Here is a 58,667-nt window from a genome sequence, read left to right on the forward strand (position 1 = left end):
GAACGCGGAGATGCCATATTCCTGGGATAGTGGTGCGCCCCGGAACCAAGGAACCAGTGACTGGACCAGAGAGGGACAGTGAGGTCCTCGGAGGAACAGGATCAGGAAACTCAAAATCGATTTTGAGGACAAGTGCAAAGACCTGGGCCCAGGTGGGGGGGCCTTGGGGGGCAAGGGGGTGCAGTGGGGTGGGGAGTGGGAAGGATGGAGGGTGGGGACTGCGGTGGGGACCATGGGGAGGGGAATTGCCAGGAGGAGAGATGCCTGGTAAGGCATTTGCTGTCTGTGGTCTAGGACTTTGCTGCCGAGGCAGGGACTACAGAGGGGCTTGCCTCTCAGTGTGTGTGTGTGTGTGTGTGTGTGTGTGTGTGTGTGTGTGTGGTTGCGGGGGTGGGATATAGAGTTCCATCTTCATTAAGATTAGAGTGAGGTAAAATTGTATGCGCACGTGTATATGGACAAGGAAGTGAAATGAGACACGTTAGGGCGGTAGGAGGGTGGCTGGCTTGCTTTAGACCAGTGATGGCGAACCTATGACACGCATGTCAGAGGTGACACGTGAACTCATTTTTTTGGTTAATTTTTCTTTGTTAAATGGCATTTAAACATATAAAATAAATATCAAAAATATGTCTTTGTTTTACTATGGTTGCAAATATCAAAAAATTTCTATGTGTGACACGGCACCAGAGTTAAGTTAGGGTTTTCAAAATGCTGACACGCCGAGCTCAAAAGGTTCGCCATCACTGCTTTAGACCTTTCCCCATTTCTCTCCCATGTTAAGATGTGAGGGTACCACACGTCTCCGCCTGCATTTGCATCTGTCTCACAGCCAGTTCTCCGCCCCTCCTGCCGTCCACGTTCATAGCCACACTCACACTTACATTCATGTGTTTGTTAAGTTCCCTCTCCCGCTGTAGGGAAATGCTAGCTTCCAGAAGTAAAAAAATAAAGTCAGCAGTATTCCTACGGGGCCAGCTCCTCACCGCCTCTCTCCCTTCTGTTTGTTCTCCTCCTCTTCTCCTCCAGGTGCCATATTTCCTTTGTCTCTCAAAGTCAGGCAAAATGGTTTCTGATGCCATTTTTTTAAAAAATATATTTTTATTGAGTTCAGAGAGGAAGGGAGAGGGAGAGAGAGATAGAACCATCAATGATGAGAGGGACTCATCAATCGGCTGCCTCCCGCAACCCCCCCACTTGGGATCGAGCCCACAACCTGGGCATGTGCCCTGATCGGGGATCGAACCTTGACGTTCAACCACTGAGCCACGCTGGCCCGGCTCATTGCCATCTTACGAAGCAAGTTGCTCTCCGTGACCACCGGTCACCCAGGAGGGGTGGGCCCATAGCACCTGAAACGAATGTTCTTACAGCGAGATAGGTGGGCCTGTTAAGTTGTTTACTATGTTGGAACTTACAGCTCGTAACAAGCACCTGCCCGTGGCTGCCTGTGCTCCTGGAGACTGTGTATATCACGCCCCTCCCCTTTCGGGCACAGGGATCCCTCTCTCTCTGCTGCCCAAGACTCTGCTCTTCTTTTTAAAAATATACATTTTATTGATTTTTTACAGAGAGGAAGGAAGAGGGATAGAGAGTTAGAAACATCGATGAGAGAGAAACATCGATCAGCTGCCTCCTGCACACCCCCCCACTGGGGATGTGCCCACAACCAAGGTACATGCCCTTGACCGGAATCGAACCCGGGACCCTTCAGTCCGCAGGCCGACGCTCTATCCACTGAGCCAAACCGGTTATGGCAAGACTCTGCTTCTTAATAACCTCCTGGCTTAACGCGGGAGCTGTCAGCCTCTTTCTCGGGTCTCTCCTTTGGGTTGCTCCAGCGCGCCTCAGAAATTTCCCCAGCACCCCCCTCTCTCCATCTCTACGCTCAGCCTGCCAAACCCACACACACCTGAGCGGCGCACCCTGAAGTCTGACCAAGGCTTCTCTTCCTAAGGGGAGGCCCCAGCTGCCAGCAGTTTGATGGGGATTGGAAAGGAGGCACCATGTTGGGGTTCAGAGGGAGGGCGGAGAGGGGTGGCTGGGGTACACAGGAAGGGACTGGCACTGTTACTCTGTCTCTTCCCGTTGTCCCGGGCGGTCTCTCCACTCTCCTAGCCTACCCCGTCTTTTATTCCTCCTTTGTAAAAAATAGACTTTATTTGTAGAGCAGTTTTAGGTTCACAGCAAAATGAACAGAAAGTATAGAGAGTTACCGTATATCCTGCCCCCACGCAGGCTCGGCTCCCCCCCCACTACCCGCGTCCCCCACCAGAGCGGTACATTTGTCACAATTGATGAACCTTACCCCGGTGCATCATTGTCACCCAAAGCCCATAGCTCACATTAGGCCCCTCCTACTGTTGTACATTCTATGGGTTTTGACACGTATAACCTTCCATTTTCCACCTATTTTATCCCCTCATCCCCTTGGCAACCACTGATACTTTTACCGTGTCCATAGTTTGACATTTTCCAGAATGTCCTGCAGGAGGTAGCTTTTTCAGATGGGCTTCTTTCACTTAGTAATATGCATTTAATACACTTCCATGTGTTTTTAGGATTTGACAGCTCATTTCTTTTTTTAAAATATATTTTATTTATTTTTTACAGAGAGGAAGGGAGAGGGATAGAGAGTTAGAAACATCAATGAGAGAGAACCATCGATCAGCTGCCTCCTGCACACTCCCTACTGGGTATGTGCCTGTAACCACGGTATATGCCCTTGACCGGAATCGAACCTGGAACCCTTCAGTCTGCAGGCCGACGCTCTATCCACTGAGCCAAACCCGTTAGGGCGACAGCTCATTTCTTTTTAGTACTGAATAATATTCTGCTGTCTGGATGCCACTTTATCCATGTACCTACTGAAGGCAGGTTATAAAGCTTGTGTGTTTCCAAGTTTTGGCAAATCTGAGTAAAGCTGCTGTAAACATGCACGAGCAGGATTTTGTGTAAATGCAGGTTTTTAACTCCCTCGAGTTAGTATCAAGTGGCGAGACTGATGGCATGGTGGAGGTTTATTTTTGCAAGGAACCACCCACTGTTTTCCTAAGTGGCATTTCCCATTCCCACCGGCAACGAGTGAGAGTTCCCATTGGTCCACGTCCTTGCCAGCACCTAGTGTTGCCAGTGTCTGGATTTTGACCATTCTGAGGGGTGTCTAGTGGTAGCTCTTGTTTTAATTTGCGTTTCCCTGACAGCAGATAATGGGGAACATCTTCTCGCATGCTTGTTTGCCATCTGCATTTCTTCTTTGGTGAGATGTTTGTTCAGGTCTTTTTCTAATCAGGTTGTTTGCTTTCTTATTTTGAATTATAAGAGTTATTTGAATATTTTCAGTAACAGTGCTTTACCAGATATGTCTTTCGCAAAGATTTTCTCCCAGCCTGCGGCTTGTCTTCTCACTCGCTTGACACTGTCTCCACAGCGCAGGCGTTTTCAGTGAGTCCAGCTTATCAGTTATTTCTTTCCTGTTGTGCCTTTGGTGTTGTATCTACTTTTATGTGGGCCACACTGGTGTCCTCTTTAAAAAAATATATTTTTTTAATTTCAGAGAGGATGGGAGAGGGAGAGAGTCATTGATCAGCTGCCTCCTGCACTCCCCACACTGGGGGTCGAGCTGGCCACCCGGGCATGTGCCCTGGCCGGGAATCGAACCGTGGCCTCCTGCTTCATGGATCGGCACTCAAACCCTGAGCCACACCTGCCGGGCCAGTGGTCTCTTGGCTGCCCCAGGTCACCTCCTGCCCTCACTTTGGGGATCTCCGAGAACTCCGCTAACAACCGCCTTTCACTCCCTCAGAGGCTCCTTCCTGCCTCAGGCCTCACCGGCTGTCCCTTCTCCCCCAACTGTTCGCCCAGCCAACTCCCATCCATCCTTTGAAACTCAACTCAAAGCTTTTCCCGTAAGGGGGCCTTCCCTGGCGTCTCAGTCCGGCTCAGGTGCCCCTGCCCCATTGCATCCCTCCCAGCCCCTGGGCTTCTACCTCCCTCCACCCATCATGATCGGAGATGCGGCTCCTGCTAAGATGTGAGGTCCGTGAAAGCAAGTGGAATTCTATGCTGGTCACTGTTTAGAGCAGCGGTTCTCAACCTCTGGGTTGCGACCCCTTTGGCGGTCGAACGACCCTTTCACAGGGGTCGCCTAAGACCATCCTGCATATCAGATATTTACATTACGATTCATAACAGTAGCAACATTACAGTTATGAGTAGCAACGAAAATAATTTTATGGTTGGGTCACAACATGAGGAACTGTATTTAAAGGGCCAGACGGTTGAGAACCACTGGTTTAAAGCTTAGCACTGTGCTTTAAACATAGTAACAATTACTCTTTTAATAGCAAATACAGCATCTACAGTGCTGTGTGCCAGAAACCCTCCAAAGCTGGTAACATTTTTAACTCTTCTGCTCTCTGCAATAACTCCACGAGTATCTGATTATGTCCAGTTCACAGATGAGGCGTCCAGGGTGAAGTCTGCCCAGGATCCCAGAGCTGGTCGGTAAAAGAGCTGGGCTTCACACCCAGAAAACCTGGCTCCAGAGTCTGTTCTTTATCAAACTGAACTGCTTCTCAAGCTCATTACATCTTTGTGGAAAGAGTGACTACGTTAGAGAGGAAGACAGAGATGGAGACAATTAGGAGACAATTAGCCTGAGAGAGCAGGTGGTTAAAGGTCAGGGTAAATCAAATAGGCATTAATGGTTGTTGAGTGACTGATAGACGGATTCTGGAACAGGGACGCTATCCTGTCCCGGCCCCTCCTTCCCTCTGGGATGAGCAGCGCCGGTAGATAATTGGTGGGACAAAGCCCAAGTTCATTTTGAGGAGCATGTTGGAAGGATGCCCAGGGCACATTAGTACTGAGCCGCCTCGGGTAGAGACAGCCTGAGCCATAGATAATTACTGCTGAGATGTCCTGGACATCAATTTAGGAGATTCAGCCAGTCATCCCCTGCAGCTCTGGCTCAGCCACAGCCCTTTTTAGGGGGAGACCTGGAATATCCAGAGAGTCCCAAGGTCATGGCTCCCTTCCTGCATGTGACCCCATCCCATCAGGGGTCTCCGTTGCTGCAGATTCAGGACATTTTGCGACCCAGTTTTCGTGTATAAAAGCGATTTTCCCAGACGGTGAAACTGTAATTGAGCAGCATTGGGGAATGTGCTGCTCCTCCCTGGGCAACACCTGCATGTCACACCCTCGATCGACAGGCCTGGTGCCCCCAGCTAATTTGTTTATTCTGCGAGTCAAGCCATTTCTGTGGTGCCTGCTCTTTATGGGAGAAGAGAGGCACTTGGCATGCGGCCGCAGGGACTGGTGGGCCTCCAGAAAGGGAATGGCTTTGACAGAGACAGGAGGGAGGCGTGCAGCAGGTGCTGACTCACAGAGAGCCTGACATGAAGCCAGAAAAGCATGCATCCTGAAAAGAATGCGTCCATCCTTGAAGCTGTGAGCTCCTGAAAAACCAGAACCGAGACGGCGGCCCAGGATCTTGAGGGAGAGGGGGGCTCCTTGAGCCGTCTTCCTGCTTCCTGGAGACACGAGAGAGGTGTGCCAGGCTACAGCATGGCGAGAATGGCAGGGGCATCCTGAGGCCCGGTAGGAGTGAGTCTTCCTTACCCGGGAGGCTGGGGTGACTTTTTAAAAAAATATATTTTATTGATTTTTTACAGAGAGGAAGGGAGAGGGATAGAGTTAGAAACATCGGTGAGAGAGGAACATCGGTCAGCTGCCTCCTGCACACTCCCCAGTGGGAATGTGCCCGCAACCAAGGTACATGCCCTTGACCGGAATCGAACCCGGGACCCCTGAGTCCTCAGGCCGACGCTCTATCCGCTGAGCCAAACCGGTCAGGGCGCTAGGGTGACTTTTGGGGTGATTTCACAGCCCAAGTAGACCCCAGGTGCTTACACCGTGAGAAGAGGTGAGGGGACAGGCTCAAGAGGGTCAAAGGCTCCCCAGACCCAGGATGTTGGGGTTCCAACCCCTGAGCCTCTGTGGTTGACACCCACCCCCTAGAGGTTTGGGGCAAGCAGTGCAACTTAGGGACTTGGGTGCCCTGGGCAGTGCCAACCCATCTACTCTTATCTATAGTTCAGGCAGAACGTGTGCTATGTCACTTTGTTATGTGAGGTATTTCTGAAGGGCTGCCCTTAACATCCTACAAAAGTCCCTTCTGAAAACCTGCTCTTGCCACGTTAAGGGGAAGAAGCCATTTACACATGTAAGTCCATTTACATGAAGTTCAAGAACGGGCACCACCCACTGTGGCGATAGAAATTCACACAGTGGTGGCCTCTGGGGAATCTGTCTGGGGGATGGGATATTCTATATCTTGATTTGGATGTTGGCTACACGGGTGCATACATTTGTCTAAACTTTTAGGACTGTACACCTAAGATCTATGCATTTTACTGAATGTAAATTATATCTCATATAAACAAGACGACCTTGTCTTGCTGTTCTTGGGGAAAGAGGGTTTCCTGCTCTTCCTCACTGTGTAGAGGCAGCTGGCTGGGCCCCCAGGAAGCAGCGAGTGGCATTGGAGTCAGACAGTCTTTGGTTCTAATCCTGTTCTGCCACTATCATTGTGACCCTGGACAAGCTGATCTCTGGTTTTCTAATGTTTAAAGTGGGCCTGGCAAATGAGCTATCCAGAAAATTGTCTGGTAAATAGATGGTGCTCAGACATCACCTCCTACAGGAAGCCTTCCCTGCTTTTTCCAGACAGTGTCCAATGCCCTCTTCCTTCCCGCACACCAGCCTTGGTGCAGGTGAAATTCAAATCTATGTCTCAACAACACTGCACATCTCTCTCTTTTTTTAAAAAAAATTGTATGTGCATTTCTTGAAAAAATATCTTTATTGATTTCAGAGAGGAAGGAAGAGGGAGAGGGAGATAGAATCATCAATGATGAGAGAGAATCACTGATTGGCTGCCTCCTGCACGCCCCCTATTAGGGATCAGCTGCCTCCTGCACACCTGCTATTGGGGATCGAGCCCGAAACCCAGGCATGTGCCCTGACCAGAAATTGAACCCTGACCTGGTTCATTGATTGACTCTCAACCACCGAGCCACACTGGCCGGGCAACAGTGCAAATCTCTGACAGTCCCAGACTTGTGGTTGTTTATTAAGTACTCACACTGCAAATATGGAATCTGCAAGTGCCCAGAGTCTGCCATATTGTAATGTTTTTATCTTTCCGGTCCACACCCTCCACTAGGCTCTCAGACTGTGAACGCAAGGGCTGGGCCGGCTCCTCAGCTTTGGATCTCCCCAGCGATAACAAGTGCTTGCTAATTGTTTCGCCAGGGAGAAACTAATAAGTAAGTTAGTACATGGAGAAGTAATTGAACACATGCATGAAGAACGCATCAAGTAGGAATATGAGGGGTAGAGGATAGGATGAAGGAAGGAGGGCTTGTGTGGTGGTGGCAGCCCCAAGGCCCAGTTACAGGGCCCTGGGAAGAGTCAGGGCTGGGCAGCTTGAGGGACAGCCCTGAGGGAGACTTCAGCTGCCAGAGCCTCCAAATACAGCCATTCTGGAGCCTTCTCTCTCCTGCCTTCCGGCCACATCCCCCACCCTCCGTAGAGCTGCTGAGGGAGTGCCAGGCAAGGCAGCCTCCGGGAGGCAGACAGCTAAGCCCAGGGAGGTCCTGGCCCCTGGCCTCCCTGCCACAGGCGGCGGCCCGCTCCCTCCCCGGGTGCCATGTCCCGGGCAGATGTCTCCCCTGTCTTGTCAGCAGCAGAGCGGCTGTCAGGATTTGCATTATTTATCTGCTCTGTAACATTTACCGGGATTTAGTGTTTAATAACTGTCATTCCAATATATCTTTTCTTAATCCCTTCAGATCTGCTGCTGAAGCAATTTTAAATATTTATCAACAGTGTGCGTGTCTTCGCTGACTGGGTTGCAATTTTTTTGTAATTAAAGATTTACAAGACACTGCCTGAGATTGAGGGAGGACTGGCGGAGATCAAAGGGGAGGAGAGGGGAGATCTGGCCTTGGAAAGCCTTGCTGGGAATCCAGAGCTGGAGTTGGCCTGCCCCGGGGAGGGTGGACGCTCACCACTGGTTCCCAGGCTCTCCCCGTCCCCCTGTCACACAGCTCCCGCGAGGGGGACACAGGAAGCGTGGGCCTGCCTTCTGCGGGAGCCTGCTGCCGGCCAGCCGTGGCCTGGGAGCTGGGGGACGCCGGGACCGGGAGCAAGACAGAAAAGGTCCCGGCTGACATGAAGCTCGCATTTTAGCGGTGGAGATGGACAATAAACATGCAAACGGATTTCAAAAAATCAACTTGGATTTTGAAAAATGCTATAATGGGAGTAAACAGATAATGACTAAAGCTTGGGTATTAGCATCAGGGTCTTTATTATTTTTTTATTTTTAATTTTTAAATTCTTTATTGTTTAAAATATCCTTTTCCCCTCATGGACCTCTCCCCACTCTCTCCCACCCCCCAGCACAGGCCCTCACTCCCCCTACTGTCTGTGTCCATTGGTTACGCTCATTTGCATGCATACAAGTCCTTTGGTGGATCTCTTAGCCATGGAGGTCCTGCATCAGGTTCTTTATTGCAAGCAATAGAAACTAACTCAAGGAAAACTTAACCAAAAAGAAATTTCTGGAAGGTTAAGGGAAGTTCATAGATGAAAGGAAAGAATAAAGGAGAAAAAGAATAAGCAGGCACAGAAGGAGGGTTATTTATTTTTTTTTAAATTTTTTTTAATATTTCTATATTGGTTTCAGAGAGGAAGGGAGAAGGAGAGAGATAGAAACATCAATGATGAGAGAGAATCATTGATCGGCTGTCTCCTGCACACCCGCTACTGGGGATTGTGCCCACAACCCAGGCATGTGCCCTTGGCCGGAATCGAACCTGGGACCCTTCAGTCCACAGGCTGATGTCCATCCACTGAGCCAAGCCGGCCAGGGCAGGAGGGTTACTTTGTGGCAGGCACCCCGTCTCTTCAGGGGGGTGGCCTTTGGCACCAATGTCTCCCAACAGTCTTGTTTTGGGGACACTGCCCAGAAGTCACAATCCAGGGACAGATGGTTCTCACTCTTTGGCCAGGGGAGACAGGGCACCTCGACGGACAGTTTTACCCGAACTGAGTCCACTGGGGGAGGGGAAGTTCTCCAAAGCAAACTCCCAGTGAGGACATCTAGGTCAGGGACAGGCCGAGACAGCCGGGAGCATTACCCAGAAGGCCTTTCTGAGGCTGTCTGACCTGAAACCAATCGCCGAGAAGGAGCCAGAGGCGTGAAGAGCTGTGTGAGGAGGGAACAGCGGTGTGAAAGCTAAGGGGCTGGTTCCGGCTCGTCTCACAGATTGGACTTGGGAGAGGGTCCAGCTCCAGTCCCCAGTGTCTCCTTGGGCCATGCGATGAGCCCAGGTTTTTGTTGATTCCAAATGGAATAAACTAGAAGGCCCAGGTCCAGAGGGCATTCTCCTAGCTCCTGGGAAGGGGAAGCCAGTGAGGGTGGAATTCGGGTCAATGAAGTCATGGTTCTGGAGGCCTGGGGTGGACCTGGCATTGTGCTGTTTGGTAGATGGGGGCTGGAAGGGTGGTGCATGCCCTGCTTAGAGAGCTGTGCTCTGGTGGGGAGATGCGAACAGAAGTGAGCTCGGACTGCTGACTTGAAACCTTTCTCCTTTACTATGTGTTGAGTGTTACACGTTCTCCCTAAGTACAGTTATAGCAGCACCCCGAGGACCTCGATTTGTTGTGTTTTTATTTTCATTCAATCCAAAATACTCCCTAATTTCTCTTTTCTTTGGCCCCTGGGTTATTTAGAAGTGTCATTTAGTTTTCAAATATTTGGGGATTGTCTAGTTATCTTTTTATATTGATTTCTAATTTTTTCCTATTGTGCTCAGAGAAGAGACTTAAATCATTTAAAACGTATTGAGTTTTATTTGTGGCTCAGAAGATGATCTCTCTTGATAAAAGTTTCATGTCTACTTGAAAAAAACGTGTCCTCTGCTGTCATTGGGTAGAGTGTTCTGTGAATGTTGATTAGATCAAGTTGGTTGATAGTGTTGTTCAAATATTTTGTGTCAAAAGATCCTGACAACTTGTTCTATCAGTTATTGAGAGGGAGGTATTAAAATCTCTGAGCTCCTTACTTGGTACCATAACCGAGGGGGACCAGTCAGCTGCTTGAGGCCAGGCTGGTTATTTCGGACCCCATCCATGGAGGGGCTACGATTCATTCTCCTGGAACAGACACCTAGTCTAGTGGAACGAGGGTTCTTGCCAACAGGGTCACTTTTGTGAAGATGTAGGTTTGTTTGTTTGCCCAAAGAATAGAGATTAGAATAGAACGTGGCTGTGGCAGACAGACCTCGCTGCCATGGGTGTGTCATTAAGAGGGTCCGGAGACAACATGTGAGGTGGCACATGAGCCAGAGGTGGCTGCAGGGTGAATAAATAGCCAAGTCTTGAACCATCCATGCTTAGCTCCGGGCTCAGTAATTGCCATGTTGGTGAGGGCGTGATGGTGTGGTGGTGTGTACATGTGTGTGTTGCATGCCAACATTCCATCCTTCTGATCAGCAGGGAGGGCTTTTTTTTTAATCAAGTTGCTTGATTTATTTATTTGCTTTTGATTTCAGAGAGGAAGGGAGAGGGAGAGAGAGATGGAAACATCAATGATGAGAGAGAATCACCGATTAGCTGTCTCCTGCATGCCCCCTAGTGGGGATTGAGCCTGCAATCCGGGCATGTGCCCCTGACTGGAATCAAACCTGGGACCCTTCAGTCTGTAGGCTGACGCTCTATCCATGAAGCCGAACAGGCTAGGGCAGTGGGGAGGGCTTAAGGCAATGATTAAGAGGTCTCAGACGGAAGGCAAGAGTGTGAGGTAGTCTCTGATCCCTTGTTTATTCAGGGTCTAGCATAGTTTCTGCCACAGAGTAGTTTGATTTGTTGAATGAGAAAAAGAAAAAAAAATGAATGAGCAGGTCTGCATGTCCTTGGAGGTGGAAGGGATCTCAGAGGTGGTCTAGTCCCACCCCCAGCCGCTCTGAGACTGGTTGTTGGCATCCCCCCACGGCTTGTCCTTATGTAGGACAATGGTTCTAGCTAAGATGCATCAAGTGCTTACCACTCTACTTTACCTGCATTAACCTCTCTTAAGCCTCCTAACTCAAGGCTTAAGAAGAAATAGTTTTAAGTAACCTCTTCAAAGTCATACAGTTAGTAGAGGGCAGAGTAGGAGTTGAAGCCAGATGTGTCTGACTCCGTAGCCTAAGCTGGCAAACACTGTGATGGGCTGTTGGGATACATATTGTGACAGGGTTCTCACCAGCCAGTGTCTGAGGGTCCTCGCTGAGACTTCTGAGAGCCATGCTCCTCCCACCTCCACCGACCGCCCCACAGCTTCTGAGATGGCTCTCCCTGTGAGTGTGGAGGGTGGCATCTACCCCCCTGCTGGTGCCCTCGCTGACTGGTCCACGTTTCCAGAGGCTCTTAGCATCGGCTCTCAGGCGGAGCCACGCGCAGTCTGAGCAGGGCAGAGTTTCGGGCCCATTGCCTCCTGTCTAGACACGATGCATTATTAATGCCGGCTCACCTCACATTAGCTTTTTAGGCAACGGAAATTCTTCCCCTGCTCCGGCCGGCTTGGTTGAATCTGTGTGGGACTCAGCTCAAAGCTGGAAGTCCTAGGAGGGCAAGACCAGCACGCTCCCTGGGCCTGGTCTGTCGTCTGTGATTCTGGTTTCTGGGTCTAAGTACTGAGCAGAGAGGGAGGCAGGAGGCTGCACAGGAACTGGGGTGCTCCTGGTGTGCGGGGTGATGCTTGACAGCCGTCCTGGCTGGGGTGGAGCTGTGAGGGGTGTGTGTGTGTGAGTCCACATGTGTGCACATTTGTGTGTGTGTGCACATTCGTGTGTGTGGGTGATGTAGCAGGGAATCTTCTAGAACAGCTGTTGGGCGTCTGTCTCAGCCTCATCACTGAATCTTGTTTCACTGGAAAAATCATCTTCCAGACCGAGCTGAATTCTGCACATGAGTGGTCTCTGGACCTCCCTCATCCCTGCAGCCCCAGTGCGAGGAGATAACTAAGGAGGCTGCCCTTGCCTGGAAGCCCAGGAGGCCCGAAAGCCCTGCTCCGGTGACCCGTGCCACGGCTGCAAGGAGTCGGCGCTGCGCTTCACCGGGGCCCGCACAGGCCTCAGGCCTCTGCACGTGTGGGTGGCTGTGGCTCTCCTTGCATGTGACCCCTTGTTAATGGCCTTGCACTTCCTCTCAATCAACAAGTAAGGTGGCTCCTGATGCACAGAAGAGGACGAGGGTGAGAGGTCTCAGGTGCTGTCTGACCTTTCCGAGTCCCCAAATGGGTGAGGGGTGGAGGAGCCAACCGAGCGAGGGGAGAGGAGGGGGGGTGGGGGGGGGCTCTGCTCTGCCTCCCACCACAGCATGGCTTCCATCATGGCATTGCCCTGGGCCAGCTGGGCAAGCAGGGGCCACATTGCACCGCCTGGCACCTTGGGCAGGCGGGCACTGGATGAGGATGGCCCTGGAGAGCAGAGAGGGCGTGGGCTCTGGGATTCAGCAGACTCTGCTTTGCATTCCAGGCCTGGTATTGGTAAGTCACACACACGTTCCAGTTTCTTTATCTTTTGAATGAGGTTAACACTTCCCACCTCCCGGGACTGCTGAGACGTTGAAGATCATGCGCATCAAACCCCTGCCTCACAGGGGACACTAATAAAGCGGAGAAGTGACCCTGCCTGCCCCTCCCACCCTCTCCAGACGGCGCGGGAGAGACGGGCTAATTGATACGGCAGTTCTTCGGGGCTCTGCCGGCTGTCGTTAGCTAGAGTGATGCTGGCAGCAGTGTTTACAGAAAATTCCCTGATACTCTGTGTTTCCAGGATGTGCAGCTCCGAAGGCTCCGGGGAGCTACTGGCAGTTCGGGTGCATCCCTTTCTATGCTCCTCCCCCCAAATCTGCTCTCCTGAATGTCCCAGCCCGGGAAATTGCTGTTTATCAGCGTCAGGAAAAAGATTCAGGATGCTATAGGGGAGATTTTTGTCTCGCTAAGTCTCCACGCTCCATGGGGAATGGCCAATTAGAGCCCAGCTCCCAGAGATTCATCACCGTCGCACCTGGCTCCTGGGGCCTGTCAGCCTGGCTGGCTCCCTGATAAAGGCCATAGATCACAGCGTCTCTTAACAAAGTTGGGAAAGGCCGAGGGAGGCAGGTGGATCGCTGGACAGACGCTGGGAAGCCGGGGAGGGCTGGGAGGAACCATAACCTTGTCACCACTCAGTGGCACAGGGCAGAGGACAGCCAGATAAATTCAAATATGCCCTTAACCCAGAGCTTTGGAACAGTTTCCAAAAGAACACCCGGGATTGTCTCATTTGCATGGCCTCCCTGTCCTCATTGCCCCTTAACTCTGAGGAGACCCTGAAGGTCGGAGGATAGGAAAGAAGCCAACTCCTTTGGCTCAGAGGAGGCCTCGGTGCAACTTTCTTCCGAATCCGGATTCATCCAACACCAGCTGCCTCCACCCAGCCATCAGAGTTTGACCCCAGGGAGATCCAAGTCGTGTACCTGAGGTGCACTGGTGGGGAAGTCCATGCCACGTCTGCTCTGGGTCCCAAGATCGGGCCCCTGGGTCTGTCTCCAAAAAGGCTAGCGATGACATCGCCAAAGAGCCGGTGATTGGGAAGGTCTGAGGATTGGGGTAAACTGGCGTTCATAAATCACAGGCCCAGACTGAGGTAGTGTCTTCTGCCTCTGCCCTGATCATCGAAGCTCTCAACCGCCAAGAGACAGAAAGAAGCAAAAGCACATTAAGTGCCGTGGGAATGTCACTTTAAGAATATGTTTCTATTTATTTTTTCTTTAGAGAGAGAGGAAGGGAGAGGGAGAGAGAGAGGAACATCAGTTGAACATACAACCTGAGCATGTATGTGCCCGGACCAGGAATCGAACCGGAGACCTTTTGATGCGCAGGACGACACTCAACCAACTGAGCCACAATCAGCCAAGGCTTTTGATGAAATTGTCAACACTGCCCGACAGATGTGGCACCGATCTTTAGCTAGAGAACTCTCTGGAACCATTGAGATCCTGGGGACTACTCAGTCTGTGGGCTGCAAGGCTGATGGCTGCCACCCTCATGACATCATAGATGACATCACAGTGGTGCAGTGGAATGCCCGGCTAGTTAAGAACTACAAAGGAAAATATTTCAGTTAAAGATCATTTGACAACCGAAAAAAAAAAAGAAAGTGTTGAGTGTTTCCTTCCCACGTCCCGCGTGGATCAGGGTTCAGGAACTGGAAGCAGAGCCTCACACAAATGAATATGAAAAGACAAGAGATAATTTGGAAATATTGGGGGACCAGGCGAGCAAGTCCAACTCAAGGGGAAGGACTTCCTCCCGTGCTCAGGCCTCACCAAGCTTTTATTGATCTGGGATGCACCCCTAGCATAGCCCTTAGGCAGGCGACCCCCCATTAACAGGCAGACTAGCCCATCAGCAAGGATTTACATAATAAATGGGGGAGTAGTTTCAGTTACCACTGTCTGGACAAACAGAGGTGGCGCCTAACTCCGACCTTTGCTAGGGCTTCAAAGGCACCCAGCCTTGGGGGGGGGGGGGAGAGGTGGGCTCTCTGTCCACGCTTATCAGATAGTGAAGGCAATAAACAGTTTCCCACAGAAAGAAGCGGAAAGATCTGGCTAATTTTTTAACTTGACATTTGTGGTTGTACATTAGAGCACTTGTGATTATATGGGGGGAAAGAAGGTGGGAGTCTGCTAGCACCTCCACTCCTGTGTCTCAGCAGCCTCCTGATTCGGACCTTCATGCATTCACTCACATGTTCATTCACTCATCAGAAACCTTGCAAGGAACACCTCCACTGAGCCTGGCTGTGCGCTGGGTGCTGGGGATACAAATGAAGAAGACTCTGCTCACAGGGCCCAGTGACTTAGAAACACAGGCGAGCCACCAGGGAACACACCAGCGTGAGAGTCCTGTGATGACCTCATGGTCATACTGAGAAGAGGCCCTGACTCAGAACCCGGGAAAGCATGGAAGGCTTCCTGGAGGAAGCGATGTCTGGGATGAGACCCAAGGTCGACTAGAACTAGTTAGCTGATGGGAGGACAGTGGGTGTTGTGGGGGAGAACGTTCCAAGCTAAGAAAACTGGGTACAAAGGCCCGGCAGATACACAGTGTGTGTATGTTCTAGCAACTGAAGCACTTTGTGTGGCTGGGTCTCAGAGTAGGAGGACAGAGTCTGCGGGCAGTGGGGAGCCAGGAACCGTTTTCAGGGGGGAAGTGGTGGACTGAACTTGAATTTTAGAATGAGCCCTCTGGCTGCTGAGCCCTAGCACAAAAGGAGGGAGAAAGGGAGGCCAGGCTGGAGGCTACCCTGGAGAGTTGAGGTGGCCTGGACTTATACGCCTGCCCTCTCCAGCTTCCCTTGGCCCCAACCCCCAGGCGCTGTTATGACCACATGCCCCACACAGCCATCAGGAGGGGGTGTGGCCCACTGTGCTCCTTGCCCGGAATCTGTCTCACCGCTGGGAGCCCTGCAGTGGGAGGAGCTCTTACTGGAGCACCATGCTCTTGGGTGTTTGCTTTGCTCATTGCCTTGGAAGTCCGTGTGGATGTGTATCCCTCCCAGGCTGCTGGGACGGGCGATGGCGGGAGATTCCACCAGAAATGGACCCGGGGGCTCTGAGGGAAAGGCAGGAAAAGGCAGAACTGCAGTCACTCTAAGTTGGAGAGAGGTCCTGGGTTCCCATTTCAAGTCGAGAGGTGCTGGGGAGCCCCTGTTCTTAATGACTCCTTAAAAGCAAGGCAGGGTGGAGACATCGGAACCCCTGTGCACTGCTGGTGGGGATGCACAATGCCACGGCCGCCTTGGGAAACAGCATGGCGATTGCTCAAAAAATTAAACATGGAATTACCACATGGCCCAGTAATCCCACTTGTGGGTATATATTCAAAAGAATTGAAAGCAGGGTCTCAAAGAGATATTTACATACCTGTGTTCCTGACAGCATTATTCACAACAGCCAAGAGGTGGAAGCAACCCAGGTGTCCATCAGTGGATGAATGGGGGAAAATGTGGTGTGTACATACAATGGAATATTATTCAGCCTTAAAGAGGAAATAAATCCCGACACATACTACAACATGGATGAATCTTAAGGACATCATGCTAAGTGTGATAAGCCAGACAACTACTGAATGACCCCCTTTTTTTTTAAGTATCTAGAGTGGTCAAGTTTGTAGAAACAGAAAATAGAATGGTGGTGGCCAGGAATGGGGGAGGGAGGGATGAGGAGTTGTTGTTTAATGGGTACAGAGTTTCAGTTTTGCAAGATGAAAAAGTTCTGGAGGCTGATTGCACAACAAGGTGACTATACTTAACACAACTGAGCTGTACATTTAGAAATGGGTAAGATGGATATTTTTATGTGTTTTTAACTACAATTAAAAAATGTAAAAATCAGATGATTTAAATTAAAAATAAAAACCAGCAAAGCAAGGTCAAGTGGTGGTGGGGTGTTATTAGCTTTTCATTTCTGAGGAGGTAATGGGAGGTCAATCAGATCCTGACTCCCCTCCCCTGAGCTGCCCCCGTAAGGACATCCCTGGGCCCTCACTGGGGACTGGTGAGGACCGAGAGGCAGCTGGAGGGGCAGGAGAAGAAGAAGCCTGAACACTTAGCTGGCACCCGAATGGCCAAGGATTCCAGCTCCTCTTCCTCTAACCGCACTGTCCCCTCTGAGCACACATGTACCACGTACTTCCCCCTCGATATCAGTCTTAGCCCATTTCTTCTCTGTACACAGAGTGGGGAGGCTGGGAGGTGGGAAACAGGATGTAGACACATATCTACGGGTGTCTCTGCCATCCTGTTTCTCCTACCAGCTTCCTCTCTCCAGAGAACCGTAGCTGGAGGCAGGCATGGTTGGGTTAAAGGTGGGAGCCCCTTTCGCCCAGCAGAGGAAAAGTCAGCTGGAGGGGAGGCCACCATTGATTTCCCTTTTGCTCAAATGTGATGTTGTCCTTTCTCATGCCTGCTCTGTCCAAAGCAGCCAGAGCCACTGGGGGTTCAAGGTCCCAGCGGGCTGGACCCAGCTGGGCTGGACTGAGGTCCTTCTCCACCAGCTCAGGGGTTCCTCCAGCCCCCGGCCTTCCTCTGCCATTTGGCCGGGTCCATTGCATGTCTGTGTTCCCAGGATCTTGAGCACAAGCTCTGCAGTTGCATTGCTCAGTGTGCTGGGTAGGTTCTCCTGAGCGTTTAGGCCTCTCTTGACTAGGATGTGGTTGGTTCCATAGATGAGACAGAAAGGAAGATGAGTGGTAGTAACGGTGTGGGTACATCTTTTTTTTTTTTTAATATGCACCAGATGACGCCCAACCAATGGAGCCACACCAGCCAGGGCTGTAGATGGAACTTTACATTTAGAAGGGTGAGCTGTGCCAGAATCCCAAACTTCTTTGGAGAGAGTATTTGGAAATAGGTCTGAAAGTAGCTCCCATGACCTTTGTTTGGTCATTGCCGCTGCACTCGGGATGCACTTGGTAGCAACTCAGCCTCAGCAGAGGCTGCTTCCGTCAACCTTATACTGAGTTTCTTGAGGCCACAACGGGCTGAACGAGTAAACAAAAGGACTCAACTTCCTGTTTCTCAGGAAGAGCTTTTACCAAGTAGAATTGTTCATCTAGATGGGCTGCCTTGTGAGGTAAAGAGCTCTCTGGAAGAGCTTTTACCAAGTAGAATTGTTCATCTAGATGGGCTGCCTTGTGAGGTAAAGAGCTCTCTGTCACTTAAAGTAGTAAAGCTGGACCTGGCGGGAGAAGCTCTGTTGGTTGAGCGTTGTCCTGTGCCCCTAAGGGTTGCCGGTTCGAGTCCTGTGCCCCTAAGGGTTGCTGGTTCAACTCCCAGTCAGGACACTTACCTGGGCTGCGGGTATGATGGGCTGTTCTACAGAAGACGCTTCCAAATCAGAATGTCTATTATTCTACACCTTTTTGTGCTTATGGTACAAACTTCTGAGGACAGGACTGGATTTTACTCATCCCCCAAGCACCCCATAAATCCAAGGATAGCAGCTTGGTTGATGATTAATGAGTGAATGAATGTCTGACTGGGTGGATGAGCCACTGAATGAATGAACTAGCTCTCATCTTCCACATGGTTCTCAGCCCCTGGCCACTCTAGAAGCCAAAGCCAAGGTTACACTTCCCTGCGATCCTTCCCATGGGAACCAGAGTGGGAGATGGGACCCAGGAGAAAGAAAGGAGACCAAGATCTGAAATGAGGGGCAGCTGGGTAGCTCAGAAAGCGTGTTTGAAATGTATTGAGCTTCTACTATAACGGCTCTCAACCTTGACTGTGCATTTAAATCACCTGGGGAGCTTTTTAAAAAAAAGTCATCCTGTCTGTATCTCACCCCTAGAGACTCTGATTTAATTGGCCTGAGGTGCTGGGCATCAGTTGTTAAGGCTCCCAGGTGCTTCTCATGCATAGTGCAGGCTGAGAGCCTCCGTCTCACCAAGTGCTAGCTGCTTCACCTATATTTTCTCAATACTCATGAGTCAGGTCATGGTTTCTCAGAGCGTGGTCCCCAACCAGAAGCATCCCTTCGAGGACTTGCGTGAGATGCAAATTCTCAAGCCCTGCTCCAGACTCTCCGAATCGGAACCTCTGGGTTCGAGCCAGGAATCTGTGGCCCTCCCCCGGCCCAGGGGAGTCTGGTGCTGGCTCCAGTTTGAGAACCAGGGAGTTACGTACTGGCAGCCTTCATTCTCAGGTGAGGCTGACAGGTGTGTAAGGATCCAGCAGGGATTCGAATCCAGGTATAGGCCTCTGCTCAGACCAGTGGTTCTCAACCTTCTGGCCCTTTAAATACAGTTCCTCATGTTGTGAGCCAACCATAAAATTATTTTTGTTGCTACTTCATAACTGTAATGTTGCTACTGTTATGAATCGTAATGTAAATATCTGATATGCAGGATGGTCTTAGGCGACCCCTGTGAAAGGGTCGTTCGACCGCCAAAGGGGTCTCGACACACAGGTTGAGAACCGCTGGCCCAGATGGACTGTCCTCCCTTCTTACCTGTGGCCCTCCCCCGCCCCCATTGCTATGGGAGTGACTGGGTCTCTGCTAGCCCTGGGCTCATCCTTTCTCCTCCTCTTCACGTGGTGCCAGCATGCAGTTCCATCTGGAGCCAATGCTCTTGTCCTGGGGAAACAGAGGGCAGAACACCCCAGGTTCCTTCTGAGCAGCTTTATTAGATGCTTAAAATAGCTCCTGGCAGATGGCTGTGTAGACTGGGGCCTGGAGCAGAGCTGCAAGTGACATTTACAATGTTGCTTGTTTGTGCAAGCACATGTGCACACAGCGTGTGTATGCGTGTGGGGGTGTCCGAGAAGCTGAGGAATTGGGGAAGGGGTATAAAGGAGAACGAGAACAGGATGGGTGATTCTCACCTACCCAAGATGAAAAGGGAGAAGGGCTTGGGACTGGCTTTCCCAAGTGTGGAACTCTAATCAATCAGAGCATGCTGGGTGACCAAGGCCCATTTGCCATACCCTGCGTGCAGGCGCGGACACAGCAGTATCACTAGGTGAAAGGCCCTTTTGCCCTACGCATGTGGGAGGGCAATGCCTCAGTAGCAGCAATATATGTTCTGTGCAAGCGCACCCTTATGCAACCTGTTCATGTCAATGTAGCACGAGAGTCACTGATTGGCACGAGGCCTCCTCTGTCTGCGTGTATCACTGATTGGCACGTGGCCTCCTCTGTCTGCGTGTATCACTGATTGGCACGTGGCCTCCTCTGTCTGCGTGTATCACTGATTGGCACGGGGCCTCCTCTGTCTGCGTGTATCACTGATTGGCACGTGGCCTCCTCTGTGTGCGTGTATCACTGATTGGCATGTGGCCTTCTCTGTCTGCGTCTATCACTGATTGGCACATGGCCTCTTCTGTTTGAGCGTGTGTATAAGTTACCATGGACGAGCTGGTGTGCTCAGAAGGGACTGGCTGAGTGAGCTCTACTGTGGCTCTCAGGGTTGGGGGACCTGCAGGGCTGGCAAGGGAGGGGGTGCAGTGAGTCAGAAAGCTTGTAGGTTTCTGGGCTGGAAGCTTGAAGCTTTGATTGAAGGTTAGGGGAGACACAGGGGCCCTTGCTTTGCAGATGAAGGTGCTGGGGACTCACTCACTTTCCTTATTTTAAGGGAAATGTCTTCATACAGAAACCTGATTCCCATTTAGGTGCGGAGATGATGGCTGTTCACCAATCTAACCCCCCTAACAGAACCCCAGGTGTGGGTGGTGATTTCCCTTGGCAACTCCCAACTGCAGTCTGGAGCCGTGGCTGTGACTCTCAGACCCTCTGATGCAGCACGTTTGGATTTTTCTGGGTTTCGGACCCATTTCAGAATCTTATCAAACCTAAGGCGGCCTCTCTCCAGAAAATTCCACACATGCCTGTGAGCAGGAAAACTTGCCAGCAGTTGACAGCAGTCCATGGACTCCCCAAGTCCACTTTGAACCCCTGAGGAGTATGGCCAGGGACTCTCAGTCCAGCCCTGCCCTGAGCCAAGAGACCGGGGTCTAGTTGCCCTCCAGCCTCACTGTGAAATGAGTGGAGATCATGATGGTGAAGCCATTAGCAGGGAGGGGCCTGAACCAGGTGATTCTACAAGGCAGGCTGCAGCCGTGAGGGGTTTTACCAGGCAGTGGCCTTGTCTCCCCAGGGCTCCTTGGCCTCGGTCAGCTCTGCCCCCACGAGTCCTGGGACCTGCCAACCACACACGCAGCCCCTACAATCCTTGTTGGTGCAAGTGGTACCATCTCCTCCTCGTCCTCTGTGGTTAGTACAGAGGCTGGCATCCCCCACCCCACAGGAGTGCGCTGCCCTCACGCCCTTGTTTTTAGGTAGAAGGTGTTCAGTGTGGGCAGGTGACTAGAGCATGGCAATTCGGAATTAGGAGACCTGGACTCGAACTCCAGCTCTGCCCTTATTGGTTGTGTGAACTTGGGAAACGTCTGTAAAATTTCCAAGCCTCTGTCCCCTTGCCTGTAAAATGGGGATTACAACCATATCTGTGTAAGAGCAAATGAGGAAGTAGGTATCAGTGGGCTCAGCCACGTGCCACAATGTACCACACGTTTTTTCTTAAATATTTTTATTGGTTTCAGAGAGGGAGGGAGAGAGAGATAGAAACATCCATGGTGAGAGAGAATCACTGATTGGCTGCCTCCTGCATGCCCACCACTGGGGATTGAGCCCACAACCCAGGCATGTGCCCTTGACCAGAATTGAACCCAGGACCCTTTGGTCCACAGGCCGATGCTCTATCCACTGAGCTAAACTGGCTAGAGCCCGCATGTAGAAAGCGGCTACAGTGTTTGGACAGGTTCAAGCCTTGGACTAATGAGAGGGCACAGTACTCTCATGGCCATGTGCAAGTCGCAGCTTGGAGGGCAGAGCCCTCCCAGCACAATCATAGCCAACAGCTATAATTGTAAGCTGAACCTATGGTCCGAACACGTGGCCCCATGTGCCTGAGTGATGTGGGCTTGATAGAGTTCAGGTGCATGTAGTTGAGTAGGCTCAAAACCCACGAGAATGTTGTAAACATCTTGACCACGCCCTTACTTTGCCTCGTGAAATCTGCTATAAAATAAAAACACGGCTTGTAGCTGTCTCTCCATCTGAGAGGGCAGCGTCCCACCAACGCCCAACTTTCTTCTCTTGTTCTGTCTTTTTTCAACCCTTCACCGGCCCCACTCGGGCTCACCGAACCTGGCTGAGCTGGTGCGGCACATATGGCGCCCACGTTGGGCTGAGTATGCCATGGCCGTGCCAGCCCACCACACCTGCACATTATTCTTACGTAGGTTGAGCCTGGGTTCCTTCTTCCCTCCTCACAGGCTGACAGCCTGGCCCTTTTTGATTCCTGAGGTGGCAATGAGCGGATGAGGAGCAGCTTCTTAGTACTCCTTCAACCTACTGCGTTCTCTTGTTGCCAAGGGAGCTGCCTTTTTCCAACAGTAGCTCTTCAGAGCTCCCAGACACTCATGCGCAAGACCATTAGGCCCCTTTGCATACAGAGGTGCTGCAAGCGGGGTGAGGGGCTGCAGTGATTGGAAATTTCTACAAACGGGGGGTGGGGGGAGGAGAACTCCTTGCTGGGGACTAGAGAAAGAGAACCTGGAGAGCACGAAGCTTCAGGGCATGTGGAGGAGTCCGGGGTGGGATGCCCATTCCTGACTGCAGCTGGGCAATGGGAGGTCACAAGAAGTGGCGCCAGCTTTTGGTGAAGACAAAGGAGAATGGCTCAGGAGGGCATTGGGGCATGAGAATGCGCCAGGCCACGGGGCCTGAAGGGGCCCTAGGGTGCTAAGAAATGGGTGCAGAGGCCAGGGGAAGCAGTGGTGGGGCTCCTGCCACCTGGACCCCGGCTTGGGCACTGCTCAGCTCAGTGTCGAGCTGCTGATCAGCTCCTGACTTGCGAGCAGAAGTCTGAGCTCAGGGGCAAAGGAAGGCCGTGGGCAAAGGCTGCTCTGGGCATAATTTCAACAAAGAAGAACTGACTGGGGAGGGGAGAGATCAGAACCCCCAACAGAAGCCACTATAGGATTTTAGAGTTCATAGTATCTAAGGAAAGAAAGGGTGAGGGGCAAAACGAAGCGCATCCAGACTTCTAAAGCGCATGTTCCAAGAATGCAGAGAAATTAATCAGAAGCTGTGATTCTCAAGACAATATAGTTCAGAGGTTTTAAAACTGAAGTCCCGACAATAAAGCCATAAATTATCCTGAATTAAAAACGAGGGCAGCACCTAAAAATAGAAGTGGCTGCACGGGGAGCTCTTTAAAATCTCCACGTGGGTTTTAGAAGTTTTCATGTTCTTGAGAAACTATTGACATACTTTTAAAGTAGATGAATTTGAATCTAGTGGAGCAGGGAGGCGAAGACAGAGCCTTTGAATCCCGGCTCTGCCACCTACTTACTAGCTGTGTGACTTTGGACAAGCCAATTCGCCCTTCTGAGCTCTGCTGTCTAAATTTGTAACATGGGGATAATAGTATCTACTTGAGAAGGTGGCTGCAGATGAAATAAATGGCGTGTGTGAGATCTGTACTAGAATGGCTAGCACACAGTAGGTGCTCAATGTCAGCCATCATCACGATTCTATAAAAATACAAGGAGATGGTGTTGACCAAAGGGCAACTGCAGAAGGAAAGCACAAGTGGGTGAGGGCCGTGCTGGGGAGATTAAAGCACGTGACCTGACACGTGGGAAACCCATGAGGAGCACGCAAGGGTTCTCTTAGTGAAATCATCAAGAAAGAAGGTAGACATCAGGCCTGGAACAGCCAAAGGGTTGTCAATGGTGACAGAGCAAGGGCAGGACGGGGACTCCTCCAGCCACTGCTGTCTCTCCCTTGGAATGACATGCTTGAATGACAAGCACAACTAAGGTGGAACGGGAGGCCAGTGGAGCTCCTTCCTCGCTACCTTGCACGAGTTCCGGGTTCTGTGTTACGAGGTGGGGCACTGACAGATGTGCAACAGGATGGAGCTTTGATCTCTCTGAGCTGCTTTAGATGATTCAGGGGAAAGGCAGAGGGGTCAGGAGCCTGCGAAACAGTACATGTGGCTTTGATTTTCAAAAATGGGGGAAAGGATAGATTTAGAAAATACCGGAGGTGTCCTTGATGTCCATCCCTGGCAAAGTTCTAGAAGCCGTGCTTAAACGGAGATGATAATCACAGTGGGCTGACTCTTAACTGGCCTCTCTGCTTCGGCACTCAACACCCCACACCCCCGTACCTCTGTGCTGTTCTCAGTCTAGCAACCAGAGGGATCCCTTTAAGTCAAATCTGTGGGCCCCCCCACTTGCTGGAAAGGAAGGCCTGAGTCCTTCCCGTGGCCTAAAGGCTCAGAGCAATGGCCTGGCTATTCTCTGACCTGGGCCGTTACTCTTCCCGCTCCCTCCTTGCTCTTGGCCGTCACCCATACTGTTCTCTTTGCCTGGATCACTCTTCCCCCAGATAACTGCTCGGTTCTCTCCCAAATGTCACCTTCTCAACAAGGCCTGTGCTGAGCACCCTGGGTGAGCCCTCACATCCTCCCCCATCCTCTTCCCTCCCTGACATTGTTTCCCATAGCCATCACCTTCCCGCATACCGTATATTTATTGACGGGGCCTGCTCACCAGCTTTCTCCCCTCTCTAAAATGCAAAGTCGGGTTCAGAATTACATCTGCACTCCCAGTTCCCAGAACTACGCCTACCACAGTCAAATTCATGGAATATCTGTGATTAGGAGGGAGCGAGGAGAAAGGGAGCAAGGAAGATGGCTTGGTACATTTAGAAAGAGTTCACTAGCCCAGCCGGCATGGCTCAGTGGTTGAGTGTCGACCTATGAACCAGGAGGTCACGGTTCGATTCCTGGTCAGGGCACATGCCCGGGTTGCAGGCTCGATCCCCAGGGTGGGGAGTGCAGGAGACAGCCGATCAATGATTCTCATCATTGATGTTTCTATCTCTCTCTCCTTTCCCCTTTCTGAAATAAATATAAGAGTTCACTAGACTAGGGTGACCAACCATTCCAGGTTGCCCCAAGACTGACAGCTCCTAAATCAAGGGACTTCCAGCGCTAAGACCAGGAAAGTCCCTCTGGTCATCCTACACAGAGCAGCCAACCTCATTTTCTTCTGTGACCAGGGACTAGACTCAGCTCCCAGGAATGCCACAAACTCACTGTCTCCTCATTTTGACAGCCTCGTGGGAGAATGCAGAAATGCCAGTGCAAGATCGTATAGTTCAGTGGTTTGCAGTTGTCTGAGCGGCCACGCCGGACATGTTGATTGCTGGCCCTGTATCAGGCTGGTGGTGAGCCACAGCACGTGTCCACCCAGGGCTGCTCCACAATCTGAGCTGTGGATGAGGACAGAGAAGGCAGGACAGAATGGAGCAGTGGCATGCAGGGAGGGAACGCTAACACGGCAATAGTTAGGCTGGGTTTGGAAATCATCTCGATAGATGGAAATGATAGGTCTTACATAACAACATTTAAACAGAAATAAATCTTGCTTTCTATTGAGGGTTAAAAAAGCAATCCTACACGTACAGAAGAGACCGGGTAAATAGCTATTTTGTTTGTTTAAACGCAGCATGTTTAGTTGCCTACACGCTCAGTCTAGTGTGAACGCTGACTTCAAATGCCACTTCGCCTGTGTCAATAGGCATCAGGGCATGGTCGCCCATCCTCCCGCCTCTCACAGGCACCTGAGCACATGCCAGCTCTGTGCCAGGGCGAGGCTGCTCACCCCCATTTCCTCGGTTTCTAGCGATTCTAGGGAACAACAACCCACCAAGTGCCTCTATCTCCTTCCCCCTGACGGGCTGTGTCCCTGCAGTGGCATCTCTTTCCAGGAGAAACAAGGCCGCTCGTCCCGTCCTCTCTCAGCTCACCTAACTGCTCATGGTGGCCAGTGCGCTTAGGACATGGGGATCCAGTTGAGAGGTGTAATAGCCATAACTGCCTTTCCTCCTGGGAAGAAGGGATTCATTTGCAAGGACTCAAGCAGCTGTAGGCTCCACGGCACCCGGGACGCGGCAGGGCAGCCAGACACTGGGTGTGGGGAGACTGGGCACCAGAATGGACCCCCCTCTCCCCAGGGGCTTCTCCCCACCCCCCAGGGCTTCCTGTCTGCAGCTGAGGGAAAGGAAGGTAGCAGCAAAGAGGCCTTCCACTTTCCAACCCAGGCACGTCTGGGCTATTCTGAGCCAGTGGGAGCTGAGGCCTCGGGCCTCCCGCTGTGCACTGCTCACTGTCCCGGGTCTCTTGCTCTGCTGGCCCCAGGGCTCCTAGGGGAGGTGTGGGGTGGCAGCAGGTGCTGACAGGAGGGGGCTGCAGGGCTCCACAGGCTGCCCAGGGCTTCTGGGTACTCACTTGAGGGAGCAAGACCTCGAAGCTCTGTGCCATGTGGGCCCATCCAGAAAGGCAGCAAAGCGAGGAGAGGTGTTGGTTTCCAGCTGCAGTTTTCCATGATCCGCAAAGGCCCTGCCCGCCTCCTCCCCACATGCCTTCTGGATCACGGGTGGCGAACAGGCTAGCCCCCCAGGCCAGCTCCAGTCAGTTGGCAGCTCTGCCCAGAACGTAGCTGTGGTGACCCCAACGTTCACCAGGAGAGAACACCGGAGGCCACAGGAGCGTCGGTCATGGTGCTGGAAGGGGACGGGAGCGTGTTTGCTGTGTCTTTGCTTGCCCACCCCCTCCACAAAGAACACATCAGCACCCATGGGAAGGAGCACGTGTGAATGGAGCCTGCTGACCCGAGCAGCCCACCAGTGAAGTGGGAGGAGCGGAGGCCCCTTCCCCCTCTCTCCTGGGGGCCTGGAGCAGGAGTGGAACGTTCTAGCCCAGTGGTCGGCAAACTCATTAGTCAACAGAGCCAAATATCAACGGTACAACGATTGAAATTTCTTTTGAGAGCCACATTTTTTAAACTTAAACTATATAGGTCGGTACATTGTTATTAACTTAATTAGGGTACTCCTAAGGCTTAGGAAGAGCCACACTCAAGGGACCAAAGAGCCGCATGTAGTTTGCCGACCACGGTTCTAGCCACTACATGCTGGATGGAGCTCTGAGGTCCTCAAAGTGTGGCCCCCAGACCAGCAGCACCAGTGTCCCTTGAAAACGAGTGAGGAAGGCAGAGTCTCAGGACCTGCCCGGATCTAGGTCAGAGGCCCCCAGGGGAGTCTGGGGTGGGCCTGGCCATCCACGCTCAGCAGGCCCTGGGTGACTCCGAGGGGCAGGAGGCTTCTGAACGGGCGTTTGTGAGGGTCTTCAGAGAACCCTGCGCTCGGGCGCTCACCGAGGGAGGAGCACCACCCTCTGGCTGGGGTGAGGGTGCTCTGTGTGGGTCCGGGGCCCAATGCCCTGCCTCCTAGTCTGGCTTCCACCAGTGACTCCATGGCAGCTCAGCTCAGCCTCCGAGGAGTCTGTTGGCGTGTCTGGAGCTCAGGGGTCCTCAGGCTCACGTGCTGCTGCTTTTCAGTTTCAGGAGCTCCGTCACTTTCTCCGGACACCTCGGAACGAGGCCGGGGTCAGCGGCCTCTTGCTCTGGAGCTGCCCCACTGCCTGGCCCAGGCAGCCCTGCCCCTTGCCCCTGTGGCCTCTCCAACACACGTCCACTTCACACTTGGGCTTCGGAAGTCAATCTGTTTTTTAAAAAATACCGTAAAAGCAAACCAGGCTCACTGCAAACTATACTGAAACGGACCGGAAAGATAAATGCACCGAGTTCATTGTCCCACGGCCCTCACCCGCCCCCATCCCCCATCACCCCACACAGGCTCCTGCCCCAGTGAGCCAGGTTCTGGCTGTCTTGATGATTTGCAGTTCTCTGCATGACTCTGCCCTTGGGTTTGCTTAATTAGAAAGAGGCCTGGGAAGTGCTTCTTAGGCACTGGCATGTTAATTGCTTATCAGAGAATGAGGGGGGGGTGACAGTGTTTGTCGATGGAAATTTCCACTCCCGCCATCTCTGGCTTTTTCTCCCTTTCTCTCCCCGACCTTCCTCCTTGCCGCCTGTGCTCTCTCCCTCTCTCGTCAGCCTCTCGGCTCTTTGTCCCTCTTCCCAGCTCCGCTGCTCACAGTTACAGACTATCTGGGAGAGGCCGGAATTGAAACCTGAAGGAAACCAGTGCCCTGGTTTGCCATTCCCCCTTCTTTTCTTTCTCCTCTTCCGTTCCCGCCCCTCCCTCACCCCCCTCTAGGCTCACAGGGATCCCCCGAGCACAGAGCTCCGGGTTTGTACTCAGGACTCAAAGGACTATTTCCCTTTTGTCTCCCTTCCCTCCTTAGCACATTTTTCTTATTTACTTTTATTTTTTACAAAACAGGAGAAAAGAGCGAACTGGGTTGGGGGAGGTGACACATTCCTCCGCAAAGTACAAAATTGCCTCTGAGCGCCAACCGGGCTGCCAGGAGGAGGCGGGGGTCCTGGGCAGCCTCGTCCAAGTGTCCTTCAGAGCAGGCTGGGGTCGCTGGGACGGTGGGAGGAGAGGCCTCCTCCAGCCCTTGCCCGGGAGGGGGAAGAACAAGCAACTGAGACTGAACAGAGAAACGGCAGAGGAGGGACACATCCTGAGGGCCGAGGGTCTGGGGAGACGGGCAGGGGACAGCCAGGCGCCGCCCAGGAGCCTCTGGGCATGTAGACAGCTGGGAGGTGGGAGGTTTTCGCCAGAGTCCTTCTGTCCCTTGCAGATGCTCCTCAAAAAGGCAGCAGAGGAGCCCCCCAGAAGGGAAGGGCCACGGTTGGGGGGTGGCAGGAGCAGCCCCTGGGGCCACCAGCCCCGTCTGTCATGGTCCGGCCTTGAGCACGTGGGTCCATGTCACGTTCTTGGCAGGGCATCTGGCCCAGATCCCTTTTGTTAAAAAGCAGTTTCTTTACTGCGGAGGACAGGATGAGGACAGGATGAGTTCCAGGAATTGTGAGACAATGTCTCTCCCTCTAAGGACGTGGGCAGCTTCCGTCCCAGATTCCAGGGCCGGACGAGGGGTGCAGACACCACCCGGACTGAGGGGGCACCCCAGCCCCAGAAAGCCCAGGCTGGAAGGAGAGGCCGCCCACCCACGCCCTGCCCGGGCTGGCCAGGGCCGAGGTGGGTTGCTATCCCGGCTGCCAGCAGGAGGACAGCCAGGGCCAGGATGGCGATGAGCCCAGGCCGGTCCCCGAAGGCTCGGTGGCAGGGAGTGGCCTCTTTAGTCCTGGCCCATACGCAGGCCAACTGGGTGTGGGCATCAGCAAAGGCCACTTGCAGGCAGGCCCAGTACTCCGTGGCCTGAAGGAGGCGGGTGATGTTGTAGCTGTGGGTGCCCCGAGGCAGGCGGGCCAGAGCAGTGGCCCCCTGGCCCCGGAGGGAGGAGGCGCTGGACCAGGTGAGGTTGGTGGCGACGGTGTTGGGTGGGGGGACCCAAGAGAGCAGGATGCGATAGGGGTGGGTCTCCTGCACCCGGAGCTCTAGCCCCCATCCCTTGTCCCTGCCTAGCTTCAGGGGAGCCCGGCCCACCACCACACTGACGGTCTTGGTATCGGCCCCCACCAGGTTCTGGGCCACACACGTATACAGCCCCGCCTCTGCCACCGTCACCCTCCGCAGCTCCAGGGTCCCCTCGGGGTACACCCGGTGTCTCTTGCCTGCACGGGCAGCTGTCAGTCGAACCCCAGCCGGGGTGACCCAGTAGATCTCAGGCTCTGGCTCCGCCAGCGCCCGGCAGTGCAGCACCAGGCTCTGTCCGCCGGCCACGTGGAGGCTGGGGGGGAAGCTGCGGGGGGAGATGAGGGGCAGGCAGTGGTCCGTCATCTCTCGGAAGGGCACCTCCCGGACCGGGCGGCGCTGGAGGTCCGGCGGCTCGGCGCACAGGGTGGACTGCGGCTCGATGAAGCGGACGCGGCTGCCGGTGGCGTTGGCCCAGCGGATGACGCAGTCGCAGCGGATGGGGTTGCCGTGAAGCCCCACCTCCTGCAGGTTGGGCAGCGACTCCACCGTCTGCCGGTGCAAGGCACTGAGCGCGTTGTTGTTGAGCATGAGGGTCTCCATCTGGGGCAGGTGGTGGAAGGCGCGGGGGTGGACGAAGGACAGCCGCGGGTTGTTGGTGATGTCCAGCTTGGTCAGCTCGGGGAGGTTGACCAGGGCGAACTTGTCGATGGAAACCAGCTCCTCCATGTTGTTCAGCCCCAGCTCCTTGAGGTGCAGCATGTTGGCGAAGTCCCCGGGCCCCACCCGCTGCAGCGGGTTCTTGTTCAGGTCCAGGAACTTGAGGCCAGGCACCTGCTCCAGCGCCCGCCGGGGCACCCGGACCAGCTGGTTGTCATAGAAGGAGAGGCTCTCCAGGCTCCGCAGCCCCTCCAGGGCGTAGCTGGAGATCTCCCGCAGGCTCATGCCGGCCAGCACCAGGCTGCGCAGGTTGGCCAGGGGCCGGAAGTTCATGTCCAGGATGGCGTCCACCTTGTTGCCGCCGATCATGAGGATCTCCAGGCTGGGCAGCATCTCGAACCAGCGGCTGTCCACGGCCCGCAGCAGGTTGGAGTTGAGGTGCAGCCGCAGCAGGTTGCCGAGGCCGGCGAAGGCCCGCGGGGCGATGCGGCGCAGCTGGGTTGTGGTTGAGATAGAGCTCCTGCAGGCTGGCCCAGCCCCGCAAAGCTGTGGTCCTCCAGGCGGGTCAGCTGGTTCTCCTCCAGGTGCAGGCTCAGCAGCTGGGGCAGGGCCTGGAAGTCACAGTCCCGGGCGTCGGAAAAGCTGTTCTGGGACAGGTCCAGCTCCGTGAGGTTGGCCAGGTAGCCGAGCTCGCTCCGGTCCACGCGGACGATGCCGTTGCTCTGCAGTAGCAGGGTCTGCGTGCCCGCGGGCAGCGCCGGGGGCACGGCCGTCAGGAACAGGTCATTGCAGTCCACCGTGGTGGCCTCGCGGTAGGATGAGCGGGGTGTATACCAGGGCCGGATCTGGCAGGCACACTGAGGGGGGCAGGGCACACGCCAGGGGACCACGGGCACAGCGGCAGAGGCACCAGCCACCCATGCTAGCAAGAGGGGAGCCAGGAGGAGCCTCATGGTGGAGCCGTGGGGGAGGGGACCATCCACGGGAAACGTCTCAAGTCCCGCCCTTAGCGGTTGGCAGGCTGAGGGTCAGCCGCCTGCCAGGGCCTGGGGAGCCCCACTCCCAGGGCGGTCATGGGGGACGGCGAGGCATCACTCCTCGCCCTCCTGGGTGCGGCTCTCCATCCTTGTCCGCTGGGCCTGCTCACTCATCGCCGTGCCCAGCAGGCAGCCCTGGGGAAGAGGAGGCAGCGTTAGGCAGGCGGAGAGCAGCAGGATCCATCCCTCCTCCCGCTCCCTTGTCTGACTCAGAGGCGCAAAGAGCTGAGCGGCTGGGTCTCCTGGGTCCTGTCCCGTATCTTAGGCTTTAGTGTCCTTTTCTAGGACCTGAGGCGGGAAGTGGGTGACTGGGAGGCTTCAGGGCAGGAGGAAGAGATCGGGCCTTAGAAGCTTCCAGAAGACTCGGGAAAGGGGTGTGTGTGTGTGTGTGTGTCTAGGAGAGGGGATGGCTGCGATCATTGTCATCCTCAGAGTCCTCTGAGCCCAGAGAGATGTGGAGCGGATTCTCCAAGCTTTCTCCTCTCTCTCCATCCGCCTCCCTGGCTCCCTCAGTAAATGGAAAATAAAGTGAGTTTGCAGATGTCCCTCTGAGTGCTCTGGGCAGAGGATGGTGCGGCTCTGCCTTCCAGGGTGGGCTCCCAGTGGCCCCTGATCCCACCCCAGACTGTCTGGGGAAGGGAGCGGTCCTGCCTGGGGTCTGCTTACTCCTCCTGGGCGGGGTGCAGCGTGGGCTTTTGCCAACGTCCTTACCTGGACGCAGGGGTTTCCCTTCCCAACAGCCTGGCTGAGCTGCCAGGTGCTGGGATTAAGAAGTCCGGGTCTGAGCTCCTTAGCACTGCAGGTAAGACCTTCTGTGACCCGCCCCAGCCACTTCTCCTGGCTCCTCTTGCTGCCATCCCACTTACCCTCCGTGCACAACCTACAGGTTGAAGTTACCCTGACATGTCCCCCTTCTCGCATCTTCTTTCTATTGTCTCCCAGGCAACCTCTACTTGTTCCTCAAGACTCCCCTTAAAGCCAGTCTCCCAGTCTCCTCCTCCAGAACGCCCCCCCCCCAACACCTCCTGCCCCTGGCGGGCTTTATGCTCTTACAGGACCCCATGCTTCCTCCCATCACAGCCCTGACCACAGCACGTGGAAATGTCTCCCCATCTAGGGGAGTCCACGTCATTAGTCTTGCTCGTCACTGTGCTTGTAGCACAGGGCTGGTGCCCAGTGAGTGTTTCCTGTATGAATCAACCACGGGGCCTCGGGCCCTTCCCCCAGGAGGTCAGGCCCCATCCCCACCACAAACTAGAATCCAAACCCTTGCTGTTTCCTCCCTCCCAACCTAGGAGACCAGTCCCCGTCCTCAGCCCCCACAGCCAGGCGGCATCAGCCTGAAGAAAGTCCAGCCTTGGCCTAGAACCGAGGTGGGGAGACAGGGGCCTTCCTGGGCCTGGCTGACTCCTCCGGGGAGGTCTGATTTGGGGAGTCTTCCACCTGCAGGCAGTAGGGAGGTGCACGTGCTCACCGAATGCTGCAGTTTGCCAGGACTCTTCAAAGACTCTGCATGTCTCTTTCAGATTTAACCTTCACAATTAGTCTACAGGGTAAGCACTAATACCTCCAGTTTGCAGATGAAGACACCGAAGTTCGGAAGAGGTTAAAGAATTTGGCTGGCAAGGGACAGGAGATAGGAATCTCCCCATGCCCAGAGCTTGTGCCAGGTGCACCACGCTTCTTGGTTCCCAGGTCTGGCCACAGCCTACCCTGGGCACCCCGGGGTGCACTGGTGGCTGCAGCAGCAGGGTGGGTGCCCATTCTTGTCTCCTTTCTCACTAGGGAGCTTTGGGAAGCGGGGAGCTGTGTCTCCTACCACCTTTCAGTTGGTGCCGCTCAGCTGGCCAGAGGGGCTCTTTGCCCACTTCATCCAGCGTCTGGGACCCTGGGCTGGCAGGACAGCCGTGGGAGGCCTGGCGCCCTCCCTGAGCAGGAGAGTGGCACGCCTGTCTACATCAGACGACCTCCCTCCCACCTTCTTTCGCAGCTACCTCGGTGCATTTTGTCGTGGTTGTTTTTTCCAACCATGACTTATGTGGGCACTGACCCATAAAACTCCGGGCAAACAAACACATGTGCACACATGCACGTGCACCTGCATACATGTGCCGGGGGAGCCTGGGGGCGGGGGGGCGGGAACAGGGGAGGGGGTTCGGCGGCACACTCCGTGGGTGGAGAGGCAGCAGGGACAGCTGGGTTCCCGAAGGGCCTTGCCATGGAACTGGGTCCAAGGCCAGAAGTCCCGCTTCCTGCCTAGACCTGGCCCGGGGAGCAGACCCCACCAGCGAAGAGATCTTGCTGTTCCGCACCCACCACCTCCTACCAGAGCCCCGTGGGAGCAGTTATGGACTTCTTGGAGCGCCTGTTCCTTACGGATAAGTGAGGTTGTCATTAGGGCTAAGGGAACTGTGTTGCACAGGGAAAGAGTTCAATTAATGTTAGTCTCCTTCCAGCTCCGTTCACCCCCTGGGGCTGGGAGGCCCTGCAACCAGGGCTTTCAGGAGGAACAGAAGTTGGATCCCAGAGCTTGACAAGCCCCTATTAAGCTTGCCCACTGTGGGCTCAGTGTTGCCCCCAGGTGATGGGGTGGGAAGCTGTGAGCAGAAATAGACAATAGCATGCCACACCTTCTAAGACTGCCTTTCTGGCAGCACCCAAAATGCAGTGATTGGGAGAGCCCGAGACCATTCACAGGCAGAGAGAAGGCTGGAGTGGGTGAGTGGGGAGGGGTCTTCAGCGGGGCCCAGGCATCTCAGACCCTGCCTGAGTCCAGGGCACCTCTCCTCCTCCACCTTTGTTCTGACAATTTAGTGACAGCGAAACCATTAAAAACAATTAAAACCCTCCGAGAGGGGCCTTTCCCTGCACCCCAGGCTGGGATGGGTGATTGAGGCAATGCTCTGGCTCTCACCAAGAGGCCAGATGACTCATGTTTTCACACCTCTGATCCCAAGATTTGGCAAAGGCCCGAAAAGCCCCCCACCCCCTCCCTGCTGAGCATGCAGCCCGTCCAGGGTGGAGCTCAGGGCTGCCCACTCACCTGCCATCGCCATTCAAGGCTGTCTTGCACACGGCCCACTCATGCAGGCTGATGAGCAATTTCTGCCAGGAGCGCAGAGAAAGCTAATTGTCTTGTATCCACAATCTCCCGGGTGAGCGGGAGTTCAGACTATCACGTGTACATTTCCCACCTGGGCTCCAAACTCCTGGTGCAGGGGGCATGTCGTACGTGCTTTTTGTGTCCCCATCGTGCGGGGTGTAGGACTGTGCGGGAGAGGGTACGTGCGAGTGGATACAAATAGTGAAACGTGTCATCTTCCCACAACCCTGCGTGTAAGCAGAGAAGGGATTTGGTCTCCTTTTGCAGGGAAAGCAACAGAGGCTCTGAGAGGTTGGGTGACTTGTCAGAGGTTGCACAGCTTCTACGGGCGGGGTCAGGATTCAAACCTGGGTCTTTGACACCATAACCTGAGCCGCCAGCCCAGCCAACGCTCCCTGCCCTGCGATCAATGCCTGCCTCATAGGAGCAGAGTGCAGGGCCGGCCCAGCATGCCCGCCCAGGCGCAGTTCCCTTCAGAGATGGCCTGGGTCCGAGCTCCTTCTCCCTGGCTACCCTCAGATGCCCCTCCTAGGCTCCTGGCGAGAGTGACCTACTGGCGGGACCGCATAGGGAAAACACTGTTCCCAGGTGAATGTGGCTGGGCCTGGAACCACAGGGCAATCAGAGCCAGCAGGCCTCACGCAGACCCGGCCTGCCTTCTGATTGGGGGCTGGGGGTGGTGCTCTTTGCCAGCACTGCTGCCCACACGGCTTTCAGCTACAGGAGACAGAAGGCCCAGGACCTACAGTCAGGGAAGCAAGGTTGCCCAATCCAGGGGCCACATTTTCTCTTGGAAGGGCTGGCTCTGCAGGCCCCACCTCCCCCAGGCAGCTGCTCTGGATTGAGCAGCGTGAGGACCTGATTATTAAACTAAGCTCTGCAGAGGCTGTTGGCTGTTGTCAGGAGTCAGAGCTGCCCTTTCCTCCTCTCCAGGCCCGCCCCGCCCCAGCACAGTGCCTCTGCTCCTGCCACATCTAAATTGCTGCTCCTGCAGCCTCTCACAGCCTCCCTCCCCGAAATCCTACCCGCCCCCCACCCCGCGCCTCCACCCCACCCCTGGGGTTCTGGAGGGAGGGGCAGGTGGGCAGGCGGTGATCGATTGCCCGGCCTTCGCAGCTTCAGTGCCAGGCCCCCCTGAGCTGTGCAGACAGATGGGCAGCATAATTGAGTGTAGCCTTGATAAACTCCGGCCTTCTCACCGGCAGATAAGCGCTGGGTGGAAGGGCTGCCGAGGGAGGGAAGCCAGCGCTCCATCTGCGCACCTGGCCTCTGCCCCTCCTGGGAGGTGAGCATGGCCCTCACTCCCACCTCTCACTTAATCACAGACAACTAGGACCTCAGAGCGGACGGAGGCCTCGGCAGGGGCGTGGGCGGCGTTTATCCAGTCTTCCAGAGCCTGGATTCCAGGCATGACTCATGCAAAGGGGGAGAGGCGAAGGGAGGGTCCTGGGCTTTGCGATCAGTTTGAACCTGGCTCTGCCCCTCGCTGAGTGACCCTGGGCACAGTGGGTCATTCTCTGGGCCTCAAGTGCCCAGGCTGGGACGTGGCTCACAGAATAGCTGTGGGCGTAAGGCAGAGGCCACGCTTCTTAGTCCCTTCATTTGCCCCTGATGTTGCCTCTTATTCCATCTTCTCTTCTTTCTTACTTCTCATCTCTCATCGTTTGTATTCAACGTTTAAAGAATATTATTGGGGTGTAACATTTGTACAGCAGAGTGCACAAATAACACCAATTCTAAGGGCACAGCTGCATGAATGTCTACATTTGTGGATATACCAGTATAGCTACCACTGAGCTCAAGACAGAAATATTTCCAGCCTTCTAGAAGGTTCCTTTCCAGTCCCATCCCGCCCCCGTCTGGCGTTAGCCACTGTCTTGACTTCTGTCACCAACCAGTTTCATCTTTTTGTTGTTGTTAATCCTCCCTCGAGGATATGTTTTTTCCATTGATTTTTAGAGAGAGTGGAACGGAGGAAGAGAGACAGAGAAACATTGATGTGGGAGAGACACATCAATTGGTTGCCTCCCTCCTGTGCCCTGACCAGGGCCAGGGATCGAGCCTGCAACCAAGGTAGTCACCTTGACCGGAATCGAACCCAGGACACTTCAGTCCGCAGGCCAGTGCTCTAACCACTGAGCCAAACGGACTAGGGCCAGTTTCATCTTTTAAACCCAGATTTCCCTTCCTTTTCCATCACAACTGGGGACACGGTCTTTGGAAACTTTAGGAAATGCCAGAACTTCAGACTTGAAGTTCCCCAATTCATCCTTGTGTTCCCTGAGGGCTCTGGCTTCTCAGGGTCTCATGCTTCATCAGCCTTTTCCAGGAAGGGAGACTGAAGTCCTCTTTCTCATTCCATAGTTCCTGTATCGAGAAATTGCTCTACGCCTTAGGGCCCTGCTCTGGCTGGATCCTGTGGCCTGGGCCCGTGAGTGCCAGGCTGCCTCGAGGCAGGAGATGGCAGAATGACCTCCTGGCCCTGTGCGCTCCTGTGACTCCCTTCCCCGAAGCCCTGCTGGGTCCTGGCCAGTATCGGGTGCAGTGCTGCTCACCCCCTTTCTGCTCACCGCCTCCCCCCCCCCCCGCCGTCTTCTCCTTAGGGCCCTGGGGCACTGGGCCGAGGACATGCCCATGAGTGGTCAGGAAGGCAGGGCCCAGCCTCACTTCTAACTGTCCCCAACGCCTCCACCTGCTTGCCTCAGAGGCTCCTCACACTCAACATGCCCCAAACTCAGCATCTTCTCCATCTTCTCCCACCAAACCTGCTCTTGCTTCTTCAGCCTCATCTCTGTCAGGCAGCACCCCTGCCACGCGCCTCCACAGCTGCAACCTCTGCCATCTTGACCCGTCTCTCTCCTCCTTCCCCCCCCCCCCGCCCCACCCTGTGCTCTTCGGTCTCTCTTCCTCACCCTTAACTGAGCCTCTCCTGCCCAGACACCCTGTGCTCCCAGACTTGCTACTTCCTTTCACCCCTTGGACATCTCAGGCCACCTGAAAAGCAGTTTCAACTACTGAGCTCTTCTTCAGCCATCAAAACCCCTCCTAAATGCCCCCTCCTCCGAGGTGCTTTCCCCAGTCCCCTCAAGAAGGGTAGTTACCCCTCCCCTCCCCCTGCAGGCCCAGAGACCCTGGGACAGACCTCCACACAGCACCGTTCTCGCCGTCAGGCTGCAGGTGTTCCGTCCTGGCCAGGCTGCGGGCCCCTCGAGGAAACGATGCTCCGCTATTGATTTCTGTCTCTCCAGAGTGCGGTGCAGGGCAGACCTCCCCTGCAGGGGCGGGGCGTGCTCTACTGCCGTGAACTGTGAAGGGCAGCCCATTAGTGGGTCACGAAAACAGTTGAAAGTGGGTCACAATCTGCATTTTAAAAACAGAAATGAAAATAGAAACATCAGAGTGCATTGTATGTAGCTAGACTAAACATTGCTGAGAAGTCCCCCCTCTATTTTACACACACACACACACACACACACACACACGTGCGCTGTGCACTCACACACGCACGGACGCACACACGCGCGCACACTGTACAGGGACATGATGAAAAGGCATGCACATTTGGCCTTGGGTTGTAGCTATAAAAGCTGGAAAACCATTGTTCCACTGAGCATCTCCCTCTTGGTAAGTGAGTCCCTTCAGCTCTGGTTGACACCACGGCAAGGATGCAGAGAGCGAAGCCCCAGAGGAAGATGCGCCATCCCTGGGCGCCTCCTCCGTGGGGTCTCTATGTGCTGGCCCGCACCCGGCAACCTGGGAGGAGGCACTTTTTAGGTCAGAAACCCCAAGCTCAGTGGCCAGCCCAAGACCCACAGCGAAGTGTGGAGAGCCAGGATTTGGGCCCGGGTGTGTTTCACTGGCAGCCCTCTCTCCTCCTATGATTCTGGTGCCAGAAGCTAACTTCCAAGAGTGGATGGTTGGGCGGGGGGTGGGGGGGTGGGGGTGGGGGTGGGGAGGTGGATGGAGGGGTGGGTCCTGGAGGAGAGCAGGGAGGGAAACTGGAGGCATCCCCTGGGGAAAGAGGAGGTGTCTGGTGCCCTGCCATCCCCTGCCCTCCCCTCCCCTCCCCTCCTCTCTGGAGAGGTGTCAGGGTTCCAGTAAAAACCCCTCCTGGGCACTAACCGGTTTGGCTCAGTGGATAGAACGTCGGCCTGCGGACTGAATGGTCCCAGGTTCGATTCCGGCCAAGGGCATGTACCTTGGTTGCGGGCACAACCCCAGTAGGGAGTATGCAGGAGGCAGCTGATCGATGTTTCTCTCTCATCGATGTTTCTAACTCTCTATCCCTCTCCCTTTCTCTCTGTAAAAAATCATAAAATATATTTAAAAAAAACCCCACCAAACTCTCCTGGGCCGGGAGGGAAGGGGCTTGTCCTGGGCATAGCGCTGTTCCCAGGTCTCCTGGCCGGCCCGGCAGAGGGTGGTAGAGCTCTGGGCCTGGGAGGCAGCCTGTCCGGCTATTTCTGAATTAGGAGTGGAGGGCACCAGTCCTTCTGTCTGGTCGCACTGCACCAAAAGGACTGCAGGGAGTGGAGCCACCCTGCCAGCACGGAGAGCAGTACCCGGCGGGTCCCACCGCCAGGCGCTGCCAGACTTTTGCTCCACCCCTCCCTCTCTGGGGCTCCTCTGTGCCCCAACATCCCTCCGTCATAAACTACCTGTTTACTTGTCTGTCTCCCCACCCAGACTGTGGGCCCTGCAGGGGAAGGGACTATGCTCCAAGTGGCCAGTTCCTCCAACTGTCTGGCACATAGTAGGAGCTCAGAAAACATCTGTGGAAGCAGGAAAGGAAGGCAAGGAAGGGAGGGCAGGGAGAGAGGAGGGGCTGGTTGTTCAGAGCTCCCGAACACCAGGGGGCTCGGCGGCTGGGCTCAGGCCCCTTCCGCCTCCTTCCTCACCAACTGGCAGGAGACACAATGGCACCCAGAGCCCGGCTTCCTCAGGCCGGCGCCTGCCCCTGCCCCTGCCCCTGCCCATGGCTCTGGCTGCTGCTCAGCCACTTGAGCCCTTCCCTCAGGAAGAGAAGGAGCTTCTCTCTGACTCAGTTTCTGCTTCTGGATTCAACAGGATCCTCTGATGATGCTCACCCTTCCGGAGCTCTCGCAGGCTCCCCTCTGGCCAAATCCTGTGGACTTTACCCCGCCCTCCCTCCTCGAGGGCTAGGCTAGTGGTTCCCGTGTAAATCCTGGTGCTGGCTCTGTGGCCTTGGACATCCTCACTCAGGTGCTCCTGCCTCATGGGGGGATGTCCATAAAGTGCCTGGAGCTCAGTAGAGCCCCCTTCCCTTTCATCCTCCTCTGTTTGTTGAGGCACAATCCCTGGCTTCTAGACCACCAGACAGACACTGGAAGGGGGAAGAGGTCCCTTCAGCAGAGCTAAGTGTCCCAGCTTGACAGCATTCCACCTTGGCCAGTCAGAAGCCAGAGGGGCAGCCACGCCCAGATCCGTGAGCCCTCCAGCCTCCTTCCCTATAATCCCCCCTGTTCTTTCTAGAATCAGGTGGGGGTGTGGGGCAGACCCTGTAGAATTCTCAAAAGGCTCCCTCTGGAAGCCAGGGCCCCAGGACATCCCTTTGGGCACAGTGGGTCCCTGGGAGCTAGACACCAGGGCAGGGAAGCAGGGGGAGCCTTCAGAGAGATGCAAGCAATACCCTGCTGCCCCAGTGCCTTTGCACATGCAGGGCCCTTGCCTAGAAGTCCCCTTTCTCGTGTGTGTAATGTCTTCCCATCTCTGAAGTCAGTTTACACTGCACCTCTCAGAAGCTGTCCCTGACCACAGCCATCACCAATTAACCAGCCCCTCGCCCCTTCCCGCATCCTCTAAGAATCTGATCCAGTATGATGCTCATCTCTTCTCTCAGACTGTGAGCTGCTCCAGAACTAAAGGGAAGCACCATAGATCTTCCAGTCTTGTTTGAGGTGAATGGGGGAGATCGATGGGGTGGGGGGTGCATTGGGTTTCTCTCTCCAGTATTTGTGCACAGAGGGAGGGACCCCCAGGGCATGGGGGTGGAGCTGGGGGGAGATGTTGGGGAGAGGCTTGGGGGCCTGGGTGGCTGAGGAGAATGGGCAGTGGATCAAATGGGGAGGCCAGTTAAACAAGGAGAAAGGCTGAACGTCTTCTAACGGAAAAGGAAAATGAAATGAGAATGAAAATTGATGAGGCGGAGAGAGAAGGAGACTCGTTTCATCAGCAGGTTTGCCAGATGAAGCCCAGAGATAAATCGCTGGCGGAAGGAGCCTGGTGTCTGCCGGGCTCAGCGCCTGCTCCCTCTGTCAGCTGTCTCAGGCAGCCTTCGAGATGAATGGCTGCAGCTGAGGCCTGCAGCGGCCCCTCCCAACCCTCTTCCCCCCTCCCCCGCCTCCGACTTCGGGGAGAATGGCTGTCATCCCTCACCTCCTCCTGCAGGCCTGCCCTGGCCACTCCTTCACCTGGTCCCCCGCCTTTGGTCCCCTCTCCAATCCCGCTGACCTCTCCCTCAGCAGCCCCTCCTCCATCTCCCCTCCCCAGGTGGGCCCAGGCCTAGGGGAAGCTCTGTCCACCTTCTGCACCCCTCAGCCTGCTTCTCTGAAGCCAGAGGGGGAGGCAGAGGCCAGGACAGAGGCCTAGGTTTTAGTCTGGGCTTCCGGACCGACTGGGAACATGTCCTCTCATTTCTCCAGGCCTTGGCTCCTCACCCATGTAATGAGAGGGCTGGGCCAGAGCGGCGGGCAGTTCTAACACGGTGGTTCCTGGGCCCCGGCATCAGCATCACCTGCAAACTTGTTAGAAATGCGGGTTCTCGGACCCAGCCCCCTCCAGACTCAGACTCTCTGAGGGAGGGGCCAGGCCCAGGTTTGCCCAAGCCCTCCAGCTGCTCCCATTTGAGATAATGGCCAAGCTGAGATTAGAATTATGTATATGTATGCGTATATGTATGTGTATGTGTATGTGTATGTGTATGTGTATATATATGATGAGTTTCTTATCATTATCCTGACAGTTAAGACTAGAGTTTCCAGAACCCCCCTCACCTCCACTGTGTACACAATGAGCATTCACCGGGCCCTGACTGGATGCTGGTGTGATGTGGGTGTAGGGGTACAAGGTTATGGGAGGGCAGGCAGGAAGGCACAGATAAAAAACCGCTCTGCCACAGCATTGGAGCCGGTGTCCCAGGCACTCACCAAGGGCAACGGGCACAAGGGGGGAGAGAACACACTTCTGCTTCAGGTGGGAAGTTGGGCAAAAAATCAGAGCAACTTTACCCAACAGCATTGAATTGCACACTAAAAGTGGGTGAATTTGATGGAATGCAAATTCACAACTTCACTAAAGCTGTTTTAAAAAAACCACAAGGGAAGTGCTGCCTGAGTCAGCAGGTCAGCATGCGCACAGATGGCAAAGGCACCATGCGCATATTGGAGGCAGACTGGGTAAAACGCAGGGCATGAATTCCGAGGTGGCTGCCCCCAGGTCCCGTGTGCGTGATGTGGGGAAGAGGCTGGAGCAGCGCGCCAGAGCTGAACGGTCTGGACACGGTAGTGCAGGCAGAGGGCCGCCAAAGGGCGCATGCAGGGCAGTGACCACTATCGCCATCAATGCTCATAATCTGTCAGGAGTGGATGCTCCTTGCAATTTAAATTCTTCCGTATCCACCATCCTATGTGATTCTCGCAACAGCCCTGCAAGGTCGGAGGTGCCGTTACTCCCATTTCAATGGAAAGGATATTAAATGAGTTGCCCAAGATCACACAGCCAGTGAGTAATGGGGCCGGGGCTAGAAGATAGAGTGTGATGCCAAGTCTAGGCCTTCTCTCCCAGTGGGACAGCAGCAGTGACCACGGTAGCCACTGACTGAGGACGGAGCCAGGCCTTGGGCTGGGGCCTGCCCTGAGTGGCTGCACTGAATGGGGTGACATGGGGTGACTGGCCCATGTCACAGGTGTGAGAGGCTCAAGGACGCGCAGCTGGTCGAGCCAGGACTCCAGCTTGGTGGTGGCCGGTGCCAAAGCCTGTGCTCTAAATCCTGACCCCACGTCACCCTCCTGCAGCGCCCCCTGCCCAGCTCTCCTCGGGCCTGGAACGGGACTGGGAGACTGCCAGCTGGCTTCTCATTCAAACTCCCTGAGCCTGGGCCAACCCAAGAGAAAGAGACTGGCCCCTGGCCTAAGCCGAGCAGCCCTTCCTCGGGGGAGGGCCCATCCCAATCTGGCCTAGAGGCTCCCTCTCTCCAGGTTGGTCCCTGCCTCCTGAGCCCAGCACCGCCCCCCGCCCCCCCTGGGGGACCCGCGGCTCCCAGTGCCCCGGAGTCTGGTGGCTGGAAACGCTTCCATCCGCGATCAATAACAGGCATAATTCAGTGCCTGCAGCAAGTACAAAGGAGTGGAGGTTAAATCAATATTGAGAAGTCTCGAAATTAAACTAATTAAGAGCAAGCCTTAATGATTTTTACTGTCTGGGAATAGAGAGGACAAAAGGCCCAACTGTATTTCATGATTCTACCTCAGCATCTTGGTAACTTGGGAAGCAGAAGATGAAAAGTGCTCCCAGCTCCCTGTCTTGCAGGAGAGGGGAGCGCCTCGTCCTCGTCCTCGGTGGTGAGAGATGGGGAGGAGGAAATGGACGGGATGGGGCACAGGATGCAAACTGCACGTGTGGGAGGCCACTGGCTTGGGTCAGGGAGGGTATGGTTGACCTGTGACCCCTCCTCCCCCCGAAGATATATTGAAGCCCTAACTCCCAGTACGTGTGAATGTGACCTTCATTTGGAAAAGGGGTCTTTGCAGATGGGATCAAGTTAAGATGAGATCATACTGGATTGCGGTGGCCCTAACCCAGCGGTTCTCAACCTGTGGGTCTCGACCCCTTTGGCGATCGAACGACCCTTTCACAGGGGTCGCCTAAGACCATCCTGCATAGCAGATATTTGCATTACGATTCTTAACAGTAGCAACATTACAGTTATGAAGTAGCAACGAAAATAATTTTATGGTTGGGTCACAACTTGAGGAACTGTATTTAAAGGGCCAGTAGGTGGAGAACCACTGCCCTAACCCAATGACTGGTGTCCGTGTAAAAGGAGGGAAGTTTGGATGCAGACACACAGGCACCGGGAGAATCATGTGGGGACAGAGGCGGAGACGGGAGGGCTGCAGCTGCAAGCTGAGGGGAGACACCCCTAGAAGCTGGGAGTGGCCAGGAGGGAGTCTCCCCTCCAGCTTTCAGAGGGAGCCCGGTCTGATGGACGCCCTGATTCCAGACTTCTGACCTCAGAGCTGTGAGACAACGGATTTCCGTTATTTAAGCCTCGTGGCTTGTAGTGCTTTGTGTATGGCAACCCTAGGACATGAACACAGGGATCCTGGGTTCTCGTTCCGCGCTGCACAGTAAAGCTGTGCCAGCTGGGCAAGATGCTTAACCTCCAGGAGCCTCAGTTTTCTCCTCCGAGAAGTGGGGACAGAAGTCTTTTGCACAGAGATGCGGCACAGATACATGGAAGCACGAGTGTGAAATATGTACGATGAGCTACACGTGCTACAAAACATCACCTGGCTCGTTGCTAGTGGGAAGAATCTGGGAGGGACTCGGGAGCCATCGTCAGACGGGCAGGAAGCTCCCGGCAGCTCGCAGGGCTGGTCTAAGCTCCAGTCAGACCACAGGCGTGGGGTGTCTCTGCATCATTAGAGATATATGTACACGAGGGTATTTTATTGTTGTTCTCAACAGGGATTTTATTTGCTGCCCACGTGGCCCAGGTTTTCTCATCTGTAAAACAAAAGGGTTGGGCAACGTTATTTTAAAGGTGTTTTTCAGCATCATTCTCTGGGCTTATTTATATACTAAAAAAAAAAAAGTCTTAGCAGCCCAACCTCATCCTTGGATCTCCCTCCTTAGCCCAGTAGCCCAGAACAATTCAGAGGGACACCAGCTAAGCAGAGGCTTTGCATCGCTCTGTCCCCTGTTGCCTGGGTTAAGGAAGGGGCCACTTCCCCTCTGTCCTCCCTCAAGATTGTACCAGGTATGGAAGGACAGGAAACCACACAGGCAGCAAATAAAATCCCTATTGATCATGAGAAGGCTGGCATCCCAAGTCCAGTGGCTCCCAGGTCTGCTCATCCCAAATAAACCTTGCTGGGGCCGGGCCTGGCAGTGGAACAGGGCGGCTGAGCGTGGGCTGCAGCGCGCAGTCCACCTCTTCCAGGCTCCGGGGGTGAAGGCTCTCGGGTGGCCTCAGCATTTCGGAAGGAGCTGCGCCTTGCAACCCTGGGGTTCTCTGGTGGGAAGACCGAACCTCCGGTTCATGTGACAACCAACATTTTCCCAGGTGGGTATCAGTGGGCGGATAAGCATCTGTGCACATCGCCCTCAGAGGGTGACGTCAGCAGTGTCACCACGATGACCACCTATACAACGCATCACCTGGTGACCCCACCTGCAGCCCATCACCTCTATCAATAGCACCAGACCCACTGTTGCCGCTGTCCTCAGCTGTGACCACCAGGACCCCGTGCTCGCTGCCATCGAAAACTCGGAATACCCTCCACTAGCATCATTGTCTTTTCCATCCACTCCACAGTCCGAGTCCTCACAAGCACCTGGATAAGCAAAATAAAGTGTATACGGCTTCATTGCTGCGACATGCACGGCATCTCAACTGGATATGGTTTCTGCCGTTGGGAAATAGACACGACACAAGGACCCCCTCTATAATGCGAACACGAGAACAATGGATGTGCCTGGACGCCGAGGGCCACAGTAAATAAACAAAGCGTGCACTTGGAGGTGGATGGCATACACGGAGAGCACCTGGAGGAAGGGGCCTAGGGCTTAAAGGGCGTGGCCAGGAGAGTTCCACATTCTGCTTGGGGGTGATAAAAATGAGAATCGCTGCCCCCTGTCCCTCTCCAGACCAATTCAGCCAATCTCTGGGGACTTGGCATTTAAAACACACAAAGAACTCTTCAGTATTTCTTTGTATGTAAATTTTATATCAAAAGAAAAAAAACAACCCTGTAAAACAAAATTAAAGTCCATAGTTATGCATACTGAAGAATTTAGAATGACGTGTACTGATGTCGGCAATTTACTTGGAAATGCACCCAAAATAAGATGGATTGAGGGGCAGATGGAGAGATGTGATAACGCAAGTCTAGGAAAAGGTTAATGGTAGGGTCTGGTAGATGGTGGGCATATCGTTTCTCACTGTAAAATTCTTTCAACTTTGCTGTATATTTGAAAATTTGCATAAAATGTTGGTGAAAAAATCCCCCAACTGGTTTTAATGGGAAGCCTGGACTGAGAGCCACTGCATCTGAAGGAAAAATCCAGAAAGAAGTGCAGTCCTCTGCCCTCCACCCTCCACGTGTGAAAGCCCATACTCCTTCCATCCAGCCAATCGGACTGGTCCAGTGCGTCCCTCCCTTCCCCAGTGGAAGCAGGCATAGACAGTGTATTTGTGACGTGCGCCTGGGGAGGGGCTGCTCCTCTCAGAGCCTGGGCTGGGGAGATGAGACACACAGCTGCCCCAGGCCCTCCAGGGCTGTCCTGACTGCCCCGCGCTGGGCCTGGGACCTGCCACAGCCATACCAGTTGGCCAGCTCTGCTTTGCTCAAATGCCCTCATTGCCACCCTGAGTCTCCCTTTGCAAGGTCCAGGCTCAGCATTCCTAGTGAGGATGAAGCCTTTCCCAGGAAATCAGAGCCTGCCTGATTGTGTGTGTGTGTGTGTGTGTGTGTGTGTGTGTGTGTGTGTACACGCAGGGTATGGGGTGGACACTGTGGGCAGGGGCCACCCCCACGCCTCATCTGTATGCTCCTCCACACCCGCTGGCCCTGTCTGTCGGGGGTGCCATGGCAACACCGTGCTCTTTAAACACAGGAGTTTGTGCTGCCATCGCAGAGCGGCATTGGGCAATTTAATTAAGGAGCTGGCAGCAGACAAACTTTGGGAGTTAAAGGCATTTTATTAAATCCCATTGTATTACACAGCTCAGTTCCTCCAGGAGCTGAGGAGCGGGGCACACAGAGGAGAAAGTGCTGGGGTTTTCTCTTCTCCACTTTCCCTGGCCTCTCTCCTGCTCCAGGAAAGCATTCCCTGAGTGTGGAGGGGCCCCAACTGTGAGTGCCTGCTCCCCGGCCCAAGCATCAGGCCTTGGGCTTGTCCGCAGGCAGCGGTCTGGGGATCTAATCACCAGCATTGATCCCACGTGTCAGGGTTCAGAGTTATTATCCCGGCCAGGCCCCCAACCCCCGCTTCAGCATCCGCAGCAGCACGTGTTACGTGGGCACCAAGCGCAGCCTTCCCTTGCTAACCTCGTCGAGGCCTCCTCCCCCGTGGAGTAGGAAGGCGGCATTCTCATTACAGACAGGGACCCCGAGGCTTACAGTGACTGTCTGAGACCGAGGAAGGGGTCTGTAGCAGAGGCGTGGTTCAAACCAGCGCCCGGCCACCTCCTAGGGCTGGTGACCTTCTCTTATCTCATCCTGAGAATGGCTTCCACTCCAGTCCCCAGCCAGGCAAACATTCCCGCATGAAGCCGGGGTGAAAGGTGTGTGTGTGTGTGGGGGGGGGTTTGGGGGGAGGCTCTCCCTGGCACTCACTCCTAACCCCCCAGGCCTAGCATGTGCGTGTGAAAGGTCACACCCAGGCCCCAAGGACTGGCCAGCACACGCGAAGGCCCAGCCTCTCTTCCTGGCCGCCACAGGCAAGTGTCTGGCTGGGGCCTGAAGCCAAGTCCATCTCCTCTGAGGACCAGGGTCAGGAAACCAGATGACATGCCACAGGACACTGAGGCTGGGTGTGGGGGAGAACCTCCTGGGTAAGAGAGAGGGTGAAACCGAAAAGGCATGACTTGCCAAGAAACCACCTGGCACCTAACCTGCCCTCAATGGAGCCGGGCTATGGGAGGCCACCCAGGCTCCCACCCTCCGGCTGGCAAAGCATCTTTGGGCTCCATGACCCTGAGACTCAGCTCCCGCCTTTGGGAGTCCCTCCTTTGTGCGCAAGTGCAGGGAGCCCCCACCCCCTGCAGTTGTGGAGAGGCGCTGTCCTCCAGGGCTGCAGTCCTGGCCCAGCTGGGCCTCCTGTCTCCCCAGGGGCCAGCCTGGCCTGAGGGGAGAGCCCAGGCTTGGAGCGGTGCCAGCCGGGGGCCAAGCGCCTCCACTCTGCAAATACGGAGCCTCACACGGCCCACGGCCTCGCAGGAGGAAGGCAGAGTGCCTGCCCCAGACCTGTGCTGGGGACCCACCTCTTGGGCTCAGTCCCTTCCATTCTAAAATGGGGCTGTTGACTGAATAAACAAAAATAAAAATAAATAAAATGGGGGCAATGACATATGCCTTGCATAGCTAAAATAATGCAAAAGATAGCTAATTTCATTAAGGGCTTATTCTCTGCCAGGACTTGCCACTCACTACCTCTTTTCATCCTCGTAACAACTCACATTACCCCCACTGCGCAGATGAGGAAACTGAGGCTAAGTTAAGCCTCATGCCCAAGGTCAGACAGCCAGTAAGGGCAACAATCCCATTCTCTCTCTCTCTCTCTCTCTCTCTCTCTCTCTCTCTCTCTCGGCATGCATGTGTGTGCATGTATAGCATGTGTGTATCTGTGTGTGTGTGTGTGTAGCATGTGTGTATCTGTGCATGAGCAAGTGTGAATGTGTGTATCTGTGCACAAGTGTGTGTGTGTGTGTGTGTGTGTGTGTGTGTGTGTGTGTGTGTGTTGGGCGGCCTGGCAGAGGCAGAGAGGCACCATGCCCGGCCACGTGAACCAGCTTGGAGGGGAGCGGATTGGGAGACTGTACTTTGCCAGAGCTTGTTCTCCTGGGCACTAGGCCTGGGTGGCGCCAGCCTGTTTTCCCAGGGAATTAACAGGGGAACATTCTCCTCTGTAATAATGATAAAAACAGCAGTAATTAACAGGCCTGTAGCTAATATTTCCCTCGCGCCTCTGTCCCCAGACCTCAAAACTCTGGGTAAACAGCGAACCTACTGGCTTTATGGCCACACCCCTGGGCCTGCGAAGCCTTAGGACTTGCCCGATTTTCTGTCCCCTGCAGCTGGGAGGCCAGTGCGGGTGCGCACTCCAGACCCACCTGTGCCAGGAGCTGCCCTTCGGGCGCCAGTGGCAGAGCTGGGCAGCTGTCTCGGGTCCTCTCCTCCTGCTTCCCAGGATCACCCTGGGCCCGCGAGCAGCAGAGTAAGGAAGGGAGGGAGCGAGGTGTCAGCTGCCTTTGCCCCTCAACCCCTGGGCTCCCCAGCCGACCAGCCCTGCCTCAGGGAGAATGCCCTGCTCCTGCAGCCCGTGGGGCCACGTGTGGCCGGTGGGTCTGGTCCCTGCAGAGGACAGCTGATGGCTTTCTCTGGTCCCAGCCAGGAGTCATTACACTCCACATGTCTAATTTAAACAAGTGATTAGGCAGCTCTATTAGGATCACCCGTGCTTCCCACCTGGGACAGACAGAACTTCCCGAGGTGGCTGGTGGGAGGGATGTGACCGTAGCATCCGCCTCCCCCCCCCAAGCTTTTCCCAGAGAGTTCAGTGTCAGGGGGAGCATCCCGGGTCCTGAGAGCCGGCCTCCTGAGCGATGTGAAGCGGGACCGATCTGCAGACAGAGCCCACTCCCCACTGTCTGGGCAGCCCACCCGCACCCTGGCAGGAAGGACCGTAAGCAATTTAAATGGACAGACGCTCTTGTGGCCGGTGGCTTCAACCTCCCCCCACACCCTGAAAAGCAATGACTGGGTGTGAGTTCTAGTCCTCTGCTTTCTCCCAAAGCTGTGGGACAAGGAGGGGGCGGGGGAGGCACGGCCAGGACTGGTCCATCGTAAGCACATTCCCCCAGCACGTCGAGAGAGAGAGAGAGAGAGAGAGAGAGAGAGAGAGAGAGAGAGAGAGAGAGAGAGAGAGAGATTTCCTACATATCCCTACAGGCAAGTGAGGAGTCTGGGAGTTGTGTGCAGACACGTTTGTGAGTGAGCGTGTGTCATGCGGGTGAGTCTTTCTGGAGGGAAGGCCCAAAGCTTGCATTAAATTTCCAATGGTGCCGATGACTGTCCCTCAGTCAGTTCTGAACACGATGGGTTGTCGCCTTCCATAAAGGGGACTCTCTTTCGGAAGCCAGTGGTGGATTTGGGGGACTGGACTCTGCCTGCTTGAAGAGGGGGCTTAGGATGGGTTTGGGGACACCGAGGCAGACTATGACAGGCAAGACTGTGGCTGCCCCCAATACCGAGGCGGCCCCCAAGTGCCTTCCTCATCACCTCATTTTCCCGATTGCGACAGCTCCGTACCTACTGTTTCCTGTCACCCCGTGACAGCCTTCTGACGATGAAGGCGGCGTCAATGTCATCTAAATTCCTCCAGAAGCCCGGGAGCTAGACACAGACCAGGCTCAGGAAGCTGGGAACTAAATGTTCTGCAGGGCAGAGTGGAAGGAACAGCCTTTAGATTATGGAAGACCCTAGTTCAAGGCCTGCTTCTGTCTCTTACCAGCTGTGTGACCTTAAACAAACGACTCACCTGCTCTGGGTGTCAGTTACTCTATCTGTAACACGGGACGTCCTCACAGGGTTATGTGGACGATTAGAGACTGGCATGGGCCCGCACACAGCAGGAGCTCAGAGTGCGTTCTCGCTCCAGCAGGATGGGGCGGGGCATGTACCCCTCTAGCTCTGAGCTGCCCCCCTGCAGGACCAGAGAAAAGGTTGCTTGGTGAGAGGTGAATGCAGCCGGAAGCCATTTCCCCTTCACTGGCAACCGACATCTCCCAGTCCTCCGGGCTCACCCGAGCCCTTCTCCTCCTTGAAGCTCCCCTTACACTGCTCTTTCCTGACATCCCACAGTTCCTGTCTGAGCTCTCATCCGTCTCCTGCTGCCTCCACTCGATCTCTCTGATGAGAGGGGTCACCGGCTCACCTTGATCAAAGAGCAGACCCTCAGCTGCTCCAGCAGCTGCCCCCACCCCATTCTGCCCACCCTCCCCAGCCTGGCCTCCTCTTCCCTTCCCTGACCTGTGCAGGAACTGGCTGCTCTCGGGGCACATTCAGGCCTTTGAGCTTGTTGCTCTGCCATGTCCTCCCATTCTCCAAGTTGAGAGCTTTTAATTATCCTCCAAGTGTCAGCTCCATTGTCATCTCCTTGGTGACACCTTGCCTCCCTCCTGCTCCCGCAGCACCTACCCTAGTTTAGCAGGAACCACGGAGGGACCGCCTGCCTCCCTAGACTGAGCTTCTCAAGCAGGGGCCGAGCCTGCTCCATCGGCTGCCCTCTGCCTTGCACGGGGCCTGGCACATGGGAGGTGCTCAGTACATGTGGGCTGGGATGAAAGGACAAATGGCGTGGTTGCCCATGGCTGGCAGTGGGGTCCCCTTTAACAGAAGGCTTCTTGTAAAGGTGGCAGTCCTCCGTCACGGGTGGCTAACTTGGGTCCTGCTGGAGTTTGGTCCAACCCTGTCCAGGCTAGATGAGCAGGTGGGTGACGTTCAAGGGCTAATGTGCTCATCCCATCTGGATTCCACACATGGCCACTCCCAGCCACCGGGCCAAGGCCGACAGAGGGCTTGTCGGTCACCTAGAACCTTCCCTGCCTTGCATCTGCACGGGGAGGAAGAGGGAGAGGATGGGGAGGGGTGAGGAAGGGAATTCACAATTGTGACTGGCAGTGTTGGGTCTCGCTCAGTGGGACTGGCATCCTTAACTCATTTCACAGATGAGGACACCAAGCTCCGAGGGGACGGACTGGCCCAGAGCCATGTAAGAGGTTGCAGAGCTCAACACTGGAGCCAGGTTGGTCCAGTCTAGAATGAGAGTTCTTCTTTACAGGGGTGGGGAACCTTTTTTCTGCCAATGCCACTTGGATATTTATAACATCATTTGTGAACCATACAAAATTATCAACTTAAAATTAGCCTGCTCTATTTGGTCAAACATTTAACTAACTCACCCTGAATGCCTTGGCAGGCCAGACCACGTGATTTTGAGGCCTGCAGGCCACACACTCCCCACCCCTGCTTTACAAGATGCTGCCTTCAGGGTGTGTGTGTGTGTGTGTGTGTGTGTGTGTGTGTGAGAGAGAGAGAGAAAGAGAGAGAGAGAGAGAGAGAGAGAGAGAGAGATTCCTTCACTGACGACGAAGACAGAATGGATGGAGGATGGCTTGAATCAGCTGCCAAGGTGGCTTTCCTCCAGCCGGTCTGGATGGTGCCGGAAGATGCGCCCTGGGGGTTAGGTTGTGTTTACAAGGCCACCGTCTGAGCAGGCACCCACCTGAGGAATGGCTATTTCAGACAAGTGAGTTCCTCCTGTAACTCAGTTAACAACCCGGGGCCTTTATCCGCCCATGTTTCTGTCCGACCGTGTTTGGTTACTTGTGCTACTTGGCCAAAGCCTCGACCCCAAAGGGGTGAGGAGGAAGATGGAAAAAGTGAGGGGAGGGAGGGAGGAAGCCCTCCATGGTGAGAGGAGCGGGAAGGGAGAGTCGGGGGCGGACTTCAGACAGAAGGGGGGCCAGGCTGCTTGGACCGGACCAGCCCATCTCATCCGGGACTTGAGTGCCTTTATTTCTGATCAGAAATATATGGCCTGAAAAAACCTGAGACTTATTTCTGTGATTTTCTGATGTGCTTTTTCTCTAGTTTTTAGTGAATGTCCCTTTCCAAACAAACTACTTTTGTTTCTGTTGAAATTGAGAGGAAATAGGGATGGTAGGCACCTGCAGTACAGCCCCTCAGGGGTAGCGGCCAGCAGCACACGTGGGAGGACAGAGGACAGAGGACGGGGGACAGAGGACGGGGAGAGGGGAGGACCAGCAATCACATCCAGAAAGGAACATGGCTGCGAAGAAGGTGGGATTTCCTCCCCCACGGGAGCTGTTTCAGGCCCCAGGTGAGATTCCTGGACCACCAGGAGCACTATATTCCGAGTGGGGTTCTGTGGCCACTTTTACAGCAGCTTCCTGTGCGGTGCCGGGAGGGTGGCAGGAGTGGGAGAGGAGGTGCCCGCGGGTGGCCTGCAGTGAGGATGATTCTGGCTCCACGTGGGAAAGGAGCAAGGAGGCAAAGAGGTTGGAAAGTTAAGGGGGAAAGGCCTTGAGGAGCCTGGTGCGGCAGGGTTAATGGTTCCTTTCCTTCAAGAGCGAAGCCATACCCCGTTGCATGAGTAAAACACTCCGCGATTGTAAAAGACGGTTCCACAGTGTATTAGGAGCCACCACCATGTTACCCCTCCGTCAGCCACCAGCAGGGTGACTGATGACTTATCAGAAGCCACTGTGACATTTCCAAATGAGATGTTTTGATAGAGGTGCCATTCAACAGGGCCAAAAAGCCAGCTAGACTCAGAATGTAAATGAGGAACATCTGTCACCTTTGTCTCACCTGTTTAAAGGGGTCTTGTCTGACAACAAGGCCTTCTGCAGGAGGGAGAGGGGAGGAGAGGGAGGTGTACGGGAAGATGGGCGAGTGAGAGGACAGGGGAGGGCTCCCTAGAACAGTAAACATCAGGGTGATAGCAGACAAAGTGGTGGGTCCTTTCCCCATGGGTGCCGGGGGTGGAGTCCTTTGGATAAGAATTTCCCGAGACTTGCATGGGAGAATGAGTGATTTTTATTTGTGTGGAATGATATCCCTGGGTTTCTCTTAGTCCAGTCATCGAGGAGGTGCAGCTGGGGTTTCAGTGCAGCGAGAAGCAAAGCCAGGGTCCAGAGTTTCCATTCCAGTTGCATTTGGGTCCAGTACAGCATCAGACTAGTCGCAGCCCATCAGTCCATTGTGTGTGGGGTCCTCACGGCCATGGGCCACATGGGCGAATGCAGGTACAAGTCCCAAGAGTCCCAAGAGCAGCAAGGGCAAGCGAGGGAGCTCTTGTGTTCAGGGGATTACACATCCCAAATTTCTTGCCCTTGCAGTGGCCACACTCATTCTGGCCAATGACCTTTGTTCTCAGGGGTGACTGACAGCAAGCACCTTCCCTAAGTCACCCCAACTTTACTGGGCATGCGGCTATCTCCCCTTTGTTGGGCCCCTGGGGAGTGTAAAGTTATAGCTTCCTGGCGAAGCTGCCCAAATGACCTGCCTATAACATCTGGCCTTCCCTCTGCTCCCTCCTATTATTAATAAGTAGGTTAATGACAGCAGTATCGGGGGCAGCAGATGCCAGGTGAAATGGCTCTCACAGTGACTCAGCAGAACGGAGCCGCAGCAAGAAGAGAGGCCTGTGCTGTCCGGTGTGGTGGCCCTGAGGTGGCCTTGGAGCACTTGGAATGTGGCCCGTCCAAGCTGAGAGGTGCTGTAATGTAAATGCACACCCGCTTGGGAAGGCTTGACATGGAAAAGGAATGCAAACTATCTCACTAAGAACTCCGTTATGCTGATCACATTTGAAAAGACAATGTTCTGGATATATTGGGTTCAATAACGCTATTACTTTCACCCATTTCTTTTTACTTTTTAAATGTGACTGCTGAAATATTGAAATCACATACGTGGTTTGCATTACATTTCTACTGCACAGTGTTAGTATAGACCAGTGATGGCGAACCTATGACACGCGTGTCAGAGGTGACACACGAACTCATTTTATTGGTTGATTTTTCTTTGTTAAATGGCATTTAAATATATAAAATAAATATCAAAAATGTAAGTCTTTGTTTTACTATGGTTGCAAATATCAAAAAATTTCTATATGTGACACGGCACCAGAGTTAAGTTAGGGTTTTTCAAAATGCTGACACACCGAGCTCAAAAGGTTTGCCATCACTGGTATAGACCCATGGTCGGCAAACTGCGGCTCGCGAGCCACATGCGGCTCTTTGGCCCCTTGAGTGTGGCTCTTCCTAGGCCTTAGGAGTACCCTAATTAAGTTAATAACAATGTGCCTATCTATATAGTTTAAGTTTAAAAAATTTGGCTCTCAAAAGAAATTTCAATCGTTGTACTATTGATATTTGGCTCTGTTGACTAATGAGTTTGCTGACCACTGACCTAGGGTCAGCCAGTCCGCAAGGCCTCTGACCAAGGCCAGGAAAGGGCTGATGGCTCTTCTCTCTGACCCTAAATGCCAAGCCCTTACATATCAGGACACAAGAGCTCTTCTTGGCAGATCTAGAGCAAGCACGGTTTCAGAGGGTGGTCCATGGCTCCCTTCAACCAGAATCACCAGCCAGGGGCTTGTTAATCAGGAAGATGCCTCCACTCCACCCCAGACTTCTGGAACCCAACTCTCGTGAGGCGAGACCCAGAAACATTGTGCTAAACACAATCGAGGTGATCTCTGACAACCACGGATGGTCTCCGATAACCACTGATGCAGACCCCAGGAGGGGACTGGTCTAGTGACTTCGAGGTGGGAGAGAACCCTCGCCTCCCCGCCCCAGCCCGACATCCACTTCTCCACTGAGCAGCCTTCCTTTCTGTCAGCCCATCAGCAGGGTGGGCGTCATATGTCTGAGCAGAGAACCTGTATGGGGAGAGGGAAAGCGGGGTGGGGGGTGGGGGGTGGGGGGGGGTCGGGGAGGGTGCGTGACTGCACACCGCTTCTCACATCCATGAGGCCCTATATGCGGAAGAAGGTTCCCAGGCCCGTGGGAAGCAGCGGGGCTTGTGGGAAGAATGCCCTGTGATGAGGAGCCAGCCACACTGGAAGGGCTGCTTTCTCTTCTTTAGTGACCAGAGGCAGGTACATGAGGACGCGCTCTCAGCCCTGTGAGGGGAACAGGCACTACCGAGGCAGGCTGTGGACCCAACCTCCCAGCACCTTCCCTCGGGTCAGGCCGGGGTGGGAGATGAGGCAGCCAGTGGCGGCAGGCACGGGTGGGGGAGTGAAGGGGGAGGAGGAACTTGAGGCAGGTGGCCCAGCTAAAGTGACCGAAGGCAAGAGAGCCGTGGGGCAACAATTCAAGGCTAACTGCTGGGGTAGGGGTGGGTGGGCTGGGGGCAGACAATGGGGGAAATGCAAAGAGAAGGTTGAGAGGAGCAGCCATTGTGCCTTCTGTCAGGAGATGGGGGAGGCGGGTCTGGGCAGGACACAGATGAAGCTGGGCCTCTCCCAGGGCTGCCCTCCCTGGTGGGTAAGTCTCAGCTGCTGGATCCCACTGCCCGAGAGCTGGAAGCCCGAGAGGTGACCCAGTCCCACGGCCCGGGAGGCTGAGGCTCTAAGCGAGGGAATCCCTTCCTCCCCAATTCCAAGTTCCGTGCGCTTTCCACCTTCCCAGGCGCCTCGGGTTAGTGCTCCCACCAAACGGGGCTGGCACCGGAGATGAGGTGCCATAACGCCTGTGTGCCCATGCGGGTGTTATTCCAGGGGTCACACAGGGCACCCAGCGCCTGTCCGCTGATTGGCAAACACCCGCATCTGCACAGCCTCATTACCACGAAGTGGTCACCACCTCCTTCACTCTAGGCCTCTGACCAAGGCCAGGAGTGGAACAAGAGGCTCGGGGCCTCCCAGTGCCCCGGTGCGGGTGGCAGGCCTGGACCCAGGCTGCTCCTGACCAGGTGAGGCCTTTCCGCTGGTCATGCTGCCTCCCAAGCATGTGACGGGGATGAGGGCCTGCTGGTCACAAAAGGCAGAGATGGAGGCGCCAGCCCCAAGGCCCTGGCTTCAGGACAGGGACCAGACAAAGGGATTGGTGGAAGGCCACAGCACGAATCAATGGCAAAGCCAGGACAAGAGCTCAGAGTCCTGATTCCAAATGCAACTCCTCCAACTGGGGACCCAGGGCTGCAAAGCTTTGCACTTGGAAACCACTAGGCTATGGGGTCCTTGAGGACAGGGCTGGTCTTATCTCTGTGTCCTAGCATCCTGCATGGTCACCAGCACACAGCTGCTGTGATGAACACACGAATGATGTGTGAATGAATGAATCAAACCGAACTAATTATAAATGAGGCTGTGAGCGGGGTGGTGTGGTAGAACAGGGACTGGGACTCAGGACTCTGCCTTCTCCTCTCCTGCATCAGTGAGTGCACCAGGCCCTGTGCTGGGTGCAAGCCATGGGCAAGCGAGGGAAGAAGTGTCCCAGGAGAGAAGGGATGTTAAGTAATAGTGAGGAAGCACCATGGGCAGCATGTCCTGCTGAGCCTGGACCTTTGTGTGACCCAGAGCAAGTCCGTGGCCTCTCCAGGCCTCAGTTAGTTTAGTAGGAGCTGGGGATAGACGGGATGATCTGCACTCACTCCACACACTGCCCCCCATGACCGGCATGTGGTGGGCATGCAGCCCCGCTCCGCTGCAGAGCACTGTGGGAGGTGGGGGGAGGCAAGGCCAGGCAGAGGCACCCTGGTCCCAGGGAAGCAGACACTCCTGGAAGCTGGGTCCGCAGAGACCACGCAGTCAGGTAACTGGCTGTGACAGAGGAGCGAGCCAGCAGTCAATTCCATTCAATAACCCCTGATTGCCAGGGAGCCCTGGAAACAGCAGGCTTCCCCGGGGGCCCAAGCGCACTCTGCTTCCCTCCCTCCTGCCAGCACCTGCTTTGCTCTGTCCAACCCAGCCCCTTGCCAGCTTGAAAATGGAAGGTGGGCAGCCAAGGGCTACGTGCCCCCTGGCAGGTGGGGGCGTAGGCCACGGGGCAGTGGGAGGAGGAGGGAGCCGGAATCACTTAGCCCTCATTAGTCCAAATTAAAGTCGGGAGTGAGATGACAGTTACAATTTGCAGTGGGCTAATTGTTTTCCCTCAGAAGCTGAGCGTTTTGCAGACTGGGGAAATTAATTGTTTCAAGTCCCAGGTGGATTCGCTTTGGCAAGGCAGCTCTGCCTCCTCCTGGACTGGCCCTCCACCTCTTCAGCACCCCTCAGGCCAGCCACCCGGCCTCAGGCTTCTGTCCTCTGGGGTCCTCAGGCAGGGAGAGACTGAGGGTCTGGGGGTCCTGGTGGGAGGAGGGGACAGCACTGGCAGAGAGGCAGGGTTAGGAAGCAGCTGTCAGAAGGTGCAGCTTCAGAAGCGGCAGTGAAACTGCCAGGAGGGGGCGCTCTAGCCTGCGGGGTGTCCCTAACAGCCTCCCATCTGCCCAGCTGAGGGGTGGGCTCTGCGAAGCCTCCTTGGACTTGTCAGAAGTTCCCATTTCCACAGAGCATCTGAGAGTCACTGCAACATTCACTCATTCATTCACTCATTCATTCAACAAACACCAATGCCTACTGTGTGCCAAGTACTGTTTAAGGAGGGCTCGGGACACCGTGGTGAGCAATACACACACTATCTCATCTCCCGTGAAGCTTACAATGGGGGAGGAAGGATGGAGAATAAACAGTAGATAAGATATCAGATGGTGACCAGCACCAGGAAGGAACATGGCAAGTAGAATGGCCCTTAAAGGTGTCCACACCCTAATCCCTAGCACCTGTTGAACCTGTTACCTTACCTGGCAAAAGGGACCGTGAAGATGCATTAAGGTTGTGGACTTTAAGATTAGGGGGTGTCCTGGATGATCTGGGCAGGACGAATCTAAGCACAGGTGCCTTCAAAGCAGAGAGCTTTCTCCAGCGGGAAGCAGAAGAGGGAGCCAAGCGGGAGAGGCCTTGGTGTCCTGCCGCTGGCTCTGAGCTGCAGGGGGTTATACACAAGGACTGGAGAGGCCTCTGGAGCCGCCAGCCAGCAAGGAAACGGACCTCAGTCCTACACGTGCTTGGAGGCACGTTCTCCCCAGAGCCTCCAGAGCTGACACCTTGATATTGGCCTTTTGAAGCCTAGAGCAGAGGACTAACCAGTCCATGTGGATTGCTGACCCACAGAATTGTGAGGCAGAAAATGTGTGCTGTTTCAAGCAGCTGAACGTGTGGTAAAGTGTTACAGCAGCGATGGGAAATGGTTCAGGAGCTCAGCGGGGGACAGGATAGCGTGGCTGGGTGCTGCTTTAGGATCTCAGATCTCAGTCCTTCCAGGCTTCTGAGGACCGAGATCTGAATGACCAGGAGGCAGAGCAGAATGACCAATCATCGCCCTTTCCCAGCTTAAGACGTCAATCCTGAGTCCCCCAAACCCCCAGTCTTGGGTGACCAAGCGGTTGTCGCTGTCAGGCAGAGGGCACAGGAAAAGCTCTGCGGTGGGGCTTTCCAGAGAGATGCCCAGCCAGCCGCCCTGAAGGAAGGCTGTCAGATGCAGGAGCAGGTGACAGGGCTGCTGGGAATCTCATGCAGAAAACTGAGAATGGGGACTGGGCAAGGCTAGCTGAGGTGTAGGACTGGGTGAGAGCTCTCCTATCTAGAATCTTCTGGGCCCTCCTCCCAGCCCTGGGGCTTTAGAATGACTACTGCCTTCTCTGCCCCACCCCAAGGCTATTTCCTTTCTCCCCTGCTCTGCCTCCCCCCTACCCCCCCTCCCGCCGCAGGCCACGGCCAGGGCCCAAGTGATGCTGCTGCTTCTCCTTGGGGAGGGGATGCTGGCGCATCTTAGTGAGACAGTGGGAGGCTGGGAGGGAGGGAAGCCAAGGTGGCAGGCTTCTGCCCATCAGAAGGATGCCTGAGAGGCAGAGGGCCCCGCCCACTCTCCACAGGGCTGCTCCCCTGCTGGGGTCCAATCCCAGCAGGTCCAGGGGTCCCCAAAGGTGTGGACGGAGTCGGCGAAGAAGGAATGACACGAAGACAGCCTTCAGTTGGTCAGCAGCCTAGTCAGGACCTATAGCCAGGATCTCCAGCCAAAGTTCTGGTCGGAGTTCTGGTCAGGAACTGATGAGGATCTGACGTTTATTGTCTTATTACATCCGTATTTTATACCAGCCGATTCCAATCCCGTCAATTTCTATTACAAGGGTTAAGGGTGTTTCTCATCTCCATTCCAGGGAGTAAAGACCATGTAGCTTAATTACCCGCCTGGCACTTAATTAAGGGGTTGTATCCCCCTCCCTAACCTCAGG

At 54.6% G+C, this 58,667-nt stretch overlaps 1 protein-coding gene across 1 annotated transcript; it reads right to left on the reverse strand.

The window, feature by feature from the left end:
- Window positions 1-28,464: 28,464 nt before the first annotated feature.
- LRRN2 (leucine rich repeat neuronal 2) lies at window positions 28,465-30,644 on the reverse strand. Its single transcript, XM_023758992.1, is given in 3 exon segments — window positions 28,465-30,189; window positions 30,191-30,223; window positions 30,225-30,644. Coding segments are annotated over 3 exon segments (2,178 nt in total).
- Between the last annotated feature and the right edge of the window lie 28,023 nt (window positions 30,645-58,667).

This window comes from Myotis lucifugus, unplaced genomic scaffold, assembly GCF_000147115.1.
Source record: "Myotis lucifugus unplaced genomic scaffold, Myoluc2.0 scaffold_145, whole genome shotgun sequence".
NCBI classification, from domain to species: Eukaryota; Metazoa; Chordata; class Mammalia; order Chiroptera; family Vespertilionidae; genus Myotis; species Myotis lucifugus.